The sequence below is a fragment of the Pinus tabuliformis genome, chromosome J (genome assembly GCF_031772625.1).
Source record: "Pinus tabuliformis cultivar Carrire ecotype Pingquan chromosome J, CPIR1, whole genome shotgun sequence".
Classification (NCBI taxonomy): domain Eukaryota; kingdom Viridiplantae; phylum Streptophyta; class Pinopsida; order Pinales; family Pinaceae; genus Pinus; species Pinus tabuliformis.
This window is the reverse complement of record NC_142295.1, coordinates 1,639,089,755-1,639,161,843: the sequence shown is the minus strand read 5'-3', so window position 1 is coordinate 1,639,161,843 and position 72,089 is coordinate 1,639,089,755. Positions and strand designations below refer to the sequence as shown.

The window sequence follows — 72,089 nt, the reverse complement described above, 5'->3', positions numbered from 1 at the left end:
AACCATTTTTCGATGGCATCTACGTCTATCTGACCCTCAAATATGGGGATTTCAAAATTAACTTGTACCTTAAACGGTGTGATGTTTCTAGAGTAGCTGTTGGAAGCCAATGCGTCGCCCCTGGGTATCCGTTGAAGGATCTGGACAAAGTTGTCCATCATCACGTTCCTTTGTCACTCGAGGGCTTCTTCGAGCAAGATTTTGATAGGATCTCCTGCCCCCTCATCTTTCTTTTCATCTGCCATGGGAGGTCATTGGTATTTGCGAGGCTGGTCTTGTAAAGGTTTGACCAGTTCAAGCCCTAACTCCTTATATCCCGACCTTGTTGGAGACATGCAAAGAAAAACAGAGAAAAAAGCAGACCGCTCTGATACCACTGATTCGGATTTAAACAAGAACGCAACAATTTACAGAGATAACCATAAACACAAAGATGCAGCAGAAATAATACTTCATTTCATTAATGTAAAATACTGAAATATGCTTACCAACAACAATGGAAGTAGACCAGCTAGGGCGATGGTAGCTTATCTCTGAGAAGAGATGTGGCAGCTACATGCCTCTGAACTCTGTTACAATGAGGATCAAAGGCATATTTATTGTTGATAAACAATGGAAAACCCTCAACATCCAAAAACATAACCCTAGAAGATGAAACGCCAAACTGTGGGCCCCGTTTGGGTAAATTGGTACATCAACTTCCTGGGGTCGTAACTTTAGCATACGATCTCCGTTTGACGTGTACAATATCTCGTTAGAAAGATCTATCCAAGAACTACAACTTTGGGAAGAGCAACATCGGTCCACAGACCCATGTTGCTCCCAAATTTCCCAAAAAATGTTGTTTAGGGCCTTAAAATGACTCTAGATGTTTAGGACCCGAAAAACTGCTAAAAATAGTAAACTATGCTACAATTAAGGAAACTGAAAAGCTGAAAGAAAAAATGGTGGGGGTCCAAGGGGACTTGGTAGGTGGCCACTAATATCCACCTGGATCAATATAATATAAGAAAGTAGTAGGTATCCCAAAGGCTTGAAGGGGATCTAATGGAAAGAAGTGATTGTTTTCAAAAGCCTTCCAATCAATATATAAATATATAAATGTAGATTTATTATTATTTTAATTAGAAATCTGTAATTAAATAATAAAATTTAATTACATCCCTCCCAATCTAAATTGCTTATTAGCATAATTCACTACCTTCATACGTCTTGCATTTTAACAGCGTTGTAACATGTGGATTAATTTCCTTTTTGGTGCATAATCTCTACCTTTTAGGACAATATGGTGTAGTGGCCCAAGCCTTATGAATCATTACGACAAACTTAGAATAATAGAGAAAATGAAAGGTTGTACAAACCAGCATTTTTTTCAAACTACTAATCCAACATAAGTACCTTAACTTTTTCATGAAGATATCATATTGAGAACATTTGAACAATGGTGGGAAATCTGGACAATGACTATCTCTCTTCTGCAAGGGTGATGCAGAAACTCTGACAAGATATTGGTATTTTTACTAAATTTTGTGGAGTGACTGGATGTAGCTTTAACGATTCACCTTAACATTTTTTTACATATAATTTCCTAAGTCTATTTAATATCTTCATTATCATAAAAACCAACATATATCCATCTTAACTCCATATCTACGACTCTTAGAGGGATGAAATCTATTTATCCCTCTCAGCACTTGGTAGACTCGGAATTAAGATGGATCTAAGTTGATAGAATTTCCCCTTTAAATAGTCTATCCTCACATGAATATCATAGTATTAACATGGGTCAATACCATGGGTTATCATAAACCTGGAGCTTAAAAACTACTATTAGTAATTTATAAAAATTAATAAAATTAATAATTTGTTTTTATTTTATTTTTTTTTGTTTTCACCAAGTTAAAATGTTTAAATGACATTAAATTACAAGATCCATTTTGACCCTTGATCTACCAAGCCCCGAGAGGGATCAAATATTTTTTCACTCTATTCTGGTTTGCATATCACGATATTTGATCCCTCTCGGCACTTAGTAGATCCACAGTAAATATTGATCTATGATGGTTTAATTCCCCCCTTTAAATAGGGTACATTCCACGTGAATACCATGAGTCAATACCATGTGCCATCTTTATTTTTATTAATACTAATATTAGAGGTAATAATGCTTTTTTCCATGGTATTAATAATAACTTGGCCCATGGTATTTGGCCTATAGGCTTCACCTAAATATAACGCATTTTTTGAGTGTTCATAAATATAAGGTGACTTATGTAGTAAATATAAAAAAATGTTTTATTTATTAACCATACCTCTGATTTATTTATATTTTTATTAACTTACCATACCTCTTTTATAAATATGGTATTTGGCCCATAGGATTCACTTAAATAAAACCTATTTTTTGGGCCTTCTTAAATAGAAAGAGGGTTATAGACTAAATATAAAAAGAGGTTTTATTTATTTACCATACCTTGAGTTTATTTATATTTTTATTTATTTACTCTACCTTTGGAGTAAGTATAAAAAGAGTTTTTATTTATTTACCATAAGTTCACTTTATTTATATTTTTATTTATTTACACCCTTGTGTGTTTGTAAATATAAGGTGACTTATGGAGTAAATATAAGAAAATGTTTTATTTATCTACCATACTTCTTGTTTATTTATATATTTTATGAATTTATCATACCTCTTTTATAAATATGGTATTTAGCCCATAGGATTCACTTAAATAAAACATCATTTTTTAGCCTTCTTAAATAGAAAGAGGGTTATGGACTAAATATAAAAAGAGGTTTTATTTATTTACCATACCTCTAGTTTATATATATTTTAATTTATTTACCATACCTTTGGTGTAAGTATAAAAAGAGGTTTTATTTATTTACCATACCTCCACCTTATTTATAGTTTTATTTATTTACACCCTTGCCGTCGATGGAAACCATATTTGAAAATAGGGAGCCATTCATAGAAGAAATGAGGGTGATTGGGACAAAATACAACCTCCCAAACCAGAAAATGGGCGATTGCAAAGTAGAAAATCGGGCGATTGTAATCGAATATAACCTCCCAAACCAGGGGAATCGGGTCAAATGAGCCTTTTCATAGTTTATCCACCCCTTTTGTTTTGGGCTAAAATGAAAAAAATAATTATTTTTTAAATAAAAGTTGGGATAAATATATGAAATGGGTGTTTTATAAAAAAATTACCCCTCTAAAATGAAAAACCCCTTAAATTTCGCCCTTGGGATAAAAATTGCCCCTAAAATTTACCATGAGAAACCCTTAGATAAATATTATAAATCCTAAATTAAACATGGTTGACCATGGTTTACCATCGTTGATTTTCATTTTGAGATAATCTTAGTCACAATGTGACATTAGACTAAGGTTGGTCATAGTTAACCATGTTTGGTTTTCATATTGAGACAATCTTTGTCACAATGTGACATTCAGCCATGGTTGACCATGGTTGAATGAACCCTTAGGTTAATAAAACCCAACGGAATAATATTAAATGCAAGGGATTAATATTATAAACCCAAGGTGCATAAGCCCTAAGATAAATATTAAAAACACTAAAATAAACATGGTTAACCATGGTTGATTTTCACAATGCGAAACTAGACTATGGTTGACCATGTCTGGTTTTCATATTGAGACAATCTTTGTCAAAATGTGACATTTGACAATGGTTGACCATGATTGGCCATGGTTGACAATGGTTGACCACATTTGAATTTTTATATTGAGACAATCTTTGTCACAATGAAACATTGGACCGTGGTTGACCAGGATTGATTTTCATATCGAGACAATCTTTGTCACAATGCAACGTTGCATCATGGCTCATATTCATATTGAGAAAATCTTTGTCACAATGTGACGTTGGACCATGGTTGATTTTCATATTGAGAAAATCATTGTCAGAATGTGATGTTGGATCATGGTTGACCATGATTATAAACCCAACGAATTTATATTTAGCCAAAGCATTAATATTATAAACCCTATTAATAATATTAAACCTAAGGGATTAATATTATAAACCCAAGGTATATAAACCCCAAGATTATTATAAACCCTAAAATAAACATCATTTAACATGGTTTACCAATGTTGATTTTCATATTGAGACAACCTTTGTCACAATGTAATGTTGGACCATGGTTGATCATGGTTGATTTTCATACTAAGACAATATTTGTTACAATGTGACATTGTACCATGCTTGACCGTCATTAACCATGGTTGATGATAGTTGACAATGGTTGACCATGGTTGATTTTCATATTGAGGCAATCTTTGTCACAATGTGACGTTGGACTATCGTTGATAAATATTATAAACCATAAGATAAATATTATAAACCCTTATGTAAACATGGTGAACCATGGTTTACCATGGTTGATTTTCATATTCACACAATCTTTCTAATAGTGTGATGTTGGACCATTGTTGACCAACATTGACCATGGATATCATAATGTGACATTGGACCATGAGACAATCTTTGACACAGTATGACCATGGTTATTAACCATAGTTGACCATGATTGTCCATGGTTGATCATGATTTATTTTCATATTGATACAATCCTTCTCCCAATGCAACATTGTACCATGGTTGACCATAAGTGACCATGGTTGACGATGGTTTGCCATCGTTGTTAATAATTTACCATTGTTGACCATGTTTGATGACGGTTGGAAATGGTTGGTCATGGTTGATTTTCATATCGAGACATTCTCCATAACAATGTGATGTTAGACCATGCTTGACCATGATTATAAACCCTAGGGATTTATATTAAACCCAAGGATTAATATTATGAACCCTAAGAATAATATAATACCCTAGGAATATGAACCCATAGATTAATAAACCCAGGGGATTGATATTACAAACACGGGGGGTTTATACTAAAACCTGAAGGGATCAAAAGCCCAAGGGAATAATATTAAACCTAAGGGATTATATTATAAACCCAAGGCATACAAACCCTAAGATAAATATTATAAACTCTTAAATAAACATTGTCAACCATTGGCTAATGTCACATTTTGACAAAGATTGTATCAATATAAAAATCAACAATGGTAAACTATGGTCAACCATGTTTATTTTATGATTTAAAATATTTATCTTAGGGTTTATATACCTTGGGTTTACAACATTAATCCATAGGTTTATAATCCCTTAGATTTTTAATATTAATCCCTTGGTTTTATTATTCTCTTGGGTTTATAATATCAATCCCTTGGGTTTAATAATCAAAGAGTTGAATTTCTTAGGGTATAATATTATTCATTGGGTTTGTTGTATTAACCTGTAGGCTCAATATAAATTCCTTTAGTTTATATTCATGGTTAACCATGGCCAACCATGGTCCAACATCACATTGTGATAAATATTTTCATAATATAAAGGTTAGCCATATTAAATGAGTAATATTGGGATTATAAACCCAACAGAATAATATTAAACCCAAGGGATTAATATTATAAACTTAAGGTATATAAACTCTAAGATAAATATTATAAACCATAAAATAATCATGGTTAGCCATTATTTACCATGGTTCATTTTCAAATTGAGACAATCTTTGGCACAATTCGACGTTGGACCATGGTTGGCCATCAATGCCATTAATTATTATTATTATAATTAATAATGATCAATAAAAAAATAATAACAATAATAATTTAACTAATAAATAATTAATTTATTAATTAATAGGAATAAAAATAAGTAATAATAATTAATGTTTGGAAGTCCACAGGGCCTTGGATAGACAGTGATCGAGTGCTCTGTTAAGGCACTCCTTAAAGTGAAGTCACCGGTTCAATTCCCCACCCCCGATCAGGATGATATATGGGACATGATGAACATGTAGTCTTGTGAAACTTACTATATATATATATATATATATATATATATATATATATATATATATATATATATATTGTTAATTAACTATTATTAATTATTAACAATTAAATATTAATAATTATTATTATTATTAATTATTAATTAAAAATGAATCATTAATTAGTTAATTAAAAAAAACAAAGAAATTAATAAGTAGTAATAATAATTAATATTTACAAATTATTAATTAACTATTATTAATTATCAACAATTAATTATAATAATTATTATTAATTATTGTTGTACACCTAATTTGCCAAGGGTTAAAGTGTCGGAGTTGAACAATCAAAGGGAGTCCAAAAGACGTTGGAATATGAATCCAACGGTCACACCAATGAATTATAAATGTAGATCTATGTTAATAAGAAATGTAATTTAATATTTTATCATTCATATCTCTTCACATTCCATGTGCATCTGACATGGTATGCGCAGGTCCTAATTTAGAATTTTCCTACTTTGCATGTCCTCTACTCTCTGCTCTCCCTTGATTGAAAATCCGCATTTTATCTCGATTCCCTGAAGTTCTTTGCCTTGGCTATGCTCCTTGAAACTTAGACCCTCCTTATTGGAGCATTGAATATGTTGAATGTAGCGTGATACATCTGCCTCCGTGTGTGATACATCTTCCTCTCTATTCTCTGCGAAGGAAGGTCAAATGATTGTATTGCGTTTGAACATTTTGAATGTAATATTATAACATGGGAATGGAGTGTTGCATATAATGTTGAATACAACAATGTAGTTCCTTGGATTTCAACTAATGTTTGTCCCTTTGCTTGCATAATAATCGATTACCTACTCATCTCTGTGAGAAGTTTCAATTTATTGTCTGTTCCTCTTCCTACCTAATGACTGACTGTCTACCCATACCAATCCAATGCCATATGTGTTTTACGTTGGTTTTTAATCCCTTGCACTGGTTTACAGTGGTTTTTAATACCTTTCCACACTGGTTTATGTTGGTGATACGCTGCCATACCTGGCATATGTTGCCATATGATGCCATACCTGTCATATGTGTTTAATATGTTGTTGTGCCAAGGACCATTGAAATTTTTCCAAACCGCTTCTATTATGGCTAAGTGCAATCCCAGAGGGAAAGAGGAAAATTTTACTTCGTCCAAGTGGTTATTCGATATGTCCTTTGTGGGCAGAGTTTATCGTTGTTGAGGAGTCAAGTCCCTTTACTTTTTGATTGGTCAAATCTCCTTAATAATTGGTTGTGTATACATATGAAGCAGGGTCGAGTATTCTCTAATCTCTTGGAGGTTCTCCTGAAATTGTGCTCGAGCACACCTGCAATGGCATATTATAACGTTGAAGAAGAACAATAAATTATTTGTTAAAACCAGCAATAGTCACCTTCTGTGACCAAAAGCTTTGCATTGAATTAAAACAACAACATTGAGAATCACAATGAACAATAATAACAAGTTGATTAATGCATATATGGGTGGGCTTGGTGGCCTCTGGCTCTCCCACACATAAGGGTGTTTCGAGGAGCAGAGTATTCATCTAGAATCTCATCTCTTTTAAATTTCATGTAAAAACTGTTGCCCCAAGTACTTGTAAATGTGTTAGAAAACCTGCATAGATGAATCTAGCTAGTAAAGGTTGAACACACAGCTTTGCAGAGCAAAAAAGCTAAAAGAAAATCGAAAGAACAAAAGAATGATTCATTAGAAAATAGGTTACAATGCTCATGATATAGCATTACTAGGTGAAGATCCCAAGGTAATGCACCATAGTGGTGATCAATGAGAAGACTCGACACCTACAACAAGTTCCAGAGAGAACTAGCTAGTTGTGGAGTGAAAGAAGGAGCAAATCAGGGAGTAAATCATGCAGAAGAACTAACCAGTTGTGGAGTTAAAGAAGGAGCAAATCAAGGAGTAAATCATGCAGAAGGAATCTTACATGTAGTCCCATGATCTAACTAAGAGTCCGCATGTAGGTGTGTAGTAGTTCCAACACCCCCCTGAACACCACTATGGGGAAAAATAGAAAATGGGCCCTTGTAACTAAGGCCAAAGGTCACCCAAAATACAGTGCAACTTGTACTAAAATTGAGGAAAGAGGGAAAACCTTGTGGGAAACCCCCCCCTCAAAATACAATGTAATCAAAAGAAAAGAGGAAGAAAAGATAGTTGCTAAGCGACTGTGTCCTTCACTCCAAGACGATCGCGCAGAGAGCGAAACTTCTGCTCAGTGAATGTCTTGGTGAAGATGTCTGCAGTCTGTTCTGTTAAAGGACAGAATTGCAAATCAATGACCCGATCATGTATTAAGTCTTTGATGTAGTGCATATGGATCTCTATGTGCTTCGTCCACTGCCACTATACTGGATCCCTGCAAAATTTGAGAATGTTCTGGTTGTCACACTAGATAACAATGGGTTGGTGGAACTGGACACCCAACTCAGTGAGGAAGTGTTATAGCCACAAAGCCTGAATGGTGATGTTGACTACTCCTCTGTACTTGGCCTCAGCTGAAGAGAGAGCAATAGCAGCCTGCTTCTTGCTCGACCAATAGATAGGGCCAGATCCTAGACTGAGTGAATATCCGGAGATGGACTTACGATCAATGTTGTCTCCCGCCCAATCAGAATCTGTGAAGCCAAGGAGATTCAATGCAGTGCCTGCTGCATAGTGAATCACAAAGGTGATGGTGGCCTGCACATATCAGAGGATGCACTTGGAAGCATTTCAGTGGAGCTCATATGGCTCCTGCATGTATCTAGATACTGCCCCTACTGCATATGAGAGATCTGGTCTGGAGTGGGTGAGGTACAATAAGCTCCCCACTAGTTGTCAATAGAGAGTGTTGTCAACTAATGGAGTGTGTTGGGTCCCTATAATACTAGTGATTACCCCATTACTATTGTAGTTACATCCCTTATTAATATTGTTGTGCCTCTATTATCCCCATATTGTTATTACTGTGCCCCATAGAATCCCTCTATTGTTATTTTTGTGGCTTTATATTATTATTGTTAGGATGGCTGGGTTATATTGTGACTCCTTAGACTCCTATATATAGAAAGGAGGTTTTTTCATTTGAATCATCCAAGAATTGTTCATTTATGTAATGTAAAAGAGGTTTCACCCTCAAAGAGGCTAAATTCTAAGGTGTTGATCTATCTTTTCTATCTTTTCTTGAGCTGGTTTCATAACATTTGGTATCGGAGCTTTGGATTCTTTGGTTTCACTGCTCCAAATAGGTCATCGTGGCATTTTCACTATAACTTTTGTCTGTGACGTTTCAGAAGCTAAAAAAAAAACCCATTTGAGAAGAAATCGCGCTGAACTGTGTCTCCGAATTTCAGAGCTTTTAGCACTATATTTATCGAGATATGATCTGAGGAAGTTGGTCTCTTTGCAGACTCCTGAATTACATTCCAAATAGGTGACCTGGGGAAAATCGTCATAACTTTCTCTCTGAGTATCGGATTGAAATTTCGTAAGAAGGTACAGAAAGCGGATGGATTTTAGTTTCTTGTATATATTTTTCAAAGCCAGAGATCGAAACAGTAACTCGTGGCATGTCGTACAAGTTCGCTCTATTGGACTAGTCTATAATGAGGTCACTGTGGGAGATTTCGCATAACTCTTCCTTGGAGAATCCAATTTGGATCAGACTGGTGGCATTGGAAAGAGGACATAGAGGGCTACTACAGTTCGCAATTTTAGAACTGGATGATCTGAAAGTACAGAGATACATCAGAGGCAATATCGAGCTCCTACAAAGTGAAAAAAGGTGACATGTAGATTCTTTTAAATTTTTTCTTAAGTTTGGTTTGAAAATTTATTTTGAAGGAATTCAAAGGGCATAGTAGACCATTATTATCGGTAATTGATGCCCCGGTGAAAGAAAATGCAAACACCTAGGAAGCAACCTGAAAGCTCTAGCATGACTCATGAAGAAGAGGAAGAAATGCAACATGATATATCAAAATTACGAAACCAAGTGCAACAGTGTCACTTGCACAAAAAGCAATAGAATCTAAGATGAAAGATGTAGAAGCTAAGATGGATGGCTTAAAGGAAGGTGTAGAAGCTAAGATGGATTGTTTAAAGAAAGGTGTAGAAGCTAAGATGGATGGCATAGAAGCTAAGATGAGTGGCATGGATGCTAAAATGGATGGCATGGATGATAAGATGGAAGAATTGAAGATAAATATGAATAAGTTGCTACAAGAAATGGTCACTAATGGTGAAAGGGTAGTAAAGGAAACTCATGACGAGAACAAAAAAAATGTTAATCATGATTCCATAGACTCTAATGTTGGATCGAAGACCCACCATATTCCAAAAATCAATATGAATAAGTTTGATGGCAAGGATCTCGCAACATGGATATTATAGACGGAGCAATTTTTCGATCTCAATAATGTGCAAAACACACAACAGGTATGTATTGCAACTTTATATTTGGAACCAAATCAGTTTGTATGGTATCAATGGCTTTTCTTTCGTAAACAAATTATCACTTGGGCAATTTTTTCGGAAGAATTCATAACACATTATGAGGATACAAAAAGCAACACTTTTTTTAGCCAATTGATAAGTCTCAAACAAAAGGGTTCAATAATGGAGCACATTGAGGAGTTCCAAAAATTGAACATAAGGGTAAAAAATATTCCAGAGGAGCATAGGATTGATGTGTTCATAGGGACTTTAAAGGATAATATCCAACATGATGTTCGCCTTTGAGAACCTGATTCATTAGAGAAGGCATTCAGGTTAGCAAGAAAAATGGAAAGAAAAATTATGGCAACCAGGAAGCATACCACTCACAACTATAAAGATGGAAGTGTTGTTGCCCCTAGTCTTCCACAACCTATAAGGTTGACACCACAACAATTGGAAGAAAAAAGAGTAAAAGGGCTTTGTTACAGTTGTGATAGCAAATACACTAAAGGTCATAAGTGTGTAGAGAAGAAATTATTCTACATAGATTGTGAAGAGGAAGAAGAAAAGGAGAAAGAAAGGTCAAAAGAAGAGGATATAATCCAAGAACAAAGCCTAGATAAAGAAGAAATGAATCCAACCATATCTTGTAATGCATTGGCAGGAATTACCACTCCTCAAACCATCAAGATAGAAGGACAAATCAAGAAGAAAAAGGTAATAGTGTTGATTGATTCAGGAAGTACCCACAATTTTATTCATTGTAAGGTAGCAAAAGAATTGAATTGCTTCTTATATCCAGTACCAGAGTGTCAAGTGATGGTTGCAAAAGGAGGAACAATAAATTGCTCTGGAAAGCGCCATAATATCAAGCTATCGATGAGAGAATATGAATTGACTAGCCCAATGCTTTCCATTCCAATGGGAGGTGTTGATGTTGTACTAGGAGTCCAACTACAATCCTTGGGTACAATACCTTTTAATTTTCAAGAACTTTTCATGAAATTTTCTGTGGAAGGAAAGGAAGTTAAATTAAGGGGTATTGCAGGGAAACTCGGAAATATAATCAGCTCTAACGGTATGACAAAGCTTCTAAAAAAGTAACAAAGGGGTGTAATTGCACAATTGTCTTTGCTAGATGTTTCCACATTGCAATCATCTATTTCTCCAGATCTCCAAAAAGTCTTGGACAATCATTCCAAGGTATTTGAGACTCCTAAAGGTCTCCCACCTATTCGTGATCATGATCATGCTATTCATCTGATTCCAGGAAGTGTTCCTCCAAACATCAGGCTGTACAGATATCCCTATGCCCAAAAGAGTGAAATTGAACGAATGGTTGCAGAAATGCTAGAGGCTGGTATAATTCAACCGAGTCAAAGTTCTTTCTCTGCTCCAGTAGTATTGGTGCACAAGAAGGATGGATCATGGCGCATGTGTCCGGATTATAGGGAGCTCAACAAGCTCACTATTAAAGATAAGTTTCCCATTCCTGTCATTGATGAATTACTGGATGAATTGCATGGATCAATTTACTTCACCAAGTTGGATCTTCATTCAGGATATCATCAAATCAGAATGAAGACTAAAGACATTCCAAAAACAACATTTAGAACTCATGAGGGTCATTATGAATTTTTGGTCATGCCTTTTGGCCTTACCAATGCACCTTCAACATTTCAAGGTTTGATGAATTCCATTTTCAAACCATTCCTTAGAAAATTTGTGTTAGTATTTTTTGATGATATACTAATCTACAACAAGTCTTGGAAGGATCATGTTGAACATGTTGACAGGGTGCTACAACTATTGGAGGAGAAACAATTATATGCAAAAAGATCCAAATGTTTCTTTGGAGTACAAGAGGTGGAATATCTGGGTCATATTGTATCTCATGAAGGAGTTAAGGTAGACCCTAGCAAAATTAAAGCCATTAAGGAATGGAAAATCCCCACATCCATAAAGCATCTACGAGGATTTCTTAGGTTGACAGGGTATTATCACAAGTTTGTTAAGAATTATGGGAGAATATCAGCACCTCTAACAACATTATTGAAGAAAGATGCATTTTCATGGACTCCAGAAGCAACAAAGGCCTTCGAACATCTTAAAGAGGCAATGTGCCAAGCATTGGTCTTAGCTACACCAAACTTCACAAAAACCTTTATTGTGGAATGTGATGCTTCAGGAAATGGAATTGGTGTTGTTTTAATGCAAGATGAAAGACCCATTGCTTTTGAAAGTCGTCCAATCAAGGGAAAGTTTTTACACAAAGCTATTTATGAGAAGGAAATGTTGGCAATACTCCATGCACTTAAGAAATGGCGACCCTACCTAATGGGAAGACACTTCAAGGTAAAAACAGATCATGATAGCCTTAAATACTTTTTAGAACAAAGATTATCCTCTGAAGAGCAACAAAAGTGGGTCACAAAGATGTTGGGTTATGACTTTGAAATCATCTACAAAAAAGGGAAGCAAAATGTGGTGGCAAATGCACTCTCAAGAAAGGATGAGGATGTGGAAGCATTGTTGTGCGCCATTTCTATTATCCAACCAGATTGGATAAACAAAGCAAGGGAGGAATGGAAGAATGACAAAGAAGTGTGGGCACTTATTCGAAAGTTACAACAAGATTCCAGAACGTCTGATACATTTAGCTGGAAAAATGATTCTTTATGGTACAGAGATCACTTATACCTCTGTAAGAATTCCCAACTAAAACAAAAGATTCTTATGGAATTGCACACTTCTCCCTTAGGAGGGCACTTAGGATTTTTAAAAACTTACCACAGGGTTAAGAAGGAATTTTTTTGGGATGGCCTTAAATCGGATATTCAAAAGTTTGTGGCGGAATGTTTAGTTTGCCAACAAAATAAAGTTGAAACAATTAAGACCTCGGGTCTATTACAACCTTTATCCATTCCAAGCCAACGTTGGGAGGAGGTTTCAATGGATTTTATCGCAGGTTTACCCAAGTATGAGGGAAATAGTGTCATCATGGTGGTAGTTGACATACTTACCAAGTATGCACACTTTTGTGCGTTATCACATCCATTTAAAGCCAATACAGTATCTACTGCATTTACGGAAACAATTCAAAAGCTACATGGAAACCCAAAGATTATTGTAAGTGACAGAGATCCCATTTTCGCTCGAAAGTTTTGGACAAAATTATTTTCTTGTCTTGGTACTCAGTTAGCTCACAGCTCATCTTATCATCCTCAATCTGATGGGCAAACTGAGATAGTAAACAAATGTTTGGAAGGATATCTTCGTTGCTTTGTATCTGATAAACAGACACAATGGATCAAATGGTTGCCTCTAGCTGAATGGTGGTATAACACTTCCTTCCATACAGCAAAAAAAATGATCCCATTTATGGAACTTTATGGATATCAGCCACCATCCATCACATCATATTTAAGAGAAAATTCTAAGGTTTAAGCAGTGGAACATCACATCGAACATCAACAACAAGTCCTCCAACTCTTAAAGGATAACCTCGTGTTGGCACATAATAGAATGAAACAATAATCAGATCAACATCACAGCGAAATAAGTTTTGATGTAGGTGATTAGGTATTCCTACGGCTACAACCATATAAGCAAATGTCCCTCAAGCAAGCTAAGAAGGATAATAAATTATCACCCAAGTATTATGGTCCATACAAGGTGTTGCAAAAGATTGGTACTGTGGCATACAAATTGGAGCTTCCTGCAGCTTCTCGATTGTACCCAGTTTTCCATGTTTCATGTTTAAAGAAGGTTATAGGCGACAAGCTCCCAGTTCAAACAATATTGCTAGAACTTGACGAGGAAGGAAAAATTATATTGGAACCGGAAGCAGTCACAAAAACAAGAACTCGACAGCTACGAAATCGATCAATTTCGGAGTATCTTATCAAGTGGAAGAACTTATCCGCTGAAGATTCCATATGGGAGGATGAGAATTTTAGATAGAAGCACCCAGAACTACTCAAGCGTTGTGGACAACACTTTTTGGAAGGAGAGGGGCATGTTGGGTCCCTATAATACTAGTGATTACCCCATTAATATTGTAGTTTTATCCCTTATTAATATTTTTGTACCCCTGTTATCCCCATATTGTTATTACTGTGCCCCATAGAATCCCTCTATTGTTATTTTTGTGGCTTTATATTATTATTGTTAGGTCGGCTGGGTTATATTGTGACTCCTTAGACTCCTATATATAGAAAGGAGGTTTTGTCATTTGAATCATCGAAGAATTGTTCATTTATGTAATGTAAAGGAGGTTGCCCCCTCGAAGAGGCTGAATTCTAAGGCGTTGATCTATCTTTTCTATCTTTTCTTGAGCTGGTTTCATAACAGTATAAGACTGCATCAGTACAGAAATATTGTAAAAAGAAGTTTCTTACTAAAAGAAGATAGAGATGAATTGCAGCACGTGGTTTTCACCCACATTGGGTTTCCACCTTATATCATGGTGTTCATGTGTGCTTCTTATGTGTGATGATCTGTTCTGTTTTACTACACCTGTTTACTGTTTATATGGTTAATAATGTTCTGATGCACTCATTAGAGATTAACTAACTGAATCATAAGTTTACTAGATGTACGCTAGTTGCATTAAACACAGTTCTGTCACGTGGGTTGCCTTAACTGAAGTAACATATATGAATCTGATAATGGAAATGAAAATATTATTGATTTGCTAATACTGATTCACCCACTCCCGTGCCGCCTCCCCCCCTCTAAGTATTATTTCCAACATATTTAAGCTAAGCGACAAGTACTAGCTACAATGTAGCCCTTGTTATAAATGGTAATAATGGAAAACCATTGTACAAATATCTAAAAATTATATCATAAATATTGCAACTACCTCCAAGTTATGGCATAAAATTTTGAAGCATTTATCCATATTACATTATATTGTGCAAAGGTTAGAATAAGACCTTCACATGTAATAATTATACAACAAAAGTAGAATCAATCATAACATATATATAAAATAACAAAATTGAATATGAAATTTTAAATGGTTGAGAAGGTTTCTTGGTCAAAACAAGGTAATAGGCATCAAACAAAAAATTCAATGACTAAAAACTCTAGCAATCAATTAGTTGTTGATAACTATTCCTTTAACATTGACCAAAACAAGTGATGACGTTTAACTTTTGAAGACAAATATTTATTTTAATATTATTGAAAGGAATAATTTTCAAATTTTTAGTTGTATCATAATTTGAAGGTCTTAGTATAACCTTTGCATAATAGAATGTCTTGTAAGTAACTCACTAACATTTTTTTTTGCCAAAATTCCTTAATACACTTACAATATTTATACAATAATTTAATAAAATATATTTTAATATATAAACATACTTATCCATCTACCCAGTGATTAAGCCTTCGGCCAACCTTCGGCCCCACCTTCAGCCAACCTTCGGCCCTCCTCCCCCACATTCAGCCCTCCTTCGGCCCACATTCAGCCCTCCCTCGCCCCTTCTTACAACATATACGACTTTACCAGACTGCTCATCTACCACTGCATTAAAAGCCAACCAAACCATCCCTACGTTAAATTATTTCAATAACTTCTTAAAACTAAATCAGCCATGTTTTCAAGGATTTCCGTCTGTCACCCTAAGAGCACATAAAAACATACACATGTGCAGTGTTCCATCATTATTGAATGCAACGCAACGCAGAAGAAAAGAGAGATGCTTTCACATGGCAAGAGTATCGTACGAACAGTCAATGGTTTGTATTCTATTCTGCCAAATTCCTGTGAAAGTTCAATGGTGGACGGGATTATCGACAACTAAAACAAAACCTTTTCAAATATAACTTTCCAAAAGCTAATTCAGAGCCTGTAATGGCGTCAGTAAAAACGGTCTATTCCAAAGGATGGAGATTATGACAGAACACTAACAGGGCAGGTAATGGCGTCAGTAAGAAAGGTGTATTCGAAGGCAATGGCTAACTAGCCTGCCCGCTCAGCTGCAAGGATGGAGATTCGGACAGAACATGACAAGCTCACTGTGAGAGATTGAAATAAATGCCCAGTTGCCATGCCTGAAATAAGTACTTCCGTCACCACTCCTGACCCCTATTCCTTTGCGTTAAAGTGACGTAGTCTTTGTAAAAGATCATACGAGTAAATTGCAATATACTGCAAGATACTTGCACATAGTTCCCTCACAAATTGAAACTGTATGCAAGTTAACCTTAATTGCATACAGGTTAACCCGAAGGTGCCTGGAATCATACAGGTTTGACTTCTATCCTGACTGTAAGATTCCAAAATCCGTTCAGCAGCAGTGGAGCTGAGCTGTTCAGAGGCATTCTTCTAGATGTTCGAAAGTACCACGGCCCGGAAAAATTGAATTGGAAAGTGTCGTGAAGTTGATTTGTGGGATATCCAGAAATATTCTTCTAGGAGTGGGAAAAATAAATAAAAGTTCAACAGCACGAGAAAGTTGAATTGGATGTCCATCGCCTTGCTGGAAAATAGTGTAAATAGTGTTTAATGAAGTTGTTGGTTTCATTTGCTATTTAAAGGAGTATTTTGTTGGTTTGATTTGTGATTGCAAGGAGATGGAGAGAGTGCTTCATATGAACGCTGGCCTCGGAGATTGCAGCTATGCTCAAAATTCTTTCTTCCAGGTTTTGAATTTCAATCCATCATTTTTATTTACATTACTGATAACCATATATTCGATTGGAATAATTTTGTGTTTTCTAACTATTGATGGCAATGCCATATTGCAGAGGAGAGGATCAGACATTGTAAAGCCTATTTTGGAGGAAAATCTTTTACCTATGAAGATGATGATGGAATGCTGCAACACGTTTCGCATTGCAGACCTCGGTTGTTCGTCCAGCCCCAATGCTCTCTTCACCGCCCAAAATATAACAAACACCCTCAAAGCCAAATATACGGCTGCGGGAATTTCTCTTCCGCAGTTTCAAGTGTTCTTTAACGATCTTCCGGCTTCTGATTTTAACTCGCTCTTTAGAATTTTGCCTTCTTTTTCACTAAATACTGATAATCACAGTGAAGAGGAAGCCGTAGATAGATCGTATTTCGCAGCAGGTGTACCGGGTTCGTTCTACGGAAGGCTATTTCCAGACAAGGCTCTCCATTTCGTTCATTCTTCGTTTGCTCTTCACTGGTTTTCCCAGGTATGTTTTCACAAACACATATATAACTTACTAGGATAAGTATAGCTTACGCTGGATTCTTAGGTTAGTTTTCGTGTGAGGATGATCAGGTTCCAGCTGAGATTTTAGAGAAAAATTCAGCAACATGGAACAAGGGAAATATCTTTTGCCAAGGCGGATGTCGGGCAGTCGGCGAAGCGTATTTTCTTCAATTTCAGAGGGATTTCAACACGTTTCTGAGATCCCGTGCAGAGGAGATGGTTGGCGGGGGCCGCATGTTTTTGCTGTTACTGGGTCGAACACCTCACGATCCAACTGATCAGGGTCCTCTAGGCCTCGCCTTCGAATTATTAGAAACCAGTTTGAATGAATTGGTAAATCAGGTAACTTATAGCTTTTACCTTCATTTTGAATGGGAAATGGGTTTGTAGTGGATTGAAATAGTTATAACTATAAGTCGAGACGTTTTATTGATGCAGGGTTTTATCGAGGAGGAGAAGGTGGACTCGTTCAACATCCCCATATATTGTCCATGTTCAGAGGAAGTAAGCAATGAAATAGCGAAAGAGGGTTCATTCGAAGTACAACGACTGGAGCTTCTGAGACGATCAGAAAATGTTCCGAAAGAGGCATTGGAAGCCATAACAGGCTCAGCCTCTGCAAAGGAATCATATGGTAAAACCCTGTCAAAGCAAATGAGAGCAGTGTTGGAAAGTCTAATGAAACACCATTTTGGAGAAGAAATAATGGATGCGTTGTTCGAGAAATATGGAGAAATAACGGCGAGGAGATTGAGTGATTTCATCGAGTATGCAGAGAAGGGAGGAGATCTCGTTATCGTCCTCCAGCGTAAATGAAAGATTTAGTAAGGTTGAAAAAATAAAGGACGGCTCTATAAATCTGTCCCTATTTTTGGGGCAATTTGTCAGTGTCGGAGTTTCAATGCTACACTTTTCAGAGAAAGAGTTAATTACGAGGAGTTGTCTGTTTAGTTGTAATAATTATTTATGGGAAGTTAGGTATCATTCATATATATATATAGGTAGATAATATATATTATTACTTAGTAAGTATTATAATATTTGTGTATATTTATAAAATGTAAATTAGTTGGTTTGGTTCGAGTGAGATTTAGTTTTTATCAAGTTTTAAGTTTAAATTTCATGAAAGAGTTCATAAAAGTTATTTTTAAGGAATTATTTATTATTATTGTAATATGACTAATTTAAACATCAATCTATAATAAACATCATTATAATTTATTTTACTCCCACTTTACCATGGAGATTCTAGACTTTGTTAAAATACCATGGCTGAGTAACATAATTTATCAATACCGCATGACCAAAAAACCATAACCCTTTTTATAAGACACTTGTGTTTATGGCATTTTTTAATTAATCAATTTAACATGACTTATCAATACCACATGACCAAAAAACCATAACCCTTTTTATAAGACACTTGTGTTTATGACATTTTTTAATTAATCAATTTAATTAAAACAGCAGAGAGGACATAACTACTTTGGAAATAAATTTCAACCTTTGGTTTGTGTATACACCTAACAATATTTTAGAATATTCTATGCATCACATTTGCTTAATATTAAGAAAGTATTATATTTATTTTTTTCAAAAATGTTTAATTAGGTTGACTTTAATTTGGGGTTAGTTTTAATGTTAGATTAAAAATAATTTATCTAACTATGGGATGTTGCCACCAAGATTATACCAGGCATAGTAGAAACTTATTGTCTATGTCACTGTTTTTATCCCTTACAATTGACTTCCAATCTCAACTCTTTTCCATGTGATTTAAACTTGAAACTTCAAAAGGACTAAACCTCATAGAAACCAAAATTGTATATACCTAGTAGATTATAATAGTTAAGATGAGAATAATAAAATTTATTTTGATATAATTATGTCAAATAGGAAAATAATTTTGGAAATTGCTTCCAAAATATAAGTTTTTTTAATAATAAGAAATACATGAATGGAAAAAGATTTTATATTTCATGGAATTCACATATACTTTATTGTTGTTAAAAAAGGATGGATTAAACTCTAAACCTAATGAATGATATTTTTTATAATGTTCCATTGTTTCCTTTATAGTTTTAAATATTTTTAATTGTGAGTAAGTGTCTAGGTATTTTCTAATAATAAATATACTTGGATACATGATCTTCCATGTTTAAAGCATAAACAATTGGCTTTTGTCAAGCATTCATTTTTTTATGTTCTCAATGGATCTAAAAATATAACATAAACCCTTAACCTCGAAAACAAACCAAATTAATTGCACATAAGAATTAACATAAAATTTGTAAACAAAGAATTTGAGATTGGGTAAGAACACATATTATCTTTCATGGAAGTAATGTACTCTTCAAGTAATGCTTGATACAATCACAATAAATTTCATTATGTCTCATTAGATTTCTTACATTACATTAGATAATATTCTCTATCTCCTAACTAATTCAGCTGAGTTGTTGAAGGAACAAGATATTTTCAGCTTAGATTTGATACTTTCCACAAATTAGTGATTTGATCCATATTTAGTGGATCTCAACTAAACCATCATATTGTATAAAGATGATCTTTGTAAATGGAAGAACATATAGAGATAGTGAGAGTGTGTGTGTATGAGAGGAGGTGTGATGTGAGAAGAGGCTTTAGAGATCAAGAGGAGATTGGGCAATACATTCCCAATTGTACAAGTATCCATCCCTGTTTCAATAATTAATTAGTTCTTGGAGTTCTTGAATTGTTTGGGGATTGAGTAATTTGTAACTTGACATGTGTGCTTATATTTATATGAGTATCATTGTGCAAACCATTATTGTGTTGAGCAGACCAAGCATGTTTTTCTTCTTGTTAGAAACAAAGTAACATACAATAGCAAGAGGACCAGTCTTGGTTTTGTTATGTATTCTATTCTTTGAGTTGAGCTTTGGTATATTATAGGTTGTTATATTAAAAACATTGGTTTCTCTTATTTTAACCCTTGAAGGAATTTAAATAAGTTTTAAAGTGATCAAAGCCAAATCAATTTTTTTGTACATGTAAGGGGAGAAACTTGGTGGTGGTTTGATCTAGTCAAGGTTCAAACTTCGGAATATAGCATTGCTTCTATTTCATATCAGGTAACTTGTAATTGTGCAAGATTCAATTTGAATATACATGCAAGTTTCTAACATGGGGTTCAATTTAGTTTGTAAGTCATCTCATTTTGGGGTGTATATCAAGAAAGATTATATTGAATTCAAGGCCTTACAACATGGAAGTTGCACAAAAATTCCAACTTTTCCAAAGCGTGCATTAGTTGATGAAAATGACAAATTGTTCACTGCATAATTCTTAATCTAACAATTTGTTTATTTGAGTCAAACAAAAGTGTAACTACGAGCCTTTATCCATATCAAAGTTAAGCCAAATTAGAATAAAAGGTATCCAATTGTAAATATATCCAAGTGTAATCATAATTCCAACAATGGGCCATCAACTGGATATTCAGATCATGGAAGTATCTTACTTGAACCTAACTGTTTCAAGTTTTGCATTTTCCTGAATAAAGACAACTGGTAATCTTTGGGAAAACATTTACATTTCATCTTTACCACCATTCTGCTCCAGCTTTTGATCTTAGCTTTTTTATTTCTTCTCTTTTTTTCTTGGACTTCATCCCACTAAAGATTTGTGTGTCCTTTCAATCTAGTAACAACAAACTTCACTTGTTTGTCATCATCTACCTCCTCGCACTCAAAATTCTTATCTAAAGCATTGATCGAATCTATTATTTATTCTTGTTCCAAGCTACCAATGTAGGTAGGTATATCCATTTTATGCCTCGAAATGGCCCCCAATCATTAACCTCGTCAATTTAATTTTTTGCAGGCTCTCCGACATGTTCTTCATCTTCTGCTGGAGACTCTTCCTCAGATACACTGATGTCTCCAGTCTCTGGATCTCTTTGCATGTTCATCTGTAAGGCTTCTAGCCTATATTGGACATGTCCCATGTCCTCCTTATCTCCAGCATCATCTATTAGTCGTCCCCTTCAACCTCGTCTTCCCCATCAAGCGTGCAATGTCATTTAACACTTTTTTTCTACGTTTCATATCTCTAATATCAATAATTGATGCTAGATCCTTCCTCACCTACAACAAGATTAATGGATGGATTGTGCAAGAAACATTAACTCATTCTCACTTTCGAAATACATTTTCAATTCACAAAATCTCCAACAAATTTCTAACATATATATTCTTTATTTTTTTTCTGAATTGCAAAAACTAGGTATATACATTCATAGATAATAATATAAATAATTCTTCTTCTATCATTACTAAAATTTGGATGAGTTTGAATTTTCCAAAAATGAAACTAAGCTCCATGTTTTTTTCCACAAAGTCTTAGCTTTCTTCATATTATTCCTCCCACAAATCTAGTCTATTTTACTAAACTTAATACAAAACTAATTCCATATATATCCACAAAACCATATAACATTTCCTATTTTTTCTAACATCATTCATATCCAAACTTTCTAATCTTTAAACTAAAACAAAGCTAATTTACTAATAAAATAAAGGAATCTAATTCCTTCCACATTTCATTTTTTTCCAATTTCAAGAGTAAGATGCTTGTGCATCAAGGAGGTCTGAAATGTGGATATATCATTGATTTATAATTATCTATATAAAGTATTTTCCAAAAATAGTCGTAAAATTTGTATATCAAATATATTTCAGGGGATAAATTAGATTTCCATCAAAATACTGCCATTAGTTTTAAAGTGAGTGTGACATTTCATAATCGAGGTCATATAGCAAATTAGTTTATAGACAATATTATGCCCCTTTCCATCTAGTTTCCTCAAGGGGCTCCATTGAAAAGTAAGTGGTTATCATTAAAACCATAATTCTATTTTTCTTAAGATGTTATTTTATGGAAGAGATAATGATCCTAGTATTGAAGAATACAAAAAAAAATATCAAGTGATCATGTGTAAATTTCTGGATATTTTTAGTGGTGCATGAATTTAAAAGGTGGCATGAAAAAAATGATGGAATTGAATTCGCTTTAGAAAAATGAAGGACCTTTCAGATGACAAATATGAAATATTGCTTTTAAATACATGTGCTCGTTTTCATAACAAGGATAAGAAAAACAATACAGATTTATTTTCAAGTGATAATGTGACAACTGCATATTGCAAGTTCTTGAATGTATTCATAATGAAAAGTTCATTGTTTTTATTAACCCTAGTTTCTAACATAATTTCTTCAATGTTAATTTCAATAATAGATCACAAGTTCCTACTAAACATATTTAGTGCACACAAGTCGAGTGTGAAACTATTCCATTTTTATAATAATTAAAGCTCTTTATAGATAATCATGTGTTACATTTTGATTTTCATCTCAATAATATGAATGCTATGGACATTTTTCTTAAAAATGCATTTGAATGGAATCAAGTGGTACCATAAATATTAATATAAAAAAAAAAAAAAAAAAATTACATATCTTCTTAACAAACAATTTAACTAAAATGTACTTAATTGAATATTTTTGCACTTGTATGAAGCATTGCATGACTAGTGCATTCCTTCCATAAAATATAATATATGTTGTTACCCTACTTTAATGGATTAATTTACAACTATATGTTAATTCTTGTGTACTATTAATTTTAATTATTGTCCAAATTAAAAGTTTATCCTATATCATATTTTTATATCCATCCATTGAGAACTTGACAAAATGAATGCTCAAAGAAAGCTAGTGGTTGTCACTTTAAATATGAAAGATGCTATATTATTAGAAAATACCTCAACACTTAGTAACAATTAAAAATATTTAATACTATAAAGGAAAAAAATAAAACAATAACAAAAATATGATTTATATTATGTTTATAGTTTAATATGATTCCTGTTTCTTTTACCACACAACATTTTTGAAAATTATTAAATGTTTTCCAATCACAATTTTTATTAGAAAAAATTTAGATTTTGGAATTTCATTCTTTCTTTTATGACAACAAAGTTTTATAACAACAAAATTTATTTGAAGTAAATATATTTTTTATTTTTTTGTAAGCTTGGTAGGACCCTCTCATTTTCAAGTTTTTACATGTCCCTTATTCACCCCATTTCCAGGAAGAGTAGCACAAGAATGAAACCCAAAATCTCCAATTCAGTGAGACTTCATTTCCAAGGCCATCGCCACTTGAGCTATATCCCATGCAGACTTATTTGAAGTAAATATTAAATCTTTTCTTATTCACATGTTTTTTTTAATAGAAAAACATATATTTGGGAACCTATTTTCAATATAAATATAGTAACATTATTTGAAAATAATATTTATAATAATAATATTATTATAAATATTATTTAAAAATAATATTTATTATTTCTATATTTAATATTATAATTATGGGTATAAATTTGATGGGCATTTTTATTGGTAAAGTAATTTTTTTATGATAGGTTTTTTCTTCAAACTACCCTTCACACTAGGTTTATATGCCTATCATTTAATTTTATTTTTTTATATAAGTTTTATGTTTTATCATAGAATATCAATTTTAGTATGACCAAGAAAATGAAATATCTATTAAAGAACAAACATATTAAATCATGTTAGTTATTGCAAAATTAACCAATGATTTAGGAAAATTATGTAGCCATTGTGTATGTAATCTAAGAGATTTTGCAAGTTGTGTTAAATTATTTAGTAAAATTTCTCAATTAGTGTGTTAAAAGCCATTAGCTATAATGTATTTTAAAAAGAAGAAATTGTTATGAATGTGATGAGTTGGATTAAAATAAGACCTTGTGAATAATAAAACAAAATTGATTTCACCATTACTTCTAAATAGGGATTTGGGAGGATTTGATTGTTTCAAGCAATAATAATATATAGGGTGTGGGTTTTGAAGAAATCCATGATTGTTTAACAAGGAGGAATCTCTTTAGGAGACATCCTAAGATTTAAAAGGTGTAAACCTCGTCATGTTTAGATTCAATTATGAATTTATTGAGTGCATAGAAGGCATGATAATTGTTCATTTTAGATTTTCATTTACATCTATGACATAGATCTATTTTACAAAAAATAAGATCTATCATGAGCATACTAAAGCTTAACAAACTACATGTAAACCTTCAAAATCAAACAATTTTTTTTTGTTAATTTTAATTATTTTTATTAAACGACTAAAAGACCCTTAAATCTAATTACTCTATCTACATAGTTCTTTTATATAGGATACATATTTTCCATGGGTGGGCATGTGAGTCTCAACCTTTGGGTTCAAGGCGCATGTTGTGGGATTACATGATGTGAGTTAGGACACAAAAAAGTTTTTTCTAGCATGCTCAAAGATCCATAAAAGGGGTGGTGACCAATAGAAGGGGTGGTGTGTGCATATATTATGTTTATCTTAGATTCTATAAACACCATGCAATATGTGCTTATCTTAGAGTTTCATGTTGTACATAACTTTTGTTATTTTCTCCAATCCAATTTGGAATTACTTATAGCTAAGATATAGTGTTATAAATATACATGTAATAGTTATATTTCTCTCTATCATGTACACATATATATAAAAATGGATGGCTCCCTCTCTCACACACAAACACATGTAAATTTTTATCTCACCCATTAAATTAACGGTTTTAAAAATTAAGTGGATGTTAGCATATTTTAAATTTGCCGATATTTGACGGTTAGAAAGACAAAATACAAGTACATACCCGTCAAATTTAGCCCATGAAACCATTGAGACATAGACTATTTTGGTTTGTGTGAGATTTAGTCCCCATGGAATCTCAAGTTCAAATATCATAAAAAAGAGTTGAGGTTATAAGCCAATTGTGAGGGATAAAAGTAATCATATGAAATGTGGAAACTCAATCATCTGAAATAGTTTTGGTGAAAGCATCTCATAATCACATAAATCATTTTTCCATCCAACATTAAAACTAACCCTAAATTAAAATCAACATAATTTAAAACATTAAACACAATAATTTTTATTATAAACCCACCTCAAAAAAATAATTAAACCAATTTTTTTAACAAATCCATATCCTCTCCGAAATAGATATATAAATTTAAATGTATATTAAACCCAATGCATTTTTATTATAAACCCACCGGTGAAAAAATAATTAAACCATTTTTCTTAACAAATCCATATCCTCTCCAAAATAAATATATAAATGTATAATGCAACATTTTTGGATCATATTAAGTAATGCTCGCAGAAAGCCTACATAATCCCAGTTTCACATTTTTTCAAACCACCTACTTTTCTTTAGGGGTGGTGTGCCAATGCTCAGAGCTAATGATCTAAGCGTTATTGGTGGATCATATTACAAAATATTTATTTATTTTGATCATTTTCTTTCGCTTTTGTTAGAGCTCACGGGGTTGTTGACATCATCCAATCTCTCGTCGGTTTTCATCATTGTTTTCGTGATGTTTGCATAATGAGGTTTTTGAAAAATTTACGAAACCGTTTTAATTATAAATTTAAATGTTAAAATGGTAATATCAATTATTACAAATAAAAATAATCTAAAAAGTAATTTTTAATATTAAATTTATTAAAATATATTTATTAGTTTATGACCTTGTAATAAAGTTGATATACAAATTAAAAATTTATAATATAATATAATAAACTAATATTATTGAGATATTTATTATATATAAATACTTAAAAGCATCTGCCACTTTATTAATTATATAGTTATATTAGCCATATTACAATAACAATATTTGTGGATTTTTTACACAATTTAATTTCTTTAGAAGTAATTTCATTTTCACCCTTTTTATAAAATTTAAACTTGAAATTTAATAAAAACTAAACCCAACTAATTTACACTAGCTAATATATACAAATATTATGTTATAAAGTATTATTTTACAAGAATATTATAATAGTTAAAATATATACAGAAATAACTTGTATATATAAAAATATAAATATCACTACTAAACATATAAATATCTTAGCTTATGACTTTATCCAGAATAACTCTTTTAAACAGGTAAGAATGAAAAAATCCAAAGACTTAACAAATTGCCCAAAAAATACGGACAGATTCATACAGCCCCCCTTTATTTTTTCAACATGATTAAAGCTTTCATTTACGCTGGAGGACTATAACCAGATGTCCTCCCCTCTTTCCATATTCGATACGTTCGCTCAATCTCCTCCCCATTATTTCTCCATATTTCTCGAATAACGCATCCATTATTTCTTCTCCAAAATGGTGTTTCATCAGACTTTCCAACACTGCTCTGAATTGCCTCGACAGTTTTCTATCATATGCATCCTTTGCAGAGGCTGAGCCTGCAATGGCTTCCATTTCCTCTTTGGGAACATTGTCTGATCGTCTCAGAAGCTCTAATCGTTGTATTTCGAATGAACCCTGTTTCGCTATTTCGTTGCTCACTTCCTCTGGACATGGACAATACATGGGGATGTTGAACGAGTCCACCTTCTCCTTCTTGATCAAACCCTGCATCAATGAAACCTAAAATATTATAACTATTTTTCGATCCCATACGGACTCATTACCAATTCCAACGGAAGGAAAAAGAAAGAATATACCTGATTTACCAAATCATTCAAACTGGTTTCTAATGATTTCCAGTTGAAACCGACGTAACCCTGATCGGTTGGATTGTGAGATGTTCGACCCATTAACAGCAAAAACATGCGGCCCCCACCAACGATCTCCTCCGCACGGACTCTCAGAAACGTGTTGAAATCCTTCTGAAATTGAAGAAAATACGCTACCCCCACTGCCCGGGATCCCCCTTCGCAGAATATTTTTCCCTTGTTCCATGTCGCTGAATTTTTCTCCAAAATCTCAGCAGGAGCCTGATCATATACACGAAAACTAACCTAAGACTCTAGACTAGGGTATACTTTTTCCAGTAAATTATATATATATGTTTGTGAAAATGTTACCTGGGAAAGTCAGTGAAGCCCAAACGAAGAATGAACGAAATGGAGAGTCTGGTCTGGAAATAGCCTGCCGTAGAACGAACCCGGTACGCCTGCTGCAAAATATGATCTGTCCGCGACTCCCTCTTCATTCTGATAATCAATATCTACTGAAAGAGAAGGCACAATTCTAAAGAGTGAGTTGAAATCTGAAGTAGGAAGGTCGTTGAAGAATACTTGACACTGCGGAAGAGGAATTCCCGCAGCCCTATATTTGGCTTTGAGGGCCTGCGTTATATTTTGGGCGGTGAAGAGAGCATTGGGGCCGGACGAACAGCCAAGGTCTGCAATGCAAAAAGTGTTGCATTCCATAATCATGTTCATTGATAAAATGGTTTCCTCCAAAATAGGCTTTACAATTTCTAACCCACTCCTCTGCAATTTTGCATCGTGAATATCAATCGTTAAAAAATACTTATCAGTGATGTAGAAGCAAAAAATGATGGATTGAAATTCCGAACCTGTAATAGAATCGAATTTTGGGCATAGCTGGAATCTCCGAGGCCAGCGTTCATATGAAACACTCTCTCCATCTCCATATGGATCCCTATCCTCTTTGCAACCACAAAACAAACCAATAAAGCACTCGCAATCTCAAATCGAACCAATTGACACAACGGGGAGGTTGGTAAATAAAGCACAGTTTTCCAGCAAACTGACGGCAAGAGCTAACCAGCCTGCTAGGGCATTTAATGCCCCTACGGAGGCTGGTTCACCCTACATGGCCATGGGAAGATTTGACAGCATCAGGCAGCCTTGGTTCGATGGTCAAACATTTTCCGGCTTCCAACACCTTCACGGCTCTCCTCTATTTCCCGGCAGCCTCGCAGCTCTGACTCGCGCATTAATGCACATCGCCTGGAGGACGCGGCAACAGTCCCTCTATTTCAACTTTCAAATTTGAGTTTTGAGGGCGGATGCGCCTTTGTATACGATACATATACCACGAGTTACTTGAATTTTGAAAACCCTCCAAACTTTGAGATTTGAATTTCAAATCGCGCTCAAAATTTTTGAAATGTACTGACGACAGAACCATTGCTCTGTTTCCACCATGGTTTTTGTGTTACATTCGCCCAGCGCTGAGGTTTCAGGAAGTTGGTGGTGACAGTATCAAAACATTTCTAATATTTCAGTACAATGCCCAGGTGAGCTCTGAAGAAATGCATGCGAATTACAGAGAGCTTGCAAAGCTCTCTCATTTCTACCAAGTGAAGTTGCTCCTGGTGAAATTGGACAGATTCATTTCCAGGGATTGTGAACCAGGACAACTGTGTTGAAGTTTTGAATATGGATTACTAGTATGATTTGGAGACAAGGAGAGAGACCGCTATGAATGTTATTGTTAGTATCTCAACGATGAGTTGTATGACATAGCCTGTGAAGTATTGCCGCTGGACCATCCATGGATGGCTCTCATCTTTCCAAATCTATTTATAAACGGTTGCGAACAAACGGTTGAGGGAAAAAACAAGATGAAAATGACTACAGTGTTTTCGTGACAGTAACCCAATTTGTTCTAACTGGTTCTCCTCTATGCTTTCTTGTTTTCCTAACAGTGAATAATAAAAAAGAGAAATAGAAGTTTCATTAAAAAAAAAATAGAAAGGTGACCTTGGATTATTAGGCATGTAAAACCCCCTTTGACAACCCCTTTATCTTGTTCTCTTGTGGAATCATAACCCCCCAACATTATCATACAAATCATATCTTAGCTGACAATAACCCCCGAGGGTTTAATCACTGTTGGGAAAAAACGAAAGAATAGAGGAGAACCAGTTAGAACAAATTGGGATACTGTCACGAAAACACTGTAGTCATTTTCTTCTTGTTTTTTCCCTCAACCGTTTGTTCGGAACCGTTTATAAATAGATTTGGAAAGATGAGAGCCATCCATGGATGGTCCAGCGGCAATACTTCACAGGCTATGTCATACAACTCATCGTTGAGATACTAACAATAACATTCATAGCGGCCTCTCTCCTTGTCTCCAAATCATACTAGTAATCCATATTCAAAACTTCAACACAGTTGTCCTGGTTCACAATCCCTGGAAATGAATCTGTCCAATTTCACCAGGAGCAACTTCACTTGGTAGAAATGAGAGAGCTTTGCAAGCTCTCTGTAATTCGCATGCATTTCTTCAGAGCTCACCTGGGCATTGTACTGAAATATTAGAAATGTTTTGATACTGTCACCACCAACTTCCTGAAACCTCAGCGCTGGGCGAATGTAACACAAAAACCATGGTGGAAACCCAGCAATGGTTCTGTCGTCAGTACATTTCAAAAATTTTGAGCGCGATTTGAAATTCAAATTTCAAAGTTTGGAGGGTTTTCAAAATTCAAGTAACTCGTGGTATATGTATCGTATACAAAGGCGCATCCGCGCTCAAAACTCAAATTTGAAAATTGAAATAGAGGGACTGTTGCCGCGTCCTCCAGGGGATGTGCATTAATGCATGAGTCAGAGCTGCGAAGCTGCCGGGAAATAAAGGAGAGCTGTGAAGGTGTTGGAAGCCGGAAAATGTTTGACCATCGAACCGAGGCTGTCAAATCTTCTCATGGCCATGTAGGGTGGGCAACTCCTATTTCCAACCCCATAGTCTCATTAATGCGGGGCTACATGCACAGGAGATAGGAGTTTATAACACGGGAGGTGGGTACTACGTCGTTTTTTTTATTATTATCTAAACTCGAGGTGGCTATCTCCTGCACATGTAGCCCCGCATTAATGAGACTATGGGGTTGGAAATAGCATTTTCCATATAGGGTGAACCAGCTTCCTTAGAGGCATTAAATGCCCTATGGCACACTGATTAGCTCTTGCCCTGATGATGGGCATCAAATTCACTTTTCCCGTGCCGTGGAACTTTCAAACTTCTAGCTCTTGCCCTGATGATGGGCATCAAATTCACTTTTCCCGTGCCGTGGAACTTTCAAACTTCTAGAAGAATGCCTCTGGATTTTTTGGTTTTTCTCATCAGTTATCCCACATATCAGCTCCACGACACCCTACGTGGAAATTTCAGTCAAAACGGACTTCTTAATCTATGGAAAGCCTACCCATATTGTGAGATTTTATAGCATCTAGCTTCTGTGAGTGATTTAGGAGGTTACCATTGCGACATTGCGACAATTCCGTGAGATATGTTCGTGTCACAATCCATTAAAATTTTTGGAAAACACCGCCTTCCCCTCGCGTGCATACAGTTTCAAAAAAATGTTAATGTTGTTGGTTTAAATATGTACTTCAACCCTTATAATTATAATATATCATATTTATAATATATCATATTATCTAAAATACCATTGTGTGAAGATGACTGATGTACTTATAAATTGAGTTTTAACCGCTCTATCTTCTTCTTTTAATTTGAAATTTAAGCCCCAACGTCCTTTAATTGCGTAAATATCGGGTTCCAGAAATAAAGAATATTTTATTTTATTATACTTTGTGTTTATTGAATTTATATCATTTATTTGATGGAATACGATATATATTCAATAATAATTTTTATTTTTCATGGGTTATATTTTTATTTAAAATAATTTTGTTTAAATTTTATGTACGAAAAAATATAAATATTGTACAATTATATTGATGATGATGGTGGTTAAAATCCACTGAAATCAAACTTTGGTCTATTGGGCCTAAAAAAACAAATTATTTATTTTGATTGAAGATTTTATTCTTATGCTCAAAAATCTTGGAGAGAAGCCTCGCGAGCTCACTATAATTTGTTGACATCGTAAAAGGCTAGGAAGGTCAGTACTACAACAAAGATTATGAAACTGAGATCTAACGTGGTTGTACACCGGGCACTCTAAGAGGAAGTGATTTTCATCCTTGATGTTCATATTCTCACAAAGATGGCAGATCTTTTTCATCCATGGTGTTTTAGGAACTGCCCAACAACCCGTTTCACTATGGAGCTCATGAGAGTTCGTTCTAATCTTGGCTATATTAATTTTCTTCTTTGAGCTAGTTAAAAGAGAGAGATACTTTTGATCTTCTAGGGTGGGGTTGATGACCTCCTTATAATATCTTAATTTTCTTTTAGCTGCTAAATCTTTCTCACACCACATTTTTTCTTTGAACTTAGAAGTAACAATATTTTTAATGTTATAAATGTTTTGCAATGCAGCAATCCCATCGATCTCCCAATGTTTTAACCAAGCCCTGGTGTCTTTATACCAACCTCATTTGAGCCTTAAGTGGTTTTGGCTGGAATTTAAAGCTAGCTTAGGGAGTCTATGGTCTCCTATGTTATTGAGCTTGTACTTGTACAATAGAAGCCTAGTCATAGTTAGGCTCTCGATAGGGGAAAGACCCACTTCTATAAGGAGAATAGGATATGGTGTATTGCTTTTAATTTTGAGGTTATACGTTATAAAATGCTTCTGGATTTGCTCAATCTTTCTCCAGGATTCTCTAGAGATGTTACAACCCCAAACCTCACATCCATATAAGATAACAGGAGTGACTAAAGTTTCAAAGTGGAACTTCTTTCTATCCCACATTACGAGGTTTACCGTTTTAGAATTATTTTCAAGAACAAAATAAGCTTTCCACCCCCCATTAATCCTTTTCTCAATGCTATAGTTCCAGTTGAGCTTGTGATGAATATCAATTCCTACGCACTTGTATGAAGACACTTCCTCCAAGTTACTATTGTCATACATAAAATTAGCATAAGTATCCTTCTTGGATTTGATAATCATAACTTTTGTTTGGTCAGTGTTAACAGTCATACCCATGGTAGAGCAGAAATCCTTAAGAAGTCTAAGTTGCTCATTAAGATCACATGGGAAGCTAGCGAGAATAACAATATCATTAGCATAGAGAAGAAGGATGATCGACTATCCTAGCTAAGATCGTCCTGGCTCATCCTGCTTCCTCTAAACAACCTTCTAACTTGTCGATGTAAATGCCAAATAGGGTGGGGGAGAGGGGGCAACCTTGTTTAACTCTGATATTACACTTAATATCTTTCGACCACCGCTCATTTCCCTTTAACTTGGAAATTACATTCTCGTATAACCTTATAGCGATAGCTCTCAACTCAAAAGGAACCTTTATCTCTTCTAATCTATTCCATGGGCTGTTTCTAGGAACCGTATCGAAAGACTTTCTAAAGTCCACAAAGCAACAAAAGAGATTGGATTTATCATTGCGGAATTCCTCCACAATGATCCTAAGCATAACGAGGTGGTCCGTTGTTGAGTGCTGCCTTCTAAAACCCACTTGGCCTTTAGCCCACTTACCTTCAATTTCAAGCCATATGCTCAACTTCTTTTCTAAAATAGTACCATATAACTTGGCTAAGAGAGGGTTGATCATAATAGTCTGATAATTAGAGGGGTTATTTGAATCCCCACTTTTAAAAATAGGGATAATGAAGCTCTGAGTCCATGATTAGGGAACCCTTGCTTGACCTCTTGATTGAAAATCTTGTGGATGTGGGGGATGAGGACATGACCTCCAATTTTTATGATTTCCACTTGGTAACCCTCACTGTCCTTAGCTTTCCCATTTTCGAGGAGTTTAATGCCAAAATCAATGTCTTCTAATGAGAAAAATCCTTTGGTTGTGAGCAGGGTTTCAAAGTTATCCATGACATTTGGAGATTCATAAAGCTTTTTAAGATAGGAATTCCAGTTGTGTAAATCAATTTTATTATTATCTTTAGTTTTCCTAGTTAGAATCCACCTCTAGAATTTCTTAGGAGGTACCTTAGAGAGGTGTTAAAGATTCTCTTGTCTTTCACAAATATACTGCCCTTTTTTTCCTTTTCGCTAGGGCTTTGTATATTTATATCTTGCCAATTTTAAGAGATTCATCAATAACTTCCTTAATTTCTCTCCTCACACTTTTACAATCTTTGTCATACCATGGGTTGGTTTTTCTATTTGTTTCATTACTTGAAACTTCAATTGAGAACTTGTTAATAGAATATGAGAGGGTTGTAGTAAAATTATGATAGAGGTCTTATATGATGTCTATTATATATAAAGGAAGCAAATTATTTTTTAATTCATTCAGAAAGAGTTCGGTTTTATTTCTATCAAAGATTAAGCTATTTTGGCTATAAGGATTATCTTATATGGGATCTCTATGCATGACAAAATTGAGAGTTATAAGTAAAGGCCTATGATCAGAGTCAAGCTCATGGTCATTTAAGATGTCAAAATTTACTATTTCATTGTATAAAGGGAGATCGTAAATAACATAGTCTACCACGCTGCTACCAAGCCCATGGATGCAGGTCATCTAGCTAGAATTGGGCCACTTCTTTAGACCGTTGCAAATTATGAGATGCTAAGCACTACCGAGCTTGACTAGCTCCGACCCAAACAAATTCTCCCTGAGTTCTCCATAGCTCCTTTTGTACCGGATAACCAGAGTAAGGTCTTCATCTAACCAAAGAGGAATAGGGTTGGAATGATTGCTTAGAAGAATAGCTTGGTTGCTTGAAGTTCAAGCATTAAATTCACCCATTAAAAGGATATTACCTTCATTCCTAGGCTAAAAATATCATTCTCTAAACCATTGTAAGGATTATTTTTATCTAGATTCTTCTTCTTATAGAAGTTAGAATTGGTGGGGGGAAATAACATATTGCTATGTAGGTCTTTTTATCATTAATGTTAGTAATCTCTATCCAACTATATTGGTTGTAAGGGTCGTTTTTATATATCCTAGCATGGGGGGAGATGTTCTTTTTAATGTAACAAGCTATACCCCCAATGCCTCTATGGGACGATCGCTTGTTCCAAGTAGACCATAGTGCAAAGCCATCTATGTTAGGGACCTTAGATTCTTCGTGCTCCCAAGTTTTAACAAGCAATATAATATCAACATTATTCGAGATCCAACTTAGCTTGGGGCCTTTGTTCCATGGAAAGCCCCGACAGTTCCAAGAAAGAATCTAGAGCATGTTGAATTGTTATTTATTACTATATTTTTGGTTTCTATATCGAATAACGGCTTTTCTATTTCTAATTATAACCCATTTTCCTTCCTTTCTAGCTTCTTTTACCTTTTGAACCTCCTTTATTAATTTTGATTGATCTTCTGGAATGAGATATTAATTTATACATATTCTCATTCCTTTTAGACTTGAGGTTTTATTATGTTATACTTACGGTTAGTAGAGCTCACCTTTATTCGGATCAGGCTTCCTTTATTCCTAGTTAATTTCCTGTTATGAAACCAGCTCAAGAAAAGATAGAAAAGATAGATCAACACCTTAGAATTCAGCCTCTTCGAGGGGGCAACCTCCTTTACATTACATAAATGAACAATTCTTGGATGATACAAATGACAAAACCTCCTTTCTATATATAGGAGTCTAAGGAGTCACAATATAATCCAGCCGACCTAACAATAATAATATAAAGCCACAAAAATAACAATAGAGGGATTCTATGGGGCACAGAAATAACAATATGGGGGTAATAGGGGCACAACAATATAAATAAGGGGTATAACTACAATAGTAATGGGGTAATCACTAGTATTATAGGGACCCAACATGCCCCTCTCCTTCAAAAAAGTGTTGTCCTCAACGCTTGAGTAGTTCTGGATACTTCTGCATAAAATTCTCATCCTCCCATGTGGAATCTTCAGCGGATAAGTTCTTCCACTTGATAAGATACTCTGAAATTGATCGATTTCGTAGCTGTCGAGTTCTTGTTTCTGTGACTGCTTCCGGTTCCAATATAATTTTTCCTTCCTCGTCAAGTTCTGGCAATATTGTTTGAATTGGGAGCTTGTCACCTATAACCTTCTTTAAACATGAAACATGGAAAACTGGGTGCAATCGAGAAGCTGCAGGAAGCTCCAATTTGTATGCCATAGTACCAATCTTTTGCAACACCTTGTACGGACCATAATACTTTGGTGATAATTTATTATCCTTCTTAGCTTGCTTTAGGGACATTTGCTTATATGGTTGTAGCCGTAGGAATACCCAATCACCTACATCAAAACTTCTTTCACTGCGATGTTGATCTGCCTGTTGTTTCATTCTATTTTGTGCCAACACGAGGTTATCCTTTAAGAGTTGGAGGACTTGTTGTTGATGTTCGATGTGATGTTCCACTGCCTGAACCTTAGAATTTTCTCTTAAATATGATGTGATGGATGGTGGTTGATACCCATAAAGTGCCATAAATGGGGTCATTTTTGTTGCTGTATGGAAGGAAGTGTTATACCACCATTCAGCCAGAGGCAACCATTTGACCCATTGTGTCTGTTTATCAGATACAAAGCAACGAAGATATCCTTCCAAACATTTGTTTACTATCTCAGTTTGCCCATCAGATTGAGGATGATAAGATGAGCTATGAGCTAACTGAGTACCAAGACAAGAAAATAATTCTGTCCAAAAATTTCCAGTGAAAATGGGATCTCTGTCACTTACAATAATCTTTGGGTTTCCATGTAGCTTTTGAACTGTTTCCATAAATGCAGTAGAAACTGTACTGGCTTTAAATGGATGTGATAATGCACAAAAGTGTGCATACTTGGTAAGTCTGTCAACTACCACCATGATGACACTCTTTCCCTCAGACTTGGGTAAACCTGTGATAAAATCCATTGAAACCTCCTCCCAACGTTGGCTTGGAATGGATAAAGGTTGTAATAGACCCGGTGTCTTAATTGTTTCAACTTTATTTTGTTGGCAAACCAAACATTCCGCCACAAACTTTTGAATATCTGATTTAAGGCCATCCCAAAAAAATTCCTTCTTAACCCTGTGGTAAGTTTTTAAAAATCCTGAGTGCCCTCCTAAGGGAGAAGTGTGCAATTCCATAAGAATCTTTTGTTTTAGCTGGGAATTCTTACAGAGGTATAAGCGATCTTTGTACCATAACGAATCATTTTGCCAGCTAAATGTATCAGAAGTACTGGAATCTTGTTGTAGCTTTCGAATAAGTGCCCACACTTCTTCGTCATTCTTCCATTCCTCCCTTGCTTCGTTTATCCAATCTGGTTGGATAATAGAAATGGCACACAACAATGCTTCCACATCCTCATCCTTTCTTGAGAGTGCATCTGCCACCACATTTTGCTTCCCTTTTTTGTAGATGATTTCAAAGTCATAACCCAACATCTTTGTGACCCACTTTTGTTGCTCTTCAGAGGATAATCTTTGTTCTAAAAAGTATTTAAGGCTATCATGATCCGTTTTTACCTTGAAGTGTCTTCCCATTAGGTAGGGTCGCCATTTCTTAAGTGCATGGAGTATTGCCAACATTTCCTTCTCATAAATAGCTTTGCTTAAAAACTTTCCCTTGATTGGACGACTTTCAAAAGCAATGGGTCTTTCATCTTGCATTAGAACAGCACCAATTCCATTTCCTGAAGCATCACATTCCACAATAAAGGTTTTTGTGAAGTCCGGTGTAGCTAAGACCGGTGCTTGGCACATTGCCTCTTTAAGATGTTCAAAGGCCTTTGTTGCTTCCGGAGTCCATGAAAATGAATCTTTCTTCAATAATGTTGTTAGAGGTGCTGCTATTCTCCCATAATTCTTAACAAACTTGCGATAATACCCTGTCAACCCAAGAAATCCTCGCAGATGCTTTATGGATGTGGGGATTTTCCATTCCTTAATGGCTTTAATTTTGCTAGGGTCTACCTTAACTCCTTCATGAGATACAATATGACCCAAATATTCCACCTCCTGGACTCCAAAGAAACATTTGGATCTTTTTGCATATAATTGTTTCTCCTCCAATAGTTGTAGCACCCTGTCAACATGTTCAACATGATCCTTCCAAGACTTGCTGTAGATTAGTATATCATCAAAAAATACTAACACAAATTTTCTAAGGAATGGTTTGAAAATTGAATTCATCAAACCTTGAAATGTTGAAGGTGCATTGGTAAGGCCAAAAGGCATGACCAAAAATTCATAATGACCCTCATGAGTTCTAAATGCCGTTTTCGGAATGTCTTCAATCTTCATTCTGATTTGATGATATCCCGAACGAAGATCCAACTTGGTGAAGTAAATTGATCCATGCAATTCATCCAGTAATTCATCAATGACAGGAATGGGGAACTTATCTTTAATAGTGAGCTTGTTGAGCTCCCTATAATCTGGACACATGCGCCATGATCCATCCTTCTTGTGCACCAATACTACTGGAGCTGAGAAAGAACTTTGACTCGGTTGAATTATACCAGCCTCTAGCATTTCTGCAACCATACGTTCAATTTCACTTTTTTGGACATAGGGATATCTGTACGGCCTGATGTTTGGAGGAACACTTCCTGGAATCAGATGAATAGCATGATCATGATCACGCATAGGTGGGAGACCTTTGGGAGTCTCAAATACCTTGGAATGATTGTCCAGGACTTTTTGGAGATCTGGAGAAATAGATGATTCCAATGTGGAAACATCTAGCGAACATAATTGTGCAATTACACCTCTTTGCTCCTTTTTTAGAAGCTTTGTCATACCATTAGAGCTGATTATCTTTCCTGGTTTCCCTGCAATACCCCTTAATTCAACTTCCTTTCCTTCCGTAGAAAATTTGATGAAAAGTTCTTGAAAATTAAAAGCTATTGTACCCAAGGATTGTAGCCATTGGACTCCTAGTACAACATCAGCACCTCCCATTGGAATGGAAAGCATTGGGCTAGTCAATACATATTCTCCCATGGATAGCTTGATATTATGGCACTTTCCAGAGCAATTTATTGTTCCTCCATTTGCAATCATCACTTGACACTCTGGTGCTGGATATAGGAAGCAATTCAATTCTTTTGCTACCCTACAATGAATAAAATTGTGGGTGCTTCCTGAATCAATCAACACTATTACCTTTTTCTTCTTGATTTGTCCTTCTATCTTGATGGTTTGAGGAGTGGTAATTCCCGCCAATGCATTACAAGATATGGTCGGATTTATTTGTTCTTCATCTAGGCTTTGTTCCTGGAGTATATCTTCTTCTTTTGACCTTTCTTGCTCCTTTTCTTCTTCCTCTTCACAATCTATGTAGAATAATTTCTTCTCAGCACACTTATGACCTTTAGTGTATTTGCTATCACAACTGTAACAAAGCCCTTTTGCTCTTTTTTCTTCCAATTGTTGTGGTGTCAACCTTATAGGTTGTGGAAGACTAGGGGCAACAACACTTCCGTCTTTATAGTTGTGAGTGGTATGCTTCCTGGTTGCCATAATTTTGCTTTCCATTTTTCTTGCTAACCTGAATGCCTTCTCTAATGAATCAGGTTCCCAAAGGCGAACATCATGTTGGATATTATCCTTTAAAGACCCTATGAACACATCAATCCTATGCTCCTCTGGAATATCTTTTACCCTTATGTTCAATTTTTGGAACTCCTCAATGTGCTCCATTATTGAACCCTTTTGTTTGAGACTTATCAATTGGCTAAAAAAAGTGTTGCTTTTTGTATCCTCATAATGTGCTATCAATTCTTCCGTAAAAATTGCCCAAGTGATAAATTGTTTACGAGAACAAAGCCATTGATACCATACAAACTGATTTGGTTCCAAATATACAGTTGCCATACGTACCTTTTGTGTGTTTTGCACATTATTGAGATCGAAGAATTGCTCCATCTGTAATATCCATGTGGCGGGATCCTTGCCATCAAACTTCCTCATATCGATTTTTGGAATATGGTGATTCTTCGATCCAACATTAGCGTCTATGGAATCATGATTAACATTTCTTTTGTTCTCATCATGAGTTTCCTTTACTACCTTTTCACCATTAGTGACCCTTTCTTGTAGCAACTTCTTCAATTCTTCCATGTCTGTCTTCAAATCTATCTTCAAATCTGCCATGTCTCTCTTCAAATCTGTCTTCGAATCATCCATCTTAGCTTCCATGCCCTTTATCTTAGATTCCACGCCATTTACCTTAGATTCCACGCCACTTATCTTAGATTCCACGCCATTTATCTTAGCATCTGTTAGCTTTTGTGAGCGTGACATTTGTTGCACTTGTTCTTGTAATTTTGATATATCATGTAGCATTTCTTCCTCTTCTTCATGAGTCATGCTAGAGCTTTCAGGTTCCTTACTAGGTGTTTGCATTTTCTTTCCTCGGGGCATCAGTTACCGATAATAATGCTTTACTATGCCCTTTGAATTCTGTTAAACCAAGCTTACACAAAAATTAAAAAAAAAACTACACACCTTTTTTCACTTTATAGAAGCCTGATATTGAATCTGATGTATCTCTGTAATTTCGGATCATCTAGTTCTGAAATTGCTACCTGTAGTAGCCTTCTGCGTCCTCTTTCCAATGCCACAAGTCTGAGCCAAATTGGATTCTCCAAGGAAGAGTTATGTGAAATCTCCCACAGTGACTTGCTTTTAGACTGGTTCAGTAGAGCGAACTTGTACGACGTGCCACGAGTCACTGTTTCAACCTTTGAATCTGAAACATACATACAAGAAACTACAGTCCGTCCTCTTTCTGTACCTTCTTACGAAATTTCAATCCGATCCCCAGAGAGAAAGTTATGACGATTTTCCCCAGGTCACCTGTTTTGAATGTAATTCAGGAGTCTGCAAAAAGACCAACTTCCTCAGATCATATCTCCGCAAATATCGCGCGAAAAGCTCTGAAATTCGGACCCAAGGTTCAGCGCGATTTCTTCTCAAATGGGTTTTTTTTGCGACTTCTGAAACGTCACAGAAAAAAAGTTATAGCGAAAATTCCACGATGACCTGTTTGGAGCAGCGAAACCCTAGAATCCAAAGCTCTGATACCAAATGTTATGAAACCAGCTCAAGAAAAGATAGAAAAGATAGATCAACGCCTTAGAATTCAGCCTCTTCGAGGGGGAAACCTCCTTTACATTACATAAATGAACAATTCTTGGATGATACAAATGACAAAACCTCCTTTCTATATATAGGAGTCTAAGGAGTCACAATATAATCCAGCCGACCTAACAATAATAATATAAAGCCACAAAAATAACAATAGAGGGATTCTATGGGGCACATAAATAACAATATGGGGGTAATAGGGGCACAACAATATAAATAAGGGGTATAACTACAATAGTAATGGGTAATCACTAGTATTATAGGGACCCAACATTTCCCCAACCTTGTTGCTTATGTGAGACATGTTGTTTCAATTTGTAATCTATTATGTAATTCAGTCTGGGCTATGGCTAAAGTATCCTCATATAGCTCCTCTTTCAAACCGAAGACTATAAGGTTCAAGGCCCTTTTCTTACACTCATGGTCTAATTCTATCAATTTTTTCATTTCATCTTTAATTGGTTTGGTATCAAATTTACTTGCCACACTATTTAGGGTGAGGCAACTATTAAATTTTTCTTCTAGTTCTTTAATCATGTCCTTCACTTTAAGACTCTCTAAAGTATCAGCATCTCCTTGCTGGGATGTTTGGTTCATATCTTGGTTTTGTTTTTCTATAAGCTGCAACCTAATCTTTATTGCCTCCATTTTATTCTCCAATAGTTCTATTTTATTTTCTATTTGTTTCTGGATCTTGTCTTCAAGAGATGTGAATTTATTTTCTAGCATGGTTTCTAACTCTATTTGTGGCTTGAATTCTCTTTCTTTTATACATTTCTCTAAAGACTCTATATACTCATTAAGGCTCTGTAGAGTAACTATGCTAGGTCTACCTTTGGTAATATTTGGTAGTTGTGGTGAATTATTCATACTTGAAAATATATGACGAGACATGTATTAGAAAAGGATAAGGAATGTGCGCACCCGATATTAGCAAATCGAACCGCAGACCCCTGGATCAAACCGTAGCCCGTAGACTGGATTGGATCTGGAAAGATGAATGGCTGAGACTGCAAATATTGGAAAAGTATTTGGAAAAATCACACTGCAGAACCACCGAGACCACAAAACCATGCAAAGATGATTGAACCGTAGACAGATCTACGAATACACCCGCAGATTATTCGACGAACCATCGAGACTGCAAAACCATGCAGAGGTCTACACCCACAAAACCACGCAAAAATCTATTTATATAATGATACAAGTGTCGTAGAGATTAGGTAAGAGATGGCACAAAATAATCGATGGCACCGCAGAACCATGTAGAGATCTACATCCGCAGAACCATGCAAAGATCTACTTATATAATGATCAAGTGTCATAGAGAATGGCACCACATAATCAATGGCACCGCAGAATTTGAGACACCAAAATTGTATAAAATATGAGAGCACCATAGAATATGAATCGATGACACCGCAGAATTTGAGACACCAAACATGTATAAAATATGAAAGCACCACAGAATATGAATCGATGGCACCACAAAAAATCAGGTCACCCCGTGATTATAAATCTTGTATCCAAGTTCTTATCAGGAATAATCTTTGCCGCAACCTTAAATTTAAACGTTGTTTTCAGAAGTGATGCAGCTAAAATGGCGGTCGTTTCAAATAGAAACGTAGATCCTTTCAATCAACCATCTTATTTTCTGTCATTTTCACCTTTGCAAACCTCAGGCTTATTTCTGCCCGCAGAGACCATATAATACATATTTTGATCGTGGCCTTACGATTGAATTCGTTAGCTGAATCGCATATATTGTTTGAGAAATCAATCATGATTAGAATTCATTAAAGGGGAAAGGGAACCCTACAAATTACTAACGAGGATTAATATAAACATATATTAATTACATACACAACTACAATAGTAAACATAATTTGTATATTATTAATATTAATATTAATAGATATGTAATTATGATAATAATTATTATATAATAAAATATTATTACAATCCCAAGGGTTAGCTCAACTGGTTGAGTCCCCGTTGTATATTTAATATTGAGGAGGCTAGTGTTATTGCTAGAGTGTCACAATTCCACCACCGGAAATTTAGGGAAGAAAGGCTGAACAATCTCAATAGAGAGGATGGCTGGAAGATCAGTAGTTGCGGGGTCCTAGCCCTCTCCTCCTAGTCGTTTCTTTCCATTCTTCCGCTCCCTTTGTATAGCTTGATCTTGTTGTCTTTTTAGTAATTTCCCACTTGTTTCCCATTTTTTGTGACCTTTGTTCTTTGAGGTGTGGTTGATATAGTTGGAGGTATTGTAATAACACTTAATTTATCCTATTTGTTTTTTTCTAATAACAAAAGAAAATAATCTTGAAATTAATCTATGATAATATACTAATTTTAAACCTTAAATTAACTATTAATTTAATTTTAAAAATTTTAAAATATTCTTTCTAACCCTTAAATTACTATGATATTTATATATTTAATATTTTTTATAAATAAATATTAATTTAAAATTAATTAATTTTATTTATTTTAATATATATAATATATGAAATAGTCTCTTTAACGCATATTTAAAAAAAATATAACTAACTATCTATATAATACTCTAATAAGTATATATTTAATTACTTTATATCTAACTATTAATTACTTTAATATTTATATAGATAATATCTTTGATAACCATCTATTAATTTAAATTAATTTATTTTATAACTTATTTATTTAAAAATATATTTATATTTATATATTACTCTAATATTTAATAACTTTTATATCTAACTATTAATTATTTTAATATTTTTGATAACTATCTATTAATTTAAATTAATTTATTTTACTTATTTTAATATCTATAAATATATGAAATATTCCCTTTAACCTACATTTTAATAAAAAATATAACTAACTATTTATATATTACTCTAATATTTATAATAACTTTTATATCTAACTATTAATTACTTTAATATCTAAATAGATAATATCTTTGATAACTATCTATTAATTTAAATTAGTTTATTTTATAATTTATTTATTTTAATATATTTTTATAATTAAAAATTCATAAAATAGTCCATTTACTTTTATTTTAATAAGAATATAACTAACCATAGTAACTTTTTTAATTAAACATAGGTTTCACCCCTAATCTTGGTCCAAACCTACCATTTCCAGGTCAAACTTAGTCGTCGTCAATATAATGATTACCTGGTCAAGAGATTTATCCGTTGGTGCTCTATCTATTTAATATGCAAGGCCAGATCTGTTCATTCAACTTGTCCTGACGATGAACCACACTAGTTGGTTCGAAACGCGTCGACAAAAGAATCCCAATGTGATTTTTGCCAAAGAATCTTCTCTCAACTTGTTAAGCGCCTCACCGATCAGGGGGTCACAGGGTCAATTCTCCTTGATGCCCTTAGGGTTAGGCCCTACTAGTATTGCTCCCTTTGGGGTTGATCTGCTCGAATTTTCCCATAAGCGAAAAAATTAGAAAATATTATTACTATATCAAAGTTATGACAATAATTATAATACTAATTTATAATAATTAATATTATATTATAATAACATAAGAATATTATTGATATTATCAATCATAAAATGAACTCAAGGGATTATTGATATTTTAAATCCAAGGAATTATTAATATTATAAACCTAAAGAAGTATTAATATTATAAACCCAAGAGATTAACATTATAAACCCAAAGGATTAATATTAAACCTTGCAATTAATATTATAAACCATACTATTAATATTAAACCCTACAAATATAAACCCTAGGGTTAACATTATAAACCCTAAAATAAATATATTAAACCCAAAATTATTATTATGAACCTTAAGATTATAAACCTTTATATATTATTATATGTTAGGCCCCTATACTACTAGTGTAACACGTTATTGTTATTAGTACAACCCCCTTATTATATTGTTGTGCCCATGTAGTCCCCATATTGTTACTATTGTGCCCCATAGAAGCCAACTATTGTGATTATTGTGCCCTTACATTATTATTCTTATGTCGGCTCTAATTATATTATGACCCCTTAGACTCCTATATATAGAAAGGAGGTCTTGTCATTTGAGTCATCCAAGAATTGTTCGTTTGTGTAATGTAAAGGAGGTTGCCCCCTTGAAGAGGCCGAATTCTAAGGTGTTCAACTATCTTTTCTATCTTTTTGTGAGTTGGTTTCATAACATTTGGTATCAGAGCTTTGGATTCTAGGGTTTTGCTACTCCAAATAGGTCATCATGGCATTTGCACTATAACCTTTTTCTGTGACGTTTCAGATGATAAAAAAAACCCATTTTGGTTGAAATCATTTTGAACCTCGGGTCCAAAATTCAGAGCTTTTCGCACTATATTTGCAGAGATATGATCTGAGGAAGTTGGCCTTTTTGCAAACTCCTGAATTTCATTCCAAATAGGTGACCTAGGGAAAATCGTCATAACTTTTGTTTTGAGCATCATATTTAAATTTCGTAAGAAGTTACAGAAAGAGGACAGACTGTAGCTTCTTGTGTATAGTTTTTAGATACTAAGGCCAAAACAGTGACACATGGAACTTCATACAAGTTCGCTCTTTTGAAAAGGTATATAATCAGGTCATCTTGGGAGATTAAGCATAATTATTTCTTGGAGAATCTAAATTCGATCAAACTGGTGACATTGGAAAGATGACGTAGAGGGCTACTGTAGGTCGCAATTATAGAACTAGAAGAACCGAAATTACAGAGTTATAGTTGTTTCAAGATTGAGCTCCTAAAATAAAGAAAAGGAGATATGAGGAAGTTTGATTGCAAGGATCTGGTAAATTGGATACTTCAGATGGAGCAATATTTTGATCTACATGGTGTACCACTGTTACAAAAGGTATGTATTGCATCTTCATATTTAGAACCAGATCAGTTTTTATGGTATAAAGGGCTTTGTTCTCGTAAACCACTTGTTACGTGGTCAATTTTCACGGAGGAAATGATAGCACATTATGAGGATAGAAAGAGAAACTCCTTCTTTAGCCAATTGATAAATCTCAAACAAAAGGGTTCAATGGAAGAGCACATTGAGGACTTTCAAACATTGAATAGAAGGGTAAATTATATTCTAGAGAAGCAAAGGATTGATGTCTTCATAGGGACTTTAAATGATAACATTCAACATGAGTTTTGTTTTTGGGAACATGATTCATTGGAGGAGGCATTCGTGTTGGCAAGAAAAATTGAAAGCGAAATTATGGAAACAAGGAATCCCACCACTCATGACTATAATTATGGAAGTGTTTCTTCTCCTAGCCTTCCACAACCTACAAGGCTTACACCAAAACAATTGGAAGAAAAAAGAGAAAAAGGGCTTTGTTACAATTGTGATAGAAAATGCACTAAAGGTCATAAGTGTGATGAGAAGAAATTATTTTACGTAGAGTATGAAGAGGAGGAAGAAAAGGATCAAGAAACATCAAAAGAAGAGGATATACACCAGGACCCAACCACAAAGAAAGAAAAAATGAATCTGGCCATATCTTGTAAAGCATTGGCACGAATTACCACTCAAACTCTCATGATAGAAGGACATATCAAGAAAAAAAAGGTTTAAGAAGTGAAAGATCACATCGAGAAAGAAGAAACGAATCCAACCATATCTTGTAATTCATTGGCCGAAATTACTACTCCTCAAACTATCAAGATAGAAGGACATATCAAGAAGAAAAATGTTCAAGAAGAGAAAGATCACATCGAGCATCAAGAAATGAATCCGACCATATCTTGTAAAGCATTGGAAGAAATTACCACTCCTCAAACTCTCAAGATAGAAGGAAATATCAAGAAGAAAAAGGTTCAAGCAGTGAAATATCACAGTGAGCATCAACAACAAGTTCTCTAACTTTTAAAGGATAATGCGACTTTGGTGTAGAATCGAATGAAACAACAGGTAGATCAACATCACAATGAAATTTTTTTTGATGTAGGCGATCGGGTATTTTTATGAAGACATCTCAAGCAAGCTATTTATGAGAAGGAAATGTTGGCAATACTACATGCACTTAAGAAGTGGTGACCTTACCCAATGGGAAGACACTTCAAGGTAAAAATGGATCATGATAGTCTTAAATACATTTTAGAAAAAATATTATCTTTAGAAGAACATAAAAAATGGGTCACAAATATGTTGGGTTATGACTTTGACATCATCTACATAAAAGGGAAGAATTTTTTTATTGTAGATGCACTCTTAATAAAGGATGAGGATGTGGAAGCATTGTTTTGTTCTATTTCTATTATCCAACTAGATTGGATAAACGAAGCAATGGATGAATGGAAGAAGGACGAAGAAGTATGGCCACTCATTCAAAAGTTGCAGAAGATCCCAATTCAAACAATATTGCCAGATCTTGAAGAGGAAGGAAAAATCACATTGGAACCTGGAGCAGTCATAGAAACAAGAGCCCGACAGCTACGAAATCGATCAATTACAGATTATCTCATCAAGTGGAAGAACTTACCCACTAAATATTCCACATGGGAGGACAAGAATTTTATATAGAAGCATCAAGAACTACTCAACTGTTGAGGACAACACTTTTGAAGGAGAGGGGCATGTTAGGCCCCTATACTACTAGTGTAACACATTATTGTTATTAGTAAAACCCCCTTATTATATTGTTGTACCCATGTAGTCCCCATATTGTTACTATTGTGCCCCATAGAAGCCCACTATTGTTATTATTGTGCCCTTACAGTATTATTGTTATGTCAGCTTTGATTATATTATGACCCCTTAGACTCCTATATATAGAAAGGAGGTCTTGTCATTTGAATCATCCAAGAATTGTTCATTTGTGTAATGTAAAGGAGGTTGCCCCCTCGAAGAGGCTGAATTCTAAGGCGTTCAACTATCTTTTCTATCTTTTTGTGAGTTGGTTTCATAACATTATACATATTATGGATTAATATTATAAAATTAAGGTATTATTGATATTAATAACCTAAGGGATTAGAAACCCAATGGACTAATATTAAACCTTAGGGTTAATGTTATAAACCCTAATATTAATATCGTAAATCCAAAGGGTTAGAAACATTGCAATACTAATTGTAAGATTGATGAATTTAATAAACCCTAGAATTAATATTAAACCCTAGGATTAATATTATAAACCTTAAGATTAATTTTATAAACCCAAATATTAAACCCTAATATTATCCGCCCTAATATTAAATCTCAATATTATAGACTGAATATCAAAAATCCCTAATATTATGAACTTAATATTGAACCCTGGTTTTCCAATGTAATAATGCGATGTTAAATAAATTACAACGTAATGTAATATTGTCATTATAATTGTTAGATTGATTGTCATATTAAGACAACATTTGTAATAATGGAATATTGGATATACTTTTGTACTGTTTGAATGTCATAGAATTAAACCCCAATATAAAACCATAACATCATAAAACAAAATATAATAAACAAGGGATTAATAAATCCAATGGATCATTAATAATGTAAATCGACGGATTAATATTATAAACATGATAGATTAATATTATAAACCAAACAGATTAATCAACTTAAGGGATTATTAATATTATAAACCTAAGGGATAAAAAAACACAGGGGATTAATTTTATAAACCCAATGGATTATTAACTCTATAAACATAAGGGATTAATAAGGCCAAAGGATTAATATTAAAAACCCTTGGGATTAATAAAACCCAAGGTGTTAATATTGAACCCCATATTAATATTATAAATCCTAAGAATAATATTAAACCCTATGAATATCAACCATAAGATTAAAATTATAAACCCAAGGGATTATACATCTAAGAGATTAATAATATAAGACCAAGGGATTATAAACCATTGGATTAATATTAGACCCTAGAATTAATATTATAAACCGTACGATTAATAATAAATTCTGGGAATACAAACTCTAACATTAATATTATAAATCCGAAGGATTAGAAACATTGCGACAAGGATTGTGAGATTGATTAATATTATAAACCCTAAGATTTGAATTATAAACCCTAATATTATACCTTATCATTATCAACCCTAATATTATAAATTATAAATCTAATTATAAACCTTCATATTATAAACACAATATTAAAAATCTCTAATATTATAAACTTGATATTAAACCTCAGTTTTCTAACATAACAATGCGACGTTGAACAACTTGTAGTGTAATGTAACACTATGACAATGATTATAAGATTGATTATCTTATTCATAAAGTATTTGTTACAATGCGATGTTGGATAGATTACAATGTCATTCCAATGTCATATATTAAACCCCAATATAAAACCTTAACATGATAAAAACCAATATAATAAACCCAAGGGATTAATATTATAAACGCAAGGGATTAATAAACCCAAGGTATTATTAATATTATAAACCCAACAAATTAACATTATAAATCCAAGGGATTAATATTATAAACACAAGGGATAAATAAAACAAACGAATTAATATTATAAACCTAAGGGATTATTGATCTTATAAATCCAAGCTATTAATAAATCAAGGGATTATTTATATTACAAATGCAAGGGTTAATAAACCCAAGGGATTAATATTGTAAACCCAAGATATTAATATTAAAAATCTAAGGGATTAATATAATAAATTCTTGACATTAATATGTCAAAAATATTGAGTCGACGGGGTGGAGGAGGGGGGGCGGGGCGAATCAGTATTTCATTTAATTTAATCTTAAAATTTACATTATGAAATTAATACATGACTTTAATTAAGATAACATGTGTATGTATGTTCTTTTAGTGACTACAATCAACATATTTTCAAATTACTCAACTTTTCACAGTTTCATCAGTTTCTTATTCAATTAGCAGAGCAACAATGTATCATAAGCATCATGAAATACATCCAAAGAGAAATACATCAATAGATAACGATAAGGACATAGGATATTTTAGGTGGAAACCCAATTTGGTAGAAACAACCATTGTTGTCAACTTCACCTTCTTTCTTATTATAAAAAAAATGTTTTACATCTTGTATTGGCACATACTCTTATCAGTACATGGGCTCCTACCTACAAGAGGATATAAACTCCACAAATTCTCCAGCTTCGACTAGAAGGAAGTTAATACAACTTTATCAACTTTACCCACTCCTACTAGAAGGAAGCTCCCACTATTTCATTGAAGTCTCCAACCCTTAGCATATCTGTGGACTACATTTCAAAATATTTCACACTGGATTCACTTGACTCAACCACACATCAAAAACATGTAGGCCACATTTGATCCAATTTTGAAACTGGACCCACACCAAGAGTGAAACTCAATCATTGAATACCAATAACCTTTCTGGTGTGCTCAAACTGTATAAATCAATACCAAGATACCAATCACCTCTATGCAACCAAATCACCACTAACAAAATGTACTTCTTTGTTTATCAACGAAGCCAATATCAATTCAAACCCTTTTCTCATTAAATACAAAACCATATACTAAAATCATCCATTAACATACTCATCAAGTAGCAAAACAACACTTAACAATTCCAAAACTCCGTCTACAACAAATAAACAACTCTCACCACATTGATCTTAATCTGCATACAAGATTGCATTCTCAACCTCTGAAATCAAAACCAAATATATATGTGACTATAATATAATGGATCCGCGTATATAGGTGTGTTGTCGCTATGACAAAATCCCTCCAAATTTTTTCCTATACTTGAATTTTGGAGCCTACTATGGATCTGCAATCAGTTGTTTCGTAGCCACTTTTGGTTCGGTTGATACTTTGCTGAGTCTTTAAGCTCCCTTATTAGATTGTAAGTATCCAAGTCAGCTTCTAACACATGCTCATACCATAATGAATTCCTAAACATATTTCGTCATGCAAGCTTGAACAGGCTTAGCAGAATTTATCAAAACAATGCATGTGTAATGTTCAACCTATGTCAACAATCACCATACACTATCATTGACAATTTCTCACTTTTGGTTGTGTTTGCATTTCTATTTTGGTAAGTTTTTTCAAAATGTCACTTTTGTGCACCTTCACTTTTATGAGTGTCGTTTTCATTTTTTTGACTTTCACTTTCAATTTATTTCCCTTTAATTAGTGTCATTTTTGTGTTATCATCACTCTTTCATGTGTTGTTTTCATCATTATTTGCATATCGTAAGTGTCATTTTCAATTTTCTCTAAATATAGAGAATGTCATCTTTTGGCATGGGAAGTATCTCTTATCATGTAAATTGGAGTTTTGGCTTGTTTCAAAGGGTAGCTTTGGCATTGATGAGTCCCTATAGTCATGTAGACATGTTTTACACTTATTCTCAAAGTTTTATGCACGTCACATAAATGTCGTTACTGTCGTCCCAAAGTGTACCTTTAGTGTCGTACTTGGGGAAAGTCATTGCAATGTCATCGCATTGTGGGAAGTATGTTGTTCATATATTCTAAGTGATCAATGTTGTGTCTTCAACTATTCTAAGTGTGTGATCCTACTCAAGTTTTTTCCTTATCGACTTTGGTCTTATTGATTCCACACATAGCCTCATCAGGAAAATCCACTCTTGGGAAACTTGACCTCACTGAATCTTCCTAAACTTTGCATTGCAAAGTATCAGCCCTGACCTTACCTCTTGAAACTATACACTGGAAATTAGAGTGCCCAGCCTTGACACTTGAGCTCTAGAACTGTGCAATCATTGCCTCTGAGTCAACCTCAACTATGCATTGCACAGTCTCAAGCATCAAGCCTCCACCCTGACTCCTTGAACTGCACAATATATGAGATTGTTCTCCCTCCATGACTCTTCATTGGGAAAATTCAAACATCAAGGCTCAATCTTGAGCCCAAGAACCCCTCAACTGTGTAATTCCCCAGCTTATCCTCCTCTGAGACCTGCACATTAAGCAACTTCAAACCTCAAGCCTCAACCCTCAATATCTTGAGCCCTTCAACTACACATTCACCTAGCGTGGCCTCTTGAAACTGCACATTTGGAAAAGTCAAGGCTCAAGTATCAAGCTTGACCTCCTGAGTCCCTTAACTATGTAGTTCCTTGAGTCTATCCTTCCAAAACTGTGCATTGCGAAACCTCAGGTGTTAAGCCCCAGCATTAACTGATTGAGACCCTTAATTGTGTAACCATTGGACCCGTTACATCCTAAACTACACATTGTGTAGTCTCAAGCATTAGTCCAAAACCTTAATCTCTGAAATTGTGCAATCCCTGAGTTAGTCACTCAACCAGTCACTAGTTCTAGCCCTAACATGTGATTTCATAGAGCATGCTAGATTAACGGTTTCTAGATGATTCATCTCATCATGAATGGATTTTAGTTGTAGGTACTCTATGATATCATGACAGGATGATGATGGAGGAAAAGGAGAAGGAGATTATGCTAGAAGGCACCCATGGAGCTTGTTAACGCAAGAAAATTGTACACATGTTTGCACAATCTAGAAGATGCTAAAAGACTTCCATTAGAATGCACAAGTGAAGATTTTCAAGTGGAATAAATCGTGAAGTTTAAAAAATTAAATTTCTCCTAAGGTCCAAAGTTTACAAAGATAGAAAATTGAGTTCTCCACAACTATTTCTTTGATAAACACGCACACTCGGAATACCTGTCAAAAGATGCGCAGTCGAGGACATGGATGACTCAGTGATTTGGGACCACTCCATGTTGATTTATATAACATCATATGTAATCTAGCCTTGAGATTTTTCAAAGAGGCTAAGGCACATGCATTCTCCCAAACCCATAGATTGTTTGGGAAAATTCCACCTAGAAATGTTTTAATTAAAACAATGAATCATTTTTAATGTATTCCTAAGTCTAAACTTAGGAAATATGATTAATTAAAGGGTATTAATTAAATCTTGTGTGAATCTTCTAGAAGAAGACGAGGACCAACTCCCATTTAATTTGAGCCTTTGATTATGTCTTAATATTTCCCGTTGGTGCTCCAACGAGATATTATAAGAAGGAGCTTGATGGGAAATTAGATAACACACCGAGATAGTAAGATCTAGAGATTGAATTTCTCAAGAGTAGCAGAAATGAGTTTCCAGAGAGAGATCGAGTGATCTTATTGTAGTGAGGGGCAGGGATAGTAGACTAGAGGGAATTTTTCCAGTTTCGGAGAGTGCAAGGTAGAAAAGAAATGAGAGGTTCAAAGGGGCAACGTAGAGCTTCAAAGGGAGTCCGTAATTTTGCTAGCAGAGTCAAGATCTAGTGCCAGAAGTTGGGATGTGAGACCAAAGGGCTAGAGAGTCGAATTTCTAGAGGAAAATTGACCAACAAGAAGGGTGCCATAGTTCCTAGAGGCTCTAATTCAGATTTGAGTAGGTCGATGCATAAGTAGCTTAGAGGCAGTGGGGCTAGCCATCCAAAGCTTTGATCAGATTAAAATTGCCAGGGATAGTATGACATTTTTCTCACTATCTCTTTTTCAGTTTATTCTCTTATCAAATTGGCAGTTTTGGCATTGAATGATTTGTACTCAAACTACTACTGCATAATAAGAAAGCCCTCAACTGCTGCACCACTTTTCGAAAGTTTGGTTTTTCCGGGGACATTGGTCCAAAAATAATGGTGTATTTGTGTGTGTGTGCTTATTTCTCTCCTGTGTAGTAGTTTCTTTTTGCAATATTTTATATTGTGAAGGTTGCAATATATGTTATTTTGATGTTTACTATATAGCACTATATGTAACTTGATTAATAAATTAACAGGTAGGAGAAATTTGATCAATTGTTGTTGTAGGAATTTGGATAACTAGATTTTCACATGGTATTACAGCACAGGTCATAAGAATAGGATATCAGTTGCGGGTGAAAGAGGGAGTTCGAAAACACTACGTAGGTAGCATTTCAAAACCCCAAAGTGGCTACGCATTCCATTGGCTAGAAGTGCCAATTTCGTGGAATACTTACTTCTCTGAGTGAGTCGATAGAGAGTAAATTTTCAAGATTAAAGAGGAAAATGGAGTAGCACAATAGTTTCCACGTAGAGCAGATCTTCAACTTGTATGCAGTCGTTTTGCAGCAATTGCTAGAAAAATAGTGTCAAAAGGAGAGAAGAGCACACATTAAGGGAATTCTTTCCTCAGGGGAATTCTAGCCAAGAAGTTCAATTTTTTAGGAGAGAAGAAATAACGTTGTGTAGTATTTCTCACTCCAAATGGGAGTGTGAATAGCTGGGGAGAAGTTGGGTAAAGGAGGAGGAATATGTGGTCCTCACATCTAAGGGGAAGCAGGATCAATGTAGAAGAAAGAAGGACATTTTGAAGATTAAGTGCTTTAGGTGTGGTGAGCTTGGCGACTACAACACTCAATGCCCTCTTAGAATGAAGGAAAAGGAGGAGAAGTAGGATCAGCAAGCTCCATCCACTGAGATCGACAGGTTGTCCTCCTGATTGGAGGAAGCATTTTCCATGATTGTCAAGATGCCTCCAGGGGTGAGGTGGGGTGTTCTAGAACTGTAGTCCCAAAGAGCTATAGAATGGGAAAGATTCTTGAGGAGGTCCACCTCATGAATCAATACCATGCTAGGGGATCCCAAAACATGTAGAATCGGGATGAATCAGTGGCAGTTGGTGTATCCAGGTACCATAGTGACAGATGCAGTAGCTAGTAGTAGGTGAGATACTAGACAATGTAGTGAAGAGTTGGCAGCAGTGAATATGGCATAGAGCAGAGTCAATGGTAGTGCAGAGGCTTCAGTGAAATAGCAGAGGCTAGTAACAATCAGAACTCAGACGACAGATCCATCATACTGACCACAGTTGGTTCAGTATTTTTGGTTGTTTTTCCATTGCAGTTGTTGCAATTCTAGAAGCAACAATTGGATAAGGTTGTAGTGCAGATGTAGCATTCACAGTAATTCTGTATGGCAAGCATCAACACAGATGAAGCAATGAGATTTTCATAGTAGTTCATTGGAAGCACAGCCAGACATCAAGCGCGCATCAAGAGATGGTGCAGAGATAGAGTGATGCTTTAGTGGGTTGCAGCACCAGAGAACATTCCTCACTAAGACGGAGTGTTGATTTGTGTAGCATCGGATGTGCTCTAGCCTCGAGATTTTACGGAAAGGCTAAGACGCATGCATTCTCTAAAACCCTGAAATCGTTTGGGACAATTCCACCTAGAGAGGGTTTAATTAAAATGATTAATCATTTTCAATGTATTCCTAAGTCTAAAATTAGGAAATGTGATAATTAAAGGGTATTAATTAAATCTGATGTGAATTTCCTAGAATAAGACAAGGATCAACTCCTAATAAATTTGGGCCTTTGATTATATCTTAATCTTGGCCGTTGGTGCTCCAACAAGAGATTATAAGAACAAGCTTGATGGGAACTTGGAGAACACACCGAGATAGTGAGATCTAGAGATTGAATTTCTCAAGAGTAGCAACAATGAGTTTTTAGAGAGAGATCGTTTGATCTTCTTGTAGTTAGGGGTAGGGATAGTAGACCGGAGGGAATTTTTCCAATTCCAGAGAGTGCAAGGCAAAGAAGGACATGAGAGGCTCATAGAGGTAGCACAAAGCTTCAAAGGGAGTCTGTACTTTTGCTGGGAGAGTCAAGATCTAGTGCCATAAGCCGGGGTGTGAGACCGGAGGGCTAGAGAGTCGAAGTTCCAAAGGAAAATTGACCAGAACGAAGGGTGAAGTTCCTAGAGGCTCTGATACAGATCTGCGTAGGTTGATGTAGAGACAGAGCAAAGGCAACGTGGGACTAGCTATCTAGAGCTTGGATCAATTCATATCGCCAATAATAGTGTGAGACTTTTCTCACTACCTCTTTGCCAATTTATTCTCTATATCATATTGCCAGTTTGGGAATCTAATGATTTGTATTTTTATTACTACTACCTAATAATAAAACTCTAAGTCGTTGCACCAACTTTCACAAGTTGGGTTTTTCCATGGATATTAGTCCAAAAATAATGGTGTATTTGTGTGTGTTTTTATTTCTCTCCTATGCAGTATTTTATTTCTACGGTATTTTATATTTTGAAGGCTACAATAGATTTTATTTCGATGTTTACTGTGTAACACTGTAAATAACTTAATTCATAAATTAACAAGTAAGATAAATTTAATTAGTTGTTGCAGTAGGAATTTGGATAATTGAATTTTCACAACTCACACACTTGAAGCGGATTCTCTGACATGATCTCAGTCCAGGACAGCCGAATTTTAGTCACCCTAAAGATATGCATCCTTCAATGTTATCATATTGTCCTACTCATGTGTCATTATCATGCATGAACCAAGAAGAGGAATATGGATTCAAAAACTCTATATAAACAGGCCATGGGAGAGCTAAAATATGAGACACTTTTATGGTAACCAAATTTCTATTAGAGAAAATCACCATTCCATTGTTGAAGCCAAAGAAGGGAAGAGCACTAGCATGTTGACCATATTGCTTCTAAGAAATCCATCATCCTAGTGAGAAAAGAGGAATCCACCATTGGAAAGTCTTCATACTTCTTTGAGAGAGAGGAGAAACTTTCAAAGGGATAGCGGAAAATAACCCCCTTTAGTGAGGATATTTTAGCACCATAGCTCAAATAATTATCTTCAAGTGTCTAAGATTCATCTATTGTGTTAAACCTCTACTACCAGCAGTCAATAAAGGGATATTTTTCCATTATTTTGTTGACTTGTTTGCTCCATTGAACATTGTTTTTGTATTTACCTCTTTGTTTAGTTTATTTTTATGTATGAATTGTTTCCACTATTTACAATGTTGTGTTATGTTTGCACTAATATATTTCAATGCCTTGTTGATTCATTGAATAAAGATGTTAGATTATGCTACTTGGCCGTTGTGGATCCTTTGCTTGTTTTAGTCGTAGGTGTAGGTTATAATTATAGGAATTGGAGCTTACAAGCGAGGAGGAAAAGAAAGCTTACTATTGTTGGGCCCCAAAATTGTTGTATATAATGCATATTTTTGCCCATATGATGCCTTGCTTATTGCCTTGTTTTACCAGTTTATGGACCTTCATCTTGCACTTATATATTATTTTCATGCAATAGTGAAGATTTACATTTGGTTTACATTGAATAACTTCATTATATACATTTCTTAGTACTAATTTCCATTAAATGTTGTTAATGCAGGTCTTGCACTCCATAGAGATCATGCACCAAAATGGATGTATAGGGGGGGCACACAATCATCTGAGATTTCCATAGAGGAAAATGATAGATGAAATATATCATAACTATTTTGGATCCTTTTTTACAATGGTAGGTGCACTTATCTTTCATTGACCCATTCTTGCACTAAAGAGCAGCATTCACACACTAAAGAGAAACCAATTTGGGGATTCGACATCCCAGTGCACTTTCAAAAAAATATGAGAAAGGTTTTTGTTAAAAATGACGTTTTAACAGCTCCACATGAGTTATAATGCACTCGGGTTGAACATATGGGTTTCTAGAAGAAAATTAACAAGTCTGATCAAAATTCATGTAGTTTCCAAACTATCTACTTTGACCTTGGTTTGCATGCGTATGGAGGCAAATATAAAAAATATAAGCATATAGGTTTTTTACCAGTATATAAAATTATCTAAAACGTAATTCATTTCCAAAAATTGACTATGGTTAAGAATATATACAAGGTTCTTTGTGGAAGTTTTATATAAAAACACTGTTTTTCCATAATTCTAGGATCTTTCCTAGATTTGCAAAAAACATGGAAATTGCATATCAAATTCATGTACCCTTTATTAGAAATTGGTTGTAATAGACCTCATTTGGATGGGGAATCTGTTATGATCCCTTCACATTCAATTTGTGCTTGTTTTGGCTTGTTCAAATCCTGTCATGTAATTGTAAATTATATAAGAGCTAAATCATCTAGAGGATGATATCAAGCCATTCTTTGCACTCTCATGCTACTAAGCTGAGTGTTGAGGGTCTTCCACTTCCTCAGATCAATTTGGAACTAGACTATGAAGCTCTAAATGCATAAATACTGGTATTTCCATTAATAACAAGCATCAATGCGAGGTTCATGCATCTATTTTATCTATTTCCTATAATGTTAATCTTGCTCTCGTAGACTAAGTATTTTCCTTAAAGGAAAATGAGCTCATTGGATAGTGCCCAACCAACCCATCTTGTTCTCCCATTGCTATTATATTGTGTTATTAAGTACATGAAGTGATTGGTGTGGAGGTTTCTTATGAATGATATGTGCGATTGATTGAATCATCTCTTGTGTATTTCTTTTCCTTTGCAACAATGTCCTCAGATATGAGGTTTTGTTTGCTGAAGTTTGTTTCTTTATTTTGCATTGAAAGCATTTCTTTATGCTCATTTTTTAAGCACAACAAGCATTGTTTTCTTAGAATTTTTTCTTTAAATTACCTTTGAGTTTTTTTTTTCTCGGTAAAAAACTAGCTAGTCTATTGTATTATATTTATAGGTAAACTTTACAAATAGTGAGACATGCCTTCCAGGGCTAGCAGTTGCACCTTGGATAGCTTAGCTTTGAAACAAAAAGCTCCCCCGCAGGGGCAGCACCTACAGGACTTCCAAAATCCCTCCAAAAACTTACTGAGGCTGGAGACCAAAATGACATGACTAACATCAGAACCTGGAACCGCGTTGAGTTAAACATGAACGTGACGGCCCACGCAGGGGCTTCCATCCAAAACTGACTGTGGACCGTGTCCATCAGAGAACTTACAATGGACCGACATGAACAAGATAGTATTAAAAACTGAGAGTAAACGAGACCGACATAAACAAGACAATATTAAAAACTGCAAGTAAACAGACACAGTGATGACCAGAACCCAAATACCCGCAGAGACTTTTATCCTGGACCCGAGCTGAGAGAGAAAGGCATGTGCCGGTGCGTGCGTCGGAGGCTCAGTCATCGCAGAGACTTTTATCTTCCACGATATAGCTCCACCCTTGGCCCTCAGGGATTCCTTCCCACATGGTGGTCCATGGATCCTTTGCAGTGCCCTGAGGTTCCGGCTCCAGGGGATGTGAGGGGGCATGCAGAATCTCTTTCCCTGAGGTGCCCGCCTCAATTGGTGGCTGCAAAACAGGGCTCTCCTCACCAGTACCTCCTGGAGGCTGCTCCACCGATCCTGGAGGTTTTCCCACAACATTTCCTTCAGGGACTTTAGTGAAAAGAACTGAAATATGAGCATTGATACCTGCATTATCCTTTGAGCTGCCCAGAGTGAACACGACTGAGCCAAATGCTGGAAGCACTGGCTCTCCTTCACTTGAGCTGCCAACCTCCATGAATTGCCCGGCTGGAATTGGTGTGGCTCTTGCCCTCCTATAACAGTAGCAGCAGCAGCAATGGTGGTGCTCATCAGCTGCAGGGGGTCGAGAGGATGAACCACTCCCTGGTCCCCTTCTGCTCGGTTGTCGTTCCCGCAGCTTTGCCATGAACTCCCTGCTGCCTCCTTTGAGTACCTGAAGTGAATTGTAAAAACAAGCACAGTGCTGATTTCGCCCCAAACCACACACAGGCGTGACAACCACTGAGCAAACTTCGCCGGAGGGGGAGATTTCACTCCTCGCATCCAATTGTCCTTGAATGCTCTTGAATTTCCGCTCCCACCTAAGGTGGTAAGACATCCACCCACCTCGAATTCCTCTGCGCTCGCACCTTCCCAGCTTCACCATGCCAATGAGTCTGCGTCGCCTCACCCGCCCCTTGATATCGAGCATCATTCCCTCGTTGCGAGCATCCATTAACTGCATTCTACAACGCCATCGATTCACTCTGCTCGGCATTGAATGCCCAAAGCTCGGGTAGCGAAACATTAAACTATGACGGCGGTATTCCATTAAACATTAAGGTTAACACGGGGCGTCACATGCTGGGCATGTGGCTCGACCCCCTCTGACGTGCCAGCACCCGCATCCGGGGATTCAGCGTCTCTGTGGAGGAGACTCTCACAGTCCCGAATCTGTTGATTGCTTGGGATGATGTCCAGGTTTCCCGCTAGGAAGGGTTGGTCACTTTCTACTCCAATATTGGCAAGGAGATCAGCAATCTTATTGCCTTCTCTTCTAGTGTGATGAAAGGAGAGGGCTCTGTGATTGCGCAGCTCATGAGCAATGTTGTTTAGCCTAGCTTCTAGTCTCCAACTGTCAGCTACTTTTCTGGCGTGAGAGCCATTCTGAATGCGCGTTGCCATGTTGACGAGGATCTGGGAATCACCTTCCACAATCAACGGTTGAAGATTGAGACGCCTGGCTGCAAGGAGCCCTTGCCAGAGTCCCTCCAACTCCGCTGAGTTGTTGGTGTCCCACCCTATATTGCCGAAGTAGATCTGCTGGGGGGTACCATTGTGATTACGAATAATTCCTCCAAATCCTGCTGGCCCAGGGTTGCCTTTAGAGGCTCCATCAAAGTTGAGTTTGTATGAGTTGATGGGTGGGGCAATCCAACCTCTGACCTCCTTGACCTTGCAATTCGTTGTCTGATGCATGGTATACTCTTGTGGCAGCTGCAACTTCCAATTGTCGAGGATGTTTTTCTCATTGTCTGTGGTAGGGAAATCTTCTTTAGTCCATGATCTCAGAAGCATGGTTTCTCGGAGATTGCCATGCAGTCTGTTCCAAATTTCCTCAATAGGCGAGCTCTGGTTTTTGAATATGTGCCTATTCCTTTCCTTCCAGATGTTCCATAATACTGTGCCTGGGATAATGTTCCACAGGTAGTTGAGAATCTCACAATCATAGGGGCTTTTCGGCCATTGACGGATGGTGTCTATGATGTCGCCAGCTTCTTTGCATCGTTTTTGACATCTGAAACCTACCTTCTCCCATAGTTGATTGGCGATTGAGCATGTATCTAGAAGATGCTGCAAGGTTTCCTCGTTTTGAAAGCAGTTGTGGCATATCGACGGTCCTTGGAAGTTGCGTTTCCTCAGCTTATCCCAGGTGAGAATCTTCTTGTGCCCTACCAACCAAAGGAAATGGGATATTTTGGGCCAAGCTTTGAAGCTCCATATTCTCCCCCATAGAGGATCCGGCCTGGTGGGGAAGTCGCCTATCAGATTATAGGCTTCGGAAGTGGAATAAGAACCTTTTGGTAGGTAGCCCCATCTAAGTATGTCCTCGCTATTCTCATACCGGATGCTTCTCTTCTTTAACTCGTTTTCAAGTGCTGCCACTTCCTGAATGCTTGTGATACTGGTTATCTGATTGCTCGGTAGCCATTTTCTGAATCCATGTACCGTTTCCTGTTCCCAGAATTGATGTACGGTTGCCTGCTGCTGCTCCTGTCTGTTCGGAATGATCATTGCAGGAAGAACACTTGAGAGTTTGGGCAGTTGGTTCCAAGCGTCATTCCAAAATCTAGCACTGTGACCATTCCTTGTTTCCCAAAAGCTGTGTTTTTGAACGAGCTGATGATGCTGCTTGGCGGCATTCCAAATCAGTGACCCATTGATTGTGGGCTGGAATCTTATAAGCTCTGCTTGAGGCATGTTGTTGGTGTATTTGGCGGTCCATATTTTAGCCCATAGCTTGTCTGGACTAGTCACCCATTGCCACCATATTTTGGCATTCATGATGGTATTGCTGTACTCTGGATCTCGAAGACCGATGCCGCCTTTGATTTTGGGCCTGCAGACAGTGTCCCATTTCACTAGTGCCCATTTGCGGTTGGTGGCAGAGCTTCCCCATAGAAAGTCACGTTGCAGGTTTCTCAATCTTTTTAAGACCCACTTTGGAGCAGCAAGGATAGAAAAAAGATAGAGAAGCATGGCTTGGAGGTTAAATTACCTTTGAGTTAAGGATAAGGGTTTATAGGATTTCATCTCTTTTGACCTTGCTTAATGATTAAGATAGATCTCACTTAAATATCATTTATTTGCAGTAAGCACGGAAGAACGCCTCGTTCTGATAAATGCATATTGTAACTATGTAAGGAAGTTGATTTCTTTGTGGAAATTGTTAGATCTAAATCGTATTCATGGCCTTTTTAATCATTTTTTTATTTAAATTCTTTAAGTATAGGACCTGAATATCGATATCATTTAGATCAAATATCTCAGGTTAAACCTTTTTATCTAAATCAATTTTCGTTGCAAACATAGGAGTTTACTTGAAACATAGTGTTAAATAGTTCAGAGGGGGGCATAAGTAAAATATATTTTTAAGGTGATTTCATTATTCAAACACAAGAGTTCAATATTCAGATTTAGATTTGATTTCACATTTTAAATTTTGAAGAAACATGTGATGGTTTGGGAATTTTTATCTTGAATTGAATTAAAGCTTCCTTTTCACACCTTTTTATTTCAGTCTTGATATCATAGTTTTTTGTTGGTTAAGGAATAGAAGATTGTTGAGTGCATAAATAGATTCGTTCCAGCATAGGAACAAAGTTGTTCGAGTATAGGAACATAGTCATTCTAGTGTGGGAAAAAAATTGTTCCAGTAAAGGAACAGAGTTGTTTCGGTGCAGGAACATAGTCAATCTAGTGTGGGAACAAAATCATTCCAGTATAGGAATAAAGTTGTAATCTTAGTTTGCTTGATAAATTAATGAGTAAAGTAGCTAGTTCCCAGATTGATCAGTTTGATTTTCTTTTATATTTGTCATACTTAGTGTAGAAATTGGGTTGAGAGTTTATGGATTATATTCAAGAATTTGGAAGATTGTTAGTGCATAGTCTAGAGTAAGGATTAATTTTGTTAATAACTAAGGATTGCCTACAATTGTTGATAGATTGCAAGATTGGTGTTCATGTTTTCTTAAGTTTCCTTTGAGTGCAAGATTTGAATCAGCGAAAATTTTAAGGATGGAAGTTTATCTTAAAGTTTAGAAACCTTGGCGAATGTTGCTAGTCCCTAATATGCAAATTGTAAAGTTGTTGGTGATATTTTTGTAGAAATATTTAGATTTCCAATGATTTTATATTAGTCGATATAATATTTTCATGATTTGTAAGGTAAAATAATGGTGTAATATAAAATTTGGGCAAATCATTTAAGAAAAGGATGGAAATTAACAAATATTTCTTTTGGAAAAAGCATGGAAAATTAGCCCATCTGCGAGTATTAGCCCTTAAAATTTTCCCTTATTTGAATTAATTGTTGTTTGCGGGAATATATAAAGGGATTGAGGTGCAAGTTAAACTAGAATTTGATTTACAGATTGCTAGGGGATCTCTGTGGCATTTCTAGTGGTACGCCTCCAAGTTTACAAACTCCCGGATTGACAACTAAATGTTAGGTTGTTTATTACACCCAACAGTTTGGTGATGTTGTCAGGGACGTGCTTGAGGGATAAGGCCTTGGTGATCTATTATGCTCTTCTTCTTTTTTTGAAAATTATTTTTTAATTAGTGTGATTTTCTTACTTGTTGAAGCATACTGGATGGTATCGCCAGAGAGCTCACAAGCCTGGTCTGAATGAATTTTTAGTGTGATTGTCTTGATTTTTTTTATTCTAAGTAATATTGATCTATTGATATGGTACAAAAAAGGTTACAAAGAGGCTTGGCCTCAGAGTTTTTGATCAATTGTCATCATCAAAAATTGAAACTATTTGTTTTGGATTGCCCCAACATAGGGTGAACCAATCCAAGAAGCCTTAAAGACTGCCCTCATTATGGAGGAAACCAGCCCATTGAACCAAAAAAAGCTATAGTTGAGTAGACCTTGGTTTTCCAGAAAAACAAAGAGAGAATGCATTTCTAGAACCAAAAGACAGAGACCTATCCAAGAGACAGTGAGACATGTCCACTTGGCAGAGACTCAACCAGAAAACCGAGACATATACAGAACCATAAAACCACAAAATAGTGAGATACATCCACCTCGAAGCAGTACACATTTGCAAGAGGCCACGTGTTAAGCCAGCGGCTCCTCCGGAGCTGGCTCCTCCTCAATATAGCAAGAAAATTGATACCAGTCATCATCCTCTTCAGACACGCCTCGACCCTAAGCTGGTGGAGCCTCCGCAGTGCCTCCTGTGTCCCTCTGCCTCTCACAAGTGTCGTTCTGCCTGCTTCCTGATTCTTTCATGTCGTTATGTTTGTCATCCTTAGCTGAAGAGTTGCCATCTTTAGCCTTGTCATGCAGAGCCTTTCTGCTTTCACTTTGTTGCTTGTTGCCCAGGGTGATGATCCCTTGGTGACCAGACACCTCCTTGCTCAGCTTGTCCCCGCGACTAAATAGATGAGCTTGCGCCTCACGCTCTTCCTTGAAGGAAATTGTGAAAGTCGCAGTGATTTTAGGATGATTTAAGCAACTACAGAAGTGAAATTTTGTGCTGTGAGGGGTAGGATAAGGAAGAAGTGGGCAATCTACAGAGCGAACAGCATTGTCCCTCCTACCTTTGCCACTTCGGGTATTCAGGTAGAAATGAGCGGGGTGAATGAGCGGATTGGGCATCTCTATGGTTGAGTCCAGGGAATCAGAGGCAGAGCTGGTCGAAGCCTGTGAGCGGATAAATCCTCCATAGGTTCCTCCACGTCGACTGCGCATGCAATTCTTGAGGCGAGCCATAGTAGAATTGTAAGTTATATTGACAGCAGAGAAGTTGGAGGTATGGCGACGCTGAGGGTGAGCAGGGGAGATCGGGCCTCAGTCTAAAATACAGAGACTGGAATGAGAAAAATGGAAACCATTACTAAGATCCAGGCAAGGAAGAATCAGGCAGCATCTGCTTATCACAGTGCGAATACGCAGTTCAATGGCTTGCGGAGGGCAGACACCATGGGTAAGAGGAGGATTTACAAAACAATCTATAGGGGCCATGGCTATGAGGGAGGTGAATTTGTCATAGCTTTCGGGGTCATTAATTATCCTTACAATGGTTTAGAGAATGATATTTTTAGCCTAGGAATGAAGGTAATATCCTTTTAATGGGTGAATTTAATGCTTGAAATTCAAGCAACCAAGCTATGGGGACCCGCTCTCTCCCTTCCTTTTCATTTTCATGATGGAGGGATTGGGCATGTTACGCAAAATATTGTCACCGTGACTTTCTGTAGTCAGTGTGAGTCTATTACCACTCATATTGTCCTCCTTTGCAAGTCTCAAACCTCAGCGCTTCATGTCAAGCCTTAAAAATGAGAGAAAGTCCTTGAAAATATCTAAAACTCTGGTTTCACACTTTCTCTTAGCATTACCTACAGTTTGAATTTTTGACCGGAGAATCCACAGTAATGGAAATTTTACACCAACGTTTCGAATCCCAAATGGGATCCATCATCAGGGTTAAGAGAAAGATGATAAAAGAAAAGCCAGATGGAAGAAATAAATACTCATGAGATGAATAATTAAAGGAACAGCACAGGTCGGCCAGAAAGATTTATGATGAAACCTAATTTTAATTTTAATTTTTAATTTATAAATTAAAATCATTTATTTAATATTTATAAAACAAAAACTTTATATAACCTAAAATCTATATTAATATTAATATCTAAAAACTAATATATCTATAAATATTAAAACCATAAATTTTTAATTAACCTAAAATCTAAATTAATATTAATATCTGAAAAACCCCTTGGTCACGTTACCTGCGGACTTGCTCGCTCTGTCTCTAAAGGAGTGGGTGCGGACCCCTGTAAAAGTCAAAAAGGTGCAAGTTTATTATTAAAAACTCACTTTGGATTAATTCTGGATGTTTCTAGAAGAAATCTTGAGGTGGCAAGTTCGCTTCCAGGTGGTTCATGCATCCCATAACTAAAGGAGCTAACCCCTTGATGAGAGGAGCTTATCCCTTTGAAGGAGGACTCTATCCCTTTGAAGGTGGACCTGGTAACTTCCCTCCTCTGCACTATAAATTGAGGCATTAGGATAGTTGCTAGGGAGGTTGAAAGCTGAACATTTTTTAAGGTAAATGCTGTTGGAATTTAGACTTCCTACTTGAGCTTGAGAGGAGAGATTACATACCTTTTGGCTTCTTTGGGAAGAGATTGAAACTTGTCAAAGTAGAGGAGATTCTTGCTGGACCCTGGGAGGAGCTTGTACAACATCAAGGCACCAAGGTTGTAAAGTTCTTCTTTGTTTAAAGTTAATACAATCAGATTCATTTTTCTCAATAAGTTGTCTTCTATGGTTTATTTCAAGAATTCCTTGATCATCATGATAAATATGGTTTATTATATTGGCTATGCAGGTGTTATTTGATGTGTGTCTATTTGTGTTTGCAGGTTCTTTAAAAGGGAGCTCATTTGGACAAACGGAGCGTGGCTTCTACAAACTAGCACTGGACTTGAGGTAAGGTCTAAAACATCTATTGGCCTTTATTTATAAATCGCAATATTTAGAGAAAGATAGAATTTGTTTGGTTTGCTTGTCACTAGATATCCATAGATACTAGGGAGATCGGTCTTGTCTGCAAGAACAATTTATCCACCCGACAAAATGGCGACTCCACTGGGGACTTGAATTTTGGTTTTTGCCTTTGCTTTTACTTTGACTTCAGAGACTGTTTCTCTGTTTCTGGTTTTTGCTTGATGTGTGTGGGATTGGGTAGGTTCTTTAGATTTTGAATTGTTTTTTTTTTCACGCTTTTGGAATTGGATTGCAGATTCTGCTTGTAACACAGTGCAGACTTACCCATGCTTTTTCTTTACACACAGAGCGGTACCACACCTGGTTGTACTGGGGGCCTACGGACCCTGTCAAAATTTTGAAAAACTTAAAATCTTTTCATTCAGTCAGCTTAGGATTTGTTTATGTGTTTTAGCCTCTGCCCAGATCTTCACGTGTCTTATCAGAAACTTTTTCGTAGGTTAATTCCATTGGCATTTAGGTTTTAGGTGAATTTCTAGAAGCTTTGTGTGCCTCGCTTGATTTTCGTTTGATCTTTGTAGTAACTTAGAGCTTAGAAACCTTAGAAACCTCAGATCACCCTGGTTTTTGCTGGTCTTCTTATGAGTCTGACCGATTTGTAAAATCTGCCTTGGTTGAGGAATACATCTCGTTTTTCTCTTTGCAAAGCTTCGAAAGAACTTGTTTTGAAAGTTTTGGATTTCATTTTTAAAAAGAAAACAAAAGCTGGTTGTTTTTTGATTAATTTGTTATTCTGAACAAGTTAGTCCTTAGTTTGCTGATAACTAAGTAAAACATTCTTGAAAAGAAATTTTGTAAGCTTTTACTTCAATTAGATTTTTAGAATTTATAGATCTCAAGATTAGATTTTTTAATAGTTTTTAGTGTTTTATAAAAAAAATCTCTTTTGAAAAGGTTTGTTTTTGTAGTATTTGAGTATTGAAAAGAAAGGGATATTTTTCGTGAGCATAATTGGTAGTCTCGTTTTTGAGTTTATTGAAAAAGACAAAAATTTTTTTCTTTTCATTTGTTTGTCAAGGAAAGATTTGTTTTTTCAAGCAATTGCATTCTCAAACTTTCTTTAGCTAGAAATTCATTGGAGAAAAAAGGATTGCTTATCATCTTAGGTGCATTTTTAGTGTTTTGGAGTTGAGTCTTCACACCATAAAGTTTCATCTCCACACCTTTTGACTTAAGAAACAACCATAAAAAAATAACGCTTAAAGTAAAATCTATCTAGTAATCTTTTTATTTCTAGGGCTCTTTATCACCAACATAGCTTAGGCTAGTATCATGGAGTAGGGAGTAATTAACTCTCCAAGATAGTAAAACAAACAAGTAGTTGTAGCTTGCGGTAGGAGATAAATTCCAGTTTTTACATCTATGCTCTGGGAAGCTCCTCTTAAAGGAGTCAAGCACGAGGTCATATCCAAACCAGTGGGGTAACCAATCCTTCCTCATTGGGAACGATAGCAGATATACACGTATTAAAAATGGTAAACCTCAGATTAACCATTGTCGAGGAGCCTGGGGTCACTTGTTGGTAAACCTTGGAGTATGTCAAGGAGCCTTCAAGGGGATTGAGCTTGCTACTCTGCCCTTGCATGTGTATGGGATCATAGACTGTTCCCCCAGGTATATTTGTTTCCGTTGGTAACCATAGTGACCATATTCTATAGGATTCTTTCCTAAGGTGATGGTGGAGGGAAGATCCCACTGTACCTGGAGCAGACGTTGACTAGACTCACTTGGATTTTCTGGGGGGTTTTCTTCACTCGAGATGGTTTAGTGGAGAAAATTGTGCCAGTCTATTCATTAAGCAGGTTGTCGGGGTAATTGTTCCAACCACCATTTCTGTATTGAATTCTACGACGTTGGATTTCATCACCAACTAGTGTTTTTCGTACGGAAAGTTACTGTTTGTGTGTGGTTTGAACTCCTAGATTCTTTAGCCGTGTGCTTCAAATTGTTTGGTTCTTTAGAGACTTTAGGTGGTTTTCATTGAGATTTTTCTTTGTTTGTGTGTGAAGTAATTAAAATATTTAATCGTGGCTGAATTACCGAGGCAGTCCCGTAGACTTCGGGGCCAACCTCCTGAGTTTTCACCAAGCCAGCTTGAAGGGCTACGGGCTCTTGTAACTCCTAGTGACAGTAGAGTTGGATCACGAGAAGAAGGAGAATCTTCTTTAGTTGTGAATCCTGATTATCAAGTTCAAGCACCAAAGTATATTATTGAACCTGTTTCATTTTCCGAAGTTACTAGTAGTTTTTCTTCTACTAGTGAATTAGCCGAGGAACCTGAAATTTATGAACCTGAAATTGAACCTGTTGCTACTCCATCATCAGGATTTGCCTCTCCAACTTCCAGTGGTCCTGGTTCACCCAGGGTAGGAAGAGTCATTACCTAAAATCTTCCTTATGGACTTATTGCTATTGAAGAACTTGTTACTCCGAAAGAAGGTATACCTATCCCTGAAAATCAACTAGCTATAGAACTTAGGGAGCGTGAATCAATCTTTTACAGTCCACCTAGGAGGGACGCTTGGTATCTTTCATTGACCAATTTTTTAGAAAACTCGGGACTAAGTTTTTCATCACCTCGAATTCCTTTTCATCCAACACCTAGAGGTTATTTTCCTCCTTTGAATATGTCGAGACAGTCATCCATGTTTTCTCAATCTCTAGAGACATTTTTATATGGCGGTCCTTCTGTTCCCTCTGGGTATCAGTCACTTACTAGCGCTTTTTTGGGAGCATCTCCCCAACCTGTTGAACAAGGGTTATTAACTGGTAATAATGGAACTAAGTTGTTGAGTGTAGAAGATATTCTTATTATGTCAGGTACCATTCCAAATCCCCAACCTCAAGGTAGTTAGTTACCGCCTGGGGGGCAACCTCAAGGTCCTTAATTATCACTTGGGGAGCAACCTCAGGGTACCCAATTACCGCCTGGGGGGCATCCTCAAGGACAGTACATACCTTCGGGACAGTACATTCCTCAAGGTCAACCCCAGACTTAGTATGTACCTCAAGGTCAACCCCAATATCAATATGTAACTCAAGGTCAACCCCAGTTTCAGTACGTGCCTCAAGGTTATCAACCTCAAGGTCAATACCCAACCCAAGGTTTCCAACCACCTTCAGGTCAATCATTTGTCCAAGGAACTGGAAATGTACCTTTGAATTATCAACCCTACCCTCAACCCAGTTATGATCCTCAATATGCTCAACCTTCTATGGGTCCATACCTCGGAATGAACATAGTGTGGGATACATTTCAATCTCAACAAATCTTGCAACTGAATGTGCAGTTTTAATCTCAATCTGGACAACCCTTGGTTTCTGGTTCAACCCAGCAACCTGTCTAGCCTACTATTCAAACTTCTGCACCTTCTGTAGTTTCTCAACCTGGGCCTAGTTCACCTCGAACTCCGCCTCAAACGACTGCTGCAACTGCTGCAACATCTATTCCATCTACCCCACCTACTTCTGGAGTATCAACAGCTCTGATTTATACTATTCCTGCATCAATTCCTCAAGCATATTTACCTCAGTATGGACCTACAATTCAAACTTCGGTTCAAATGCCTGTAGGACAACCTGGTCCAAGTACGGTTGTCACAAGTCAACCTTAATTTACTTATCAACCATACCAGGGACAGTACCAATTCGGTCCTGCTGTGCAGAACCTAGTCTATCAGTATCAACCGTACCCTGGATATACTTATCAGCAACCTCAACAACCCCAGTATGGTCTGGTTAATCCTGGTTTTCCAGGAGGATATAATATCCCAAATGCAATTCCAATTCCAAGTTATCCTGGATATCCTCCTCTTGGGGCTGGTCTTATGACCCAGGGCTTTTGAGACCCTAATCGTTAGTTACCATTCATTGCAACTTTGTACTTGCCTGATTTTTCACGCCTTACAAATGATCTGATTAATTATCTTCCGTTTTGGCAACCAATGCGAAATAAGTTGCCCAGTGACATCCCAAAGTTTGAAGGTAAATCAGGAGAGGATCCGTCGAACCATGTGATGAATTATCACCTCTGGTGTGCATCTAACTCCATTTCAGATGATTCAATTTGTTTACGTCTTTTTCAACGCACTCTAATTGGTCTTGCGGCCAAGTGGTACACTGAGCTACCGCGAGCGACTTTTTATAACTTTAGTCAGCTAGCTACTTCATTCTTAACTCATTTTCAGTTGCCTGTCAGATATGACAATGGCACAGAATTATTGACTTCATTAAAACAGTCAACATCCACTTATATTTCAGATCACATTCATGAATGGAGACGTTGACGACGTTTAGTGAAAGTTTTTATTCTGGATTAGACCTTAGCAGAATGGTCTGTTAAATCATTATTACCTAAAATCACTGAGGATGTAGCTAAGGCAGGAGTCGTTACTGAAGAGCAAGTAATTGCTCAAGCTCAGTACCTTGACCTTGTTTATACGCAGTTGGGTACTTTACACGAGAAAATCCCTGACCTTCCTAAACAAAATCAAATAACTGTAGCTCCTTCAGGGTCTCATGCCACTGATGGTATGATTGGTTCAGTTAACACCAAAAGTAAGAAGAAATCTTCCAAGAATTCTTCTCCTATCATAAATTTACCAGATTCCCCGACAGGAGACTCTTCCACGGAAATTTCTGCCGATATTCATGTCGTAGAGTCATCTACGGCCAAATCAAAATCCGGCGGTAAAAAGAAGGGGAAGAAGAAAAATAAATCAGATAAAAATTCGAAAGAGAAACCAGAAAAAATGGAATCTACTGATGAGAAACGTAAACCTCGTTATCCTTGTCTCATTTGTGACGAAGAGCATTTTACAAGAGATTGCCCTCATCGTGCTGAGGTTGCGAAAATCGTCAAAGGTTCTCAAACGCCTGCTGTCTTGAAGGATCCTTTTCCTAGTCAAGACAGTAAGATGATAGGTTCTTCCTCAAATGCCTCAGAAGAACCCATAATGATGATGTCCCATGTTAGGATTGTGACACGATCACGATTATGGAAGTAAAAGTCCTGTTGGTGGTAAGGAAGCAGAATCTTCTAATTCGAACCCATCAACTTCAACTCCTAGTTCCGATCCGCTACAGATCGAGAAACCTAACCCAGACTTAGTAATCAAACCGCCTGCCAAGGGTATACTTCGAAAGTCAGCTTTCAATCCACATGCGAGAGCTGCTCAGAACTATAACATTGTTGAAGATTTAGCTATTTCACCTTCAGCAATGTCGGCTTTGGAGGTGCTGCAATCATGTCCAGCACAACGTAAATTGCTATTGTCGGCTATAGGAGCTGTTGATATTCAGGACTCGAACCTTATAATCTTCGATTTAGAAAATAGTACACCTCGCTTACCTCATCAAATGGCTTTCCAGATTCCAGTGTTAGTCAAAAACAAACCTTGCTATAGGACTGTAATTGATGAGGGAGCTTCAACATGTATTATGTCGATCCAGTGTTGGAGATCGCTTGGTTCTCCTACACTTATTCAATCCCCGAAGATTCTAAAGGCTTTTGATGGCCATGGGTTCCATCCTTTTGGCATTCTACAGGATTTACCATTAGGGGTTGAAGGCAAAACTGTTAATCTAGATGTAGAAGTGGTTGGTGCCCCTCTAGATTACAACCTTCTCTTAGGTCATAGTTGGTCTTATGCTATGACTGCTATTGTTTCATCGGTCTTTCAGCTTATAAAGTTTCCTCATAATGGAAAGATCGTAACTATAGACTAGCTAACTTACTTTTCATCCGACCCAGCCTCTTCTAAAAGTATCCAGCATGTCGGCAAAGCAACTATCCCTTACAAGGATGTTGGAGTAGGACTAGTTAAAGATTCTGGTTTACTAGGAACTTTCTCTTTTCCTCCTCCCAACGTATCACCTTCTACTGCAACCATTCATATGATTTCATTAGACACTATTGTTTATGATGATCCTTGGATCATACCTTCTGAATCTGAGATGGATTCATTGGGTGATGCTATGCCTTTGAGTCCCTATGAAGTTGCGTATTAGGCTGTACAGTTGTTTTCTGACCCTTCTTCAACCAAAATTGACTTAATGAATGTATTCCATGAAGAATCACTTTCAACATCAAACTCAGACTCAACAACGTAGATCCGTGAAATCTTGTCTGTTGATGATTTACCATGGGAAGATCTTCATCATAGATCTTCGTTTTTACCTGAGATTGATCATTTTGAAAATGATTTTTCATCTATTTTTACGACTAATTATGTCAAGGAACCTCAGAATCCATTGCAAAATCCTGATTCTAAGTTAATTTTGGGAAATATTTCTCGAACAATTCCTATTGACATTTCAGTTAAACCTGGAATTGTTGAAAACATTCATATATTAGGTTCCTCTTGTACAGAAAA

The 72,089-nt window shown here is 35.9% G+C and overlaps 1 protein-coding gene and 1 pseudogene across 2 annotated transcripts; one reads left to right on the top strand and one right to left on the bottom strand.

Annotated features, from left to right (window-relative positions):
* Positions 1-16,882: 16,882 nt before the first annotated feature.
* Positions 16,883-18,488, top strand: LOC149233802 (putative methyltransferase TCM_000336). The gene is made up of 4 exons (XM_089376810.1): positions 16,883-17,005; positions 17,111-17,524; positions 17,614-17,886; positions 17,983-18,488. Exons 1-4 carry the CDS (start codon positions 16,937-16,939, stop codon positions 18,358-18,360), a joined length of 1,134 nt encoding a protein of 377 aa, XP_089232936.1. The 5' UTR covers positions 16,883-16,936; the 3' UTR covers positions 18,361-18,488.
* Positions 18,489-26,683: 8,195 nt separating this feature from the next.
* Positions 26,684-28,213, bottom strand: LOC149233801 (putative jasmonic acid carboxyl methyltransferase 1; annotated as a pseudogene). The gene is made up of 5 exons (XR_016247624.1): positions 28,014-28,213; positions 27,730-27,927; positions 27,517-27,645; positions 27,154-27,426; positions 26,684-27,061 (listed from the first exon to the last, which is right to left on the bottom strand). The product of XR_016247624.1 is annotated as a putative jasmonic acid carboxyl methyltransferase 1 (transcript).
* Between the last annotated feature and the right edge of the window lie 43,876 nt (positions 28,214-72,089).

Excerpts from the sequence above, each read along its gene's own strand:
- LOC149233802 (XM_089376810.1), top strand. The coding sequence starts at position 16,937 with ATGGAGAGAGTGCTTCATATGAACGCTGGCCTCGGAGATTGCAGCTAT. Across the intron at positions 17,006-17,110 it reads CTCAAAATTCTTTCTTCCAG|AGGAGAGGATCAGACATTGT; the intron begins GTTTTGAATTTC and ends GCCATATTGCAG. Across the intron at positions 17,525-17,613 it reads CTCTTCACTGGTTTTCCCAG|GTTCCAGCTGAGATTTTAGA; the intron begins GTATGTTTTCAC and ends GAGGATGATCAG.